Consider the following 72,089-nt stretch of genomic DNA (forward strand, 5'->3'; position numbering starts at 1 on the left):
ATGGACTCTTCCATAAACAGGTAACCCTAAAAACAGTTTCTACTTGAACTCACTAATGTTGCTTTGATAGCAACTTACAATAACCTACATTTGACTGATCAAATTTAAATAGTTGTCCTTTCCCCTCTTCACCTGGTCCCTTCCTGTAACATCAGCTCTAAACAGGAAGCTATAATTACAAGTAGTGAGGTAACACAGGTAAGTTCTCCAAAATAAAATGTACACGTTAATGATCAAACAATAAATATAGACTTGAACTGGAAATTGATTTAAACCCAGACGTTATAGTAAAAAAGCTGTAAAAATGCAAAACATAAACACACCACGATTAGTATTGGTTTGCAGATTACAGAATAAATAAAATATGGCTAAATCAAGCAAACAAGAATTTTACCTGAACATATATAAACAAATGGCAATTGATCTTCTCACCCACTTTGTCACAATACTTGTATGTGTGTAATGAATGGTGTGGAGTAGAACCCGGAATTCAGCCAAAACAATGTTTTCCTTTGCTGGGTTTTATTTAAATGAACAAAAAAACAGATCCAAAAAGGGGGTAAGGCAGACATCCAAAACACTTGACAGGAACAGAACTGGGCAGAACAAACAGAAGCAGGTTAACAAAAACAGGATCAAGGTGCTGGGGCTCTTACCACAACAAACGAGGAGGAACAGACGCGTGGGCATGAAGTGTGACGAACCGACAAATAACTGAGGAGGGAGTCAGGCTTAAATAGACAGACAAACAGGTGAGCGGAGTGAACCAATTAACTATAGGCAGGTGAAAGCAATAATGACGCTGACAGAAGAAAAAACCTAAGACTGAGCATAACACAAAGCACAGAGCAAAAATAAGAACTAATACAAAGACCGGATAACTCAAAGCAATAAACAGACTAAACCGGAACCTAAAACAAGACAGAACCTACAATAGAAATAAACCCAGAGGCAGGAGAGAACTAATTTAACCAAACAATAAACCTAAACCAAAACAGAACATTACAATGTGAGTAAAATTCCAGGCTACTCTAACTACCGTGAGTAACTCAAATAAATAATGAACAGACTTGTTTTAACCAAAAATGCACCAGAGAGACACATATCTAAATTTTATGTTAAAGTGACACTTCTTAGTTGTTCACAACCTATATTGTTTGTTTTAATGTTATTTTTGATCCACTGAGCTCTTTGAGCCATTTGGAGGTCGAGTGAACACACAGCAAACAGTAAATATTGTCATTAGGAGCATTTCACACTATTCTAACATACTGCATATACATTAACTGCTATAAGTATTGCCTTCATAAATTATATGATGAAAATATTTTGAAAAGTATTTATTCTGCCTGAATTTGTTCTTTGTAATTATAGATATTTGTTGTTCATTTTTTATTTTAGTCTTAAATACCAGAATTTGTGTATGACATTATATTTTTTTCTGTTTATTACATTTTGCAAAAAAAAGAATGCGATGTTATGAATAGCTACTCTGTGCTTGAGATGGCTTTTTATTGAATACTTTTTTACTCTTACTTGATTCATTTCTTGTTTCGCTACTTTTTACTTTTGAGTAAAAATATGTTCAAGTAGTGCTACTCTTACTTATAGTGTGAGCGTGTCATAATGATCGGCACATAGGACAACTAATAGAATAGATGATTTCCCCAGAACGTCAAGCTGAAAAAGATTGTCCACTATATCTTTAAGAATTTATTTTTATTTATTGTCCCATAATGGCACAGTGGCAAAAATTTGAATCCAAATGGGCTTTAATCTGCTTAAATCTGACCTATCTGAATCTTTTAGGCATATAGTAAATACATGTATCAGTTATGTTTTCTTTACAGTTCTTATTACTAGTTCTTTTGTTGCTTTTTTTATTTTTTCAGTGTTGAGAAAATTTAATGAGATCTGACATAACCTAAATATTTTTATTTATTTTTTTATTTTTTTACATAGCTCAGACCATAGCTTTCAAACATTAATAAATGGTTTGGGAATGCAACCTATACTTGTTAAAATAAGCACAAGTAATATTTTAAGAAGGTAGGTTGTAATTTCTTCCATCCGGTTGAAATGAAAAATCTCAACTAGGACTAATGTGTGCATTCAGATTTCTGATGCTTCCTAGTCTGTAAACATCTGTACATATTTTGCTTGATTTGGAATTTTTTTTATGGGTATGTATTTTTTATCGTATTTTTTAATACATGGTTTTAAACTTGTTTAAAACGTAGTTTTTTTTAAAGTGGTTGTTTGAAACATGTTTGCTTTGCTGCTGTCTTTGCCAGGAAACTCTTGAAAAAGAGATTTTGATCTCAATGAAGCTTACCTGCTGAAATTATGTTTTAAATAAAATAAATCATAAGACATGTTGAATACATTTTTTTTGGTTTGTTTCTTCCTGACAGTAGCCTCTGGTCTGTTTAACAACCTGAAAATAAATCAAAATGTCAATGTTGATTTTATTAGAATGGGTATAGCACCCTCTGATGGTTGAATGTACACATACAATTTTGGTTGTTAAGTCTTCTCCAGTATAATTTTGGAGAAAACATTATACAGTAAGTAATACTGACACCTTGTAGCTCAAATTGGTACAACAGCTTACCGACCACAACAATCTAATATACTGTTTTTAAACGGTATATTGTGGTTGGGAATTTTTACTAACACAGGATAGGTATATGAGGTTGCACTGCACAAAGGGAACTAAAAGTAAGCAAACATTTCTTGAAATTGGTTAATAAGACCACTTGCCAATGGAATGAGTATTTTACCCTTAAAATAAGATAATTAGAAATCCTGCACTTGAAATAAGATGATGGAAACAAGTTGCTTCTGTTTTAAGTGCAAAAATTGTATTCCACTGGCAACATCAGGGGAAAGGGCTATATTATGACTTTACAAGGAAATGCTAGGGGTAGTGATGGCCTAGTGGTTAGAGCAGCACGCTTGCGCTCTGAGAAAAAAACAAGTACCCTGTTCAACAACTATTATAAACATTTACTAGCAAATGGTCAGGAACATAAAGGATTCAGCAAAATCAGCAAAAACAAACCAGATCTCATATACATGCTGGACAAATGGTCTCGATCCAATCTAGATTTTGTAATTACGGGATATAAAATGTAAGAAGAGATCTAGATGAGAGTTACATGGGGGATGGGGGAAATTAGGTAAATGCACTTGACAATTTCATATAAATAAATGAACTGTGAATTAACCCAGTTTACAGAAACACATGCTCATCCAAACCAGGGGCTACAAGAGAACAAAAACCATAAATCCAAAAACTCATGGATTGGCTTGCTGGTTGATCCTGGTTACATAACCTAATCTTTAGGTTTTAAAATGTCCATGTGTGGTATAGAAAGCTTTTCCAGCCTCAGTGACTTACAAGAGTATTCATATCTCTTGAACCTTTTCACATTTTGTTTTATTAAAATGGCAAATTAAATGATGAGTCAACCCAAATAAGAACAGATAAAAATCAAGAGGAGACTTTTTTTTTCTTTACAAGAAAAATTTAAATATTGGTATTATAGTTACCTGGCAAGCCAGACTGATAATGTGTAATCAATCTGGACCTGCTCCCATCCAATCTGTTCGTGGAAAGGAGGGACATGGACCTTACCAAGCTCCGCCCACAACTGACCTAAAATTCTGAAGTCTCACAAACAAAGCCTCGCGGCGCATTCATTCTACGGAAGTTTCTATGTAAACATGGCGGTTTCCACATGGACTGATTCTTTGCGGAGTATTCCTGACTCGATTAGTGCGTCATTTCTGCCTGATTTTGAAAAAATATCATCGACAACAATGGACAGAGGAATTAACAAGTTCATGTCATCATTTTTGGACGAGTTAAGGGTATTTGAGCCACGCGAAGCCTCCAAAGTTGTGCAGGTCACAGCAAAATGCTATCGGTCGATGAGGAAGACGGCAGACCCTCACTCCCTCAGCATTAATATAGATGTGGACAAGATAACTGATGCCTATTGTTCTTGCAAGGCTGGGTAAGTTGTGCATTCATCGTTTTGTCTGTTACTTTTGAAATCAGCGGATAATTCCTGTGGTTTGTTGGCAAATGTTTGTGTGGCTAGCCTGATACGCTGTACTTGGTGCTAGAGTGGCTAACACGAGGAACAGTTTCGTCCAAAGCCTTTTCTGCTAAAATAAAATATTTAGTGTATGTCAGATACAGTACACGATTGAGATTGATCTGTTTAGCTAACGTAAGACTGTGTAGCAGACAGGCTTCACGGTCTTGAAGCTGTAAAGTTGTATCAGTACTGCCGTTATGTTGTAATTAGCTAAAAGCTGTTCATGATGCATACGTTTATTATTGAATTTTCTTTTTTTCAGACTTGGGGGTCATTTTTCACATATTATAGGCCTCCTCAAGACCTTGCAGTATTTCAAACTGCAAAGTTTTTCCTCAATCCCTGACCGATTGAGCTGCACCAGTATGCCACAAGCTTGGGGAGCACAATCAGCTCGGGGTTTGAGGATTGAACCCGTGCCCATCAACCACCTCACTCTAGCACGAAACGTGACTCACCGCAAGCGCAGACCGAAGGAATGCAGTGTGGACTTGAACAAAATGTATGTACTTTTTTACTGATTTAGATTTGAAACAAAATTTAACAAAAAATATATGTACCCTGGTCTTGTTTTATGATTCTGAGTGTAACTACAACTGCATGAATGCAAACAAAACCAACACATAAAACTGTTCTTTATTTTAATTAATATTGCAAATTTGACAGCTCTCAAAATTCATTTTCATTGTATTTACAGAGTGACAAAGGTTGAACCCGAGGAGATAGCTGCACTGAAATTATTACATGGTACTCCATTGACATATATGCTGACGCCTTCAGCACCAACTGTCTCTACACCCCTGGGAGAAGTGCAAATTGGGTCAGCTGTTTCCTATCAGGTAAAAATTAATGAAATGTGTACTAAAACAAGACTAGTATTACTGTTCTTACATTTTCTTCAAAACAAATCCCTGGAAAAGTGTCAAGTAGCAACACACAGCCCATATTCTGTTTAACTTAGGAAATAATATAGCAGGAATTGTACAACCAACTATTTTGAAATCTTTAATGCGAGAAATGAGTCGTTCAACATGCACTCTGTGTCTTGCTATTTTGTCAGTTAGTGCAAGATCTGCCTGAGACAACTGTTTGTCTGCTGAGGCAAAAGGTGGTATGTTTAAGGACAGACCAAGGGCATTTATCTCATCCTTGATTGTAAACCCTTTGTCTGCCATGACACCGTCACCATTCTGAATGTAACCAACGTCCTTCAGTTGTTGTATGGTTTCATAAAAACCACTTGCTTTTGTAATGGCCTTGTCTGATATTGATCCTGTGAATAATTCTGATGTGAACATGAAAGACCCCCGAGAGTCACAACCTATGAGTGCCTTGAATGTTGTGGTAGACTTATAATCGCTATATAGTTGGCATTGCACACCATGGGCCCAGGGGGATTCTGTTTTTAATTCTGTTCCATCAATAATAATTAATGTTGTAGGGAAATTAGCTTTGAAGTCTTTTGGCATGTTGTCTATTATAGTTTGTCTGTGTGGCCAGATAGAAACAGTGCACAGCTTAAGATAAATAATGTCAATCCAAGTGTTAAATACTATACCAGCTGACTGTTGTGAAATGCCGAACCGTGTTGCTAGATCGAACAGACCAAAGTTTTGTCTTAGTCTGCACATAGTCAGGAAAAGTCCATTTTCTGCTGACATTTCTCTAATGGCATTTCTGTTTTCATCATAAGTCAAAGTCTCCCTCTTTGGCAAGAGAAATGTAAATAGTGACATGAAACGGACTAATGTAAGTCCTGTATAATATACACACAGATTTTTTTTGCTGTTCTTCTCAGATTCAACAACAGCATCAATACCAAACAGTTTTCGTTTCTGTTCTTTCTGTAGCTCTGTTTCTAAATTTTCCACTTTTGCTTGTAAGCGACTGATTTCAGTTTTTGCCATTTCCAACTCTGCAGTCACTGCAAGCATATCCAGCGGCGAAATCCCTGAAAACAAAAAATAAAAAAGGACTAAATATGTATATATAGACAAATGTATATAATGTGATGATACTGCTCTTTTGTTTCAGACAAGGAACTTGAAGGCAGATGCGACAGCGGTCATGCAACAGTGTGGCAACACCTGTGTCACAAATAACCCACCAGTGGATCTTCCAGAAAGATATAAAGCGTTGAAAGACCTTAATATTTGTGAAGATCCTGTGGAACTGGAAGCTCGAACCAGAGAACAGAGTAAATGTGCTGAGTGGTTTGAGGCAAGAAAAAAAAAGGCTTACAGCCTCAAATTTCCATCGAGTTATGGTCAGGAAAGCAAAGGTCACACACAAGTTTTTAGAGTCAATTTTTGACGCTAACTCTGTTTCAGCCCCTTCACTGGATTACGGGCGAAGAAACGAGCCCTTAGCAAAATCAAAATATTTACAGGCTCATCAGGACCGGCACTTGCATGAGTGTGGCTTTGTGGTCAGTAATCACTTTCCCTTCATAGGTGCTTCACCCGACGGCAAAGTATGTGACGGTGGCCGATTCAATTCAATTCAATTCAATTCAATTTTATTTATATAGCGCCAAATCATGAAACATGTCATCTCAAGGCACTTTACAAAGTCAAGTTCAATCATATTATACAGATTGGGTCAGATTATACAGATTGGTCAAAAATGTCCTATATAAGGAAACCAGTTGATTGCATCAAAGTCCCGACAAGCAGCAGTCACTCCTGGGGAACCGTAGAGCCACAGGGAGAGTCGTCTGCATTGTACATGGCTTTGCTGCAATCCCTCATACTGAGCAAGCATGAAGCGACAGTGGGAAGAAAAACCACCCATTAACGGGAAGGAAAAACCTCCGGCAGAACCGGGCTCAGTATGAACGGTCATCTGCCTCGACCGACTGGGGTTACAGAAGACAGAACAGAGACACAACAAGACAGACAAACAAGCACAGAAGCACACATTGATCTAGTAATCTGTTCTACATTAGATGGTAGTAGCGGGTGAGCCGTCTTCTCTGGATGATGTCACAGTTAACAGAACGCCAGACCAGGTGTACCTACTATGAAGAAAAAGAGAGAGAGCAAAAAGTTAAAAGCTGAAATGACGACAGTCATTTCAATGTAATACAATGCAAAACTGGAGAACAGTAGACTGAAGAACAGTAGAAATCAGTAGAGTGAGAAAATTAGACCCTGATGTCCTCCAGCAGCCTAAGCCTATCACAGCACAACTATAGAGATAGCTCAGGGTATGAGCCACTCTAACTATAAGCTTTGTCAAAAAGGAAAGTTTTAACATTAGTCTTAAAAATAGATAGGGTGTCTGCCTCACGGACCAAAACTGGGAGTTGGTTCCACAGGAGAGGAGCCTGATAGCTAAAGGATCTGCCTCCCATTCTACTTTTAGAGACTCTAGGAACCAGCAGCAGACCTGCAGTCTGAGAGCGAAGCGCTCTGTTAGGAACATACGGGGTAATCAGAGCTCTGATATATGGTGGAGCTTGATTATTAAGGGCTTTATACGTTAGAAGGAGAATTTTAAATTCTATTCTTGATTTAACAGGAAGCCAATGAAGGGAAGCTAAAATTGGAGAAATATGATCCCTCTTGTTGATTTTCATCAGAACTCTTGCCGCAGCATTTTGAATCAGCTGAAGACTTCGAACTGCATTTTGTGGACTTCCTGATAGTAAAGAATTACAATAGTCCAGCCTTGAAGTAACAAATGCATGGACTAGTTTTTCAGCATCACTCCTGGACAGAATGTTTCTAATTTTGGCGATATTCCGGAGGTGAAAAAAGGAAACTCTGGAAACCTGTTTAATATGGGATTTAAATGACATGTCTTGGTCGAAAACAACACCAAGATTTTTAACTTTATTACCAGAGGCCAAGTTAATGCCATCCAGATTAAGGGATTGATTAAGAACTTTATTTTTTGAAGACTCTGGCCCAAAGATTACAACTTCTGTCTTGTCAGAATTTAAATGCAGGAAATTTAAAGTCATCCAGCTTTTGATGTCATCAAGACATGACTGCAGTCGAAGTAACTGATTGGATTCATCAGGATTTATGGATAAATATAGCTGAGTGTCATCAGCATAACAGTGGAAATTAATCCCATGCTGTCTGATAATTTTGCCAATCGGAAGCATATATATAGTAAATAGAATTGGTCCAAGGACTGAACCCTGTGGTACTCCACAAGTGACCCTAGAGTTTGAGGAAGATTTATTATTAACATGAACAAACTGGAATCTGTCCGACAGATAAGATTTAAACCAGCCTAATGCTGGTTTAAATCAAAGTATGTGACGGTGGCCGATCAGGTCTAATAGAAATAAAGTGTCCGTATACCGCTCGAAATTCCACCATTCTGGATGCCTGCATGCTACCCAATTTTTGCCTAGAAATGCAACCCAGTGGCTCTGCTCAGCTGAAGAAGACACACATGTACTATGCTCAGGTTCAAGGTCAACTTATGATCACAGGATGTGATTTTTGTGATTTTATTGTTTTCACCCACAAGGATCTACATGTAGAAAGAGTGTGGCCAGACAAAGTATTTATGTCATCCATGTTAGAAGTTTTAGCTGCTTTCTATCAAGATCATGCTGTGCCTTATTTACAAAACATGTAGTAACTGGTTATCCTCACTTACAATGTTCATCTGTTTGCACCTCTATCCCTTTGTCTGCATCATTGTTTTCTGCAGCATCGTAGGTATCCCTGTAAATAATTCAGAACATTCACTGTGAACTAGATGGTATCCCTGTAAACAATTGAAACAACAAAAGTGATTCTGTTTCTGTTTGATGTTCATGTTTGTGGAAAATGTGAATTGTGACACATGATAAATAATAAAATAACTTTTAATCAGCACTGTGTTATGGATGTGTATATAATTGTGTGTACTAACAAGCTCTCTGCTCTAATCGATGGTCTCTTGTCTTTGCTGTCCTGCCTACTTGCACTTTCCGATGCTCTTTTTCGTGCGCGCCTAGCTTTATGCACTCGCGCTCCGTCTGCTGGTGTCGGATAAGGATGGGACGCTGTTGGCCCATCCCCGCCGACAAAATGCTAATAAATAAATAAATAATAAGCAATAAGTATTATTGCTTTGCTTTAAGTATTAAAGCAAATTTATAATACTTACACCAGCACACACTCCCTTGTTCTTATTGATCCTACGAAGGTTGAGCTGCTCGTGTGGTCGCGCACAAGCTTTGATCCAAGCCCGGCATTCTGCACCTGATTTTGGAAATCTGTGAATTTTCCCACCACAAATACGATTAGGATATCTGACATCACCAGTACAGATACCCCACTGGCAATGGAGAACCATTTTTTTTTTATTATTTTTCGATTATTAACTCGAAAACGTTATGCCGGTATGCTAGTACAGCGGTAGTATAGCACTACATTAGCTTGTGTTTGTGAGACTTCTTCGAACGTTGTAGCCACTCTATGACGTAGAATGGGCATCAGCCAATGAAAAGCGGCCCCTCTGGTAAGGTCCATTAAGCCACACTGAATGTCCGAGCTGATTGGGGAGATCAACACTTAATGCCCGCCTACCAAAGGTTTGTTTTAGCCAATCACAGTATCAAATGAAAATGTGAATGCAGAGAATTAATTATATGCAAGATGACTCTCAATTAATTAGGGGATTACTGAAGGGAGTTGATTACAATGTATTTATTGAGGATTATCAGAGTAACAAAGGCCAAATACAAACAAATGACAAAATATTATTGGGAAAAAAAGAGAAAGTTAAAAATTTGGCTAAATAATTTGTGATGGCCTATCACGCAAAATCCCAATAAATTAAATTACAATTTGGGCCATAATATGACAAAAATATTAATAGGTTAAAGCAATACATTTACTTTTACATGGCAAAAAAATGTAGGTTCTCTTTATTTATGCAAACATTCAGGCATTGCTCCATATTATTTATATGCACTGTACATACATGCTGGACTTTTTTTCCCCACCATCATAAAAAAAAATGTGTGTCAATTTTCACCGTGAGAAGACGCCACTGACCCATGGAATGATTGTATATGTGTATATGTGTGTGTGTGTGTGTTTGGAGGGGACTGTACTTTACTCCAGTTGGCAAAACGCCACCTGATGCTTCAAGACCCACACTTCCCTCTGCTTACCTCAGTGGTTACATCAAAACCAACTCTTTATTAACAAGGTCAAACAGGGCCGTGTCGGGATAGAAAAGGTGCTCAGGAGGATTTAACCGTTCTTTTGGTATTTTAACAGACCAAGAAGTTTTGTATAACAAGACCTAACAAACATTTTACCAATAGGAGAGCTGGAATGATCGGCTAATTCCCTCATTTAAGAAAAAAATATTAAAAAGTGCTGTTAATGATGTATCAAAAAGGCTGTTTTAGTTTGAGCTTGATGCCTATTCAGTTAGCCATATAATTTGCAATGAAGCCAATTACAGCAGCCTGCACGATTAACTCCGGTCGGAAAGATGTGGATAAAGACCTGCAAAATAAATTGCAAGAGGCCACTTTTCAGGGAGTTTTGAAGAGGTCCTTTTTTACTTTCCTTACCTTCCTCCTCACTGTGCATTACATTAAGCTAAATTTAGATCTTCATCTGGCCTTGTTTCTCACCATACTAGATATGGTAAGCTTTTCTATTAACACTGACTGTAGACATGGGCAAGTTTTGGTGAGTAGAAATGTTCTTGTAGTTATTTCCTGACTTATGAACAACAAGACATGTCCGTTATTAAACGACATGTTCCCTTTTCTTTCACATTCTCTGAACACAAGGTTTTATTCCATTGCGATTCTGTGAAGGAAATTAAAAGTTGGATTTTTCAAAATCTTTCCGCTGGAAACAAACAAAAAAAGAACGGTACTAGATTTAGGGCTTTGTACACATCTTTGCCAGGGTTGCCAATAAATAAGGTTGCTTTAAATCAACACATTGTAATTTTTTTATGATGAACGAAATTGATCTTCATAAATCTAATCATAAAATCATAAAAAGTTCAAAGTTAAACATGACAGTCGCCAAAAAATGAGAATTGACATGTGTGGTGGATGAAAGACACACCAGATGCTGAGACAGCCAGACTAGCAACATCTGGTTTTGGAAATTTTTCATATTCAACAAATGATTCTTCATTGATAAGGAAAATGTAATCTGATTTGAAAGCATTTAGGTAAATGTCTAAGGGATACGTTTGACCCAATATCTCTTTTTCTGAATAACATGGAGTTTTAACCCTGCTTACTGGTATTTAAGACTCAAAAAGGGTTTGTAGAGACAATATATATATATATATATATATATATATATATATATATATATATATATATATATATATATATTTATTTATTTATATATATAAAGACATGGGGGGGAAACAAAAGACAAATAAAAAAGAGCGTGGTCATTCCCACTGAGATCTCATGCATCCATAATCAGGTCTCAGTTCAGTAGAGATTAAACTCTACAGTTTGGGAGACTCAGCAGTAGGAGTTTCCCTCGGCTGACAGAAGCATAACCTTGGATTTCTTTCCTCACTGCGGGTGTGTGTAATCCCCACTGATGTAATGTAGGGGAAGCTCTGTCGTCACGTCAATGCTAACTTGATTGCTTCTCCGAGAGGATTATTAAGAACGAGCCCGAATGTAAATCAACTTCAGCCTATGGTGGCAGTTCTAAGCCCAGGTGCTGTGAAGAATCCAGCCATGACAAATTAAATTTTGTTTCTCCTTGCTATACATTTCTCTTGTTTGTTGCTTCCATTAAAACACTCTTCCATTGAATCTTCAATCTCACATTGGAGAAATTCATTTCTCCATTGTGAGATCAACATGTTCAATAATTATTATTGTTAACATTTAGTAGGTCAGGAACATAAAGGATTCAGCAAAATCAGCAAAAAACAAACCAGATCTCATATACATGCTGGACAAATGGCCTCGATCTAATATAGATTTTGTAATTACAGGATATAAAATGTAAGAAGAGATCTAGATGAGGATCACATGGGGGATGGGGGATCTGTTATATTTATATAAGAAGGAATTAATGATAAACTATTAACAAAGGGGTCAGACTTGGAGTTTAGAATGATTGAAATATGAAAAATAAATAAAACATATTAGGAATATACAGGGGTTGGACAATGAAACTGAAACACCTGGTTTTAGACCACAATAATTTATTAGTATGGTGTAGGGCCTCCTTTTGCGGCCAATACAACATCAATTTGTCTTGGGAATGACATACAAGTCCTGCACAGTGGTCAGAGGGATTTTAAGCCATTCTTCTTGCAGGATAGTGGCCAGGTCACGACGTGATGCTGGTGGAGGAAAATGTTTCCTGACTCGCTCCTCCAAAACACCCCAAAGTGGCTCAATAATATTTAGATCTAGTGACTGTGCAGGTCATGGGAGATGTTCAACTTCACTTTCATGTTCATCAAACCAATCTTTCACCAGTCTTGCTGTGTGTATTGGTGTATTGTCATCATGATACACGGCACCTCCTTCAGGGTACAATGTTTGAACCATTGGATGCACATGGTCCTCCAGAATGGTTCGGTAGTCCTTGGCAGTGACGCGCCCATCTAGCACAAGTATGGGGCCAAGGGAATGCCATGATATGGCAGCCCAAACCATCACTGATCCACCCCCATGCTTCACTCTGGGCATGCAACAGTCTGGGTGCTACGCTTCTTTGGGGCTTCTCCACACCGTAACTCTCCCGGATGTGGGGAAAACTGTAAAGGTGGACTCATCAGAGAACAATCTAGGTTTCAAATTGTCCACAGCCCAAGATTTGCGCTCCTTGCACCATTGAAACCGACGTTTGGCATTGGCACGAGTGACCAAAGGTTTGGCTATAGCAGCCCGGCCGTGGATATTGACCCCGTGGAGCTCCCCACAGACAGTTTTTGTGGAAACAGAAACAGGAGAGTTGAGGATCACATTTAATTCTGCCGTGATTTGGGGAGCCGTGGTTTTGTTTTTTGGATACAATCTGGGTCAGCACCCGAACATCCCTTTCAGACAGCTTCCTCTTGCATTCACAGTTAATCCTGTTGGAAGTGGTTCGTCCTTCTTGGTGGTATGCTGACATTACCCTGGATACCGTGGCTCTTGATACATCACAAAGACTTGCTGTCTTGGTCACAGATGCGCCAGCAAGACGAGCACCAACAATTTGTCCTCTTTTGAACTCTGGTATGTCACCCATAATGTTGTGTGCATTGCAATATTTTGAGCAAAACTGTGCTCTTACCCTGCTAATTGGACCTTCACACTCTGCTCTCATTGGTTCAATGTGCAATTAATGAAGATTGGCCACCAGGCTGGTCCAATTTAGTCATGAAACCTCCCACACTAAAATGAGAGGTGTTTCAGTTTCATTGTCCAACCCCTGTACTTGTCATTAAAAACACTGGATTACATCATGGTGCATTTAGATACAAAACAATAGTTTTGTAATTGAAGAAGTTATGGACAATATAAAATAACAGGTAGAGAATCAACTGTAGATCTTATATTAGTTTCGGCCTCCTTGGCAAGTAGTTCATGGCATATCATTAAAGATACAAAACGCTGCAATCACTATCCCATAATAATCATACTGGATTTAGCAATCCAGCATTATAATACAATGAGAACATATATGATGTTATGGTGATGCTGATTTGGCAAAATTTATGATTGATAGTGATAAAGAAATGTAATGATCTCGGCACTTATGCTGGGCTGATCATCCACCCCACGCACCTGCCCAAGTGCTGCCCCATCTTCAATCAGCCTTCATCAGATCCACCTGTCTCCAGCTCTATTTAATCAGCCTTCTGTCCAATCAAAAGTGCCAGATCGTCAATTATTCACCTGCGTGCCTGTTTGTTGCCCGACCTGATCTGTTTGTAAGTAACCGCATCTGACAAATGCCTGTGTGCCTCTGAACTCAGCCGGATTCTGGACCTGGACTGGACCCTAACCTGCTCTGGATAAATTCTTGGACCTTCTCTGGATTTCTGATTCTGCCTGATCTGTTTACTGGTTCCAGTCTTGGTTCTTGACAAGAAAAGGATAAAATTAATCTAAATGAGGACACTGATCAGTATGTGACACCTCTCTGACCCTTTCAGTAACAAAGGATCAGAGAGGTGTTACAATACTTCATAACCTTCCTCTGTGAGTCGGGGCACATGATCTAGACGGTGAACCGTACAGCAGCGTCCTGATCCTGGGCTTTATCAGCTTGAACAGGTACCTGGCAGTTGGGGATTGTGGTTTGGTGTTCCAGACTCTCTCGATTTTATCTTAAATCTCTTTGCTGTCACATCTCTCTGTTTTTACTATATTAGCACATTGTCTCATCTTTTTCTATTTATTTTTCTTTTCTACCTTCCCGTATGTGTCCATTAAACATAAAACAGTTCAAGAATAAAATCTAATAAAGCTTTTTGCATAAATCAAGCAGAGCACTATGGTGAAAGCAATAAGATTCCACTTGTGAAAATAAAATCTGTTGGGCTCCTTAAGACAGCAATCCTTAATGCTACACCGCCAGACAGGACACATAAAATAAAATAATAGACACTGGAGAAAACCGTTGCTGTCAGGCCTGTTTTTGTCATGGATGAGGAAGTTTGTGTGCTCGGGGGTAGTCATATTTAGAGGAAGACAGGAGAGAAAAGTGATAAACGAGAGAGGAAAAATAAACGAGGAACAAAGAGGGGAATGGTAACGTCAGATAGAAGTCTAAAGATTCTGCAAAAGGCAGAGAGAGAGTCCTCCTTCCCTGGATCAGGACGCTGAGCTGATCACAGCATCTCTCTCTGTGAAGTTTCCTCTCCTTCACAGCAAACATGTCTGTGTGGAGGCAGCAGAGGTTCTCAGGGACTCCAGTGGAGGTGAAGGACTACTTCGAGCAGGTCCAGGTTTTCACCTGGACTTTGGTGGTGGCCATTAGAAAATGAGATTAGTTTCAGTTCCCTGCATTGGTACGCTACTCTGACCCAACAAAGACTTAACTATGCAGTTTTATATAATGCCCATAAAGTCAATGTGGAGATAAACATGATCTGCCAGGAGTTTGTATGATCCGGTGTCACTAGAAGAAATCCATCTGGTTCTTTTGTTTAGAGAAGTGGAACTTTTGTTGTTAGGTAGAAATGTTGTAGTGTTAATAGAAACTGTACTTTAGTTTTTCACAGATAACATGCAGTAGATGAACTAATGAATGGGTGGTTAAGACATTATATATATACTGTTTTATCTTCAATCTATAAGATAAGATAAGGCTTTATTGATCTCACAGTGGAGAAATGTACTTGTCACACCTCTAAACATAACTAAGCACTGTAGGTTTATAAATTATAGATTTTCACCCCTGCGTTGGACAGTCTGGAAAATAATAAATCTTTTACTGCTGATACACAGAGGACTGTAGTATTGTTCAGAGCATGGGTAAGTTTCTTGTTTTCTCATTAAATTTCTCATAACCATCTGCAGTTGGATCGTTATTCCCCACATCTGATTAAATATTATTTTAAAGGCACAAAATATAAAATTATGTGAAAATGATTTTATTTTAAAAACTAAAGTAAAAACTATTCAATTACAATACATACTAATGATAACAATTCAATTACAAGCAACTTTAACAAAACTCTAATTGCCTGTACAAATGAAAACTAAAACAACAACAATGAAACCAGATAAAAGAACATCAAATGAGACTTTTGTAGAGTTTCCCTGCAATGCACCAGTTAAGTTACCTGCAGCCTCCTATTTTTTCTGGTACCATCGAGCACCATTTACACAATGTAGAATGGTAGCAAATACAGCAAACTAAATGCAGCTCTGCAACTGTTCAAGTTTATGAATAAAGTTGATGGTTTGTAATATAGTCTGTATTATATGAATGAACAGTTAACAAAACCATTGCTGAAACTCCATCTAAAGGTACCTCTGTGGTCCCGTAGCCTCTTAACAACAACAGCCACCAGTCCAGGTATCACTAGGGGAGACTGAAGAGAGAGAAAGTAGCAGCAGCTGGAAAACCTTCAGGTCAAAGTGAGAAGATAAGATTCCTACATGTGTGAATGTCTTGATAAATATTCTATACACTCTAAAGGGTCAATTGTGTCTCTGTTTATTTTCCCACTTCATAGTATTGAAAACTCAATATGTTGAACAAAAACCGATAATTCTAACTCCCTCTTTTCAATCAGTTGTAGTGTTTTTAAATAAAAGTGGATTATTGTAGATCAGATGGCTTCATTTTAAATTCTAGCAGGCTTGAAATATAGAAAAGTTACAAAGCGGCAAAAAAGTTCAACATTTTTTTGTCAATCATTTCAGAAGTGAAACTCGTCATATGGGTTCAAGATGGCTGCAAAATGCCTGAGCTGGAGCTGAACGCGGATAGCGGATAGCATAGTGTTCACATATCTCACGTTTCATACAATTTCTAAACTTAAAACTTACTGATTTCTACTGTTCTCCAGTTTTGCATTGCATTGCATTGAAATGACTGTTGTCATTTCAGCTTTAAACTTTTTGCTCTCTCTTTTTTCTTCATAGTAGGTACACTTGGTCTGATGTTCTGTTAGCTGTGACATCATCCAGGGAAGACAGATCACCCGCTATTACCATCTAATGTAGAACAGATTACTGGATCAATGTGTACTTCTGTGCTTTCTGTGTCTCTGCTCTGTCTTCTCTAAGCCCCAGTGGGTCGAGGCAGATGAGCGTTCACACTGAGCCTGGTTCTGGTTCTGCTGGAGGTTCTCCTTTCCGTTAATGGGGAGTTTTCCTCTCCACTGTCGCTTCATGCTTGCTCAGTATGAGGGATTGCTGCAAAGCCATGGACAATGCAGACGACTCTCCCTGTGGCTCTACGCTCTTTCAGGAGGAGTGAATGCTGCTTGTCGGGACTTTGATGCAATAAACTGGTTCCCTTATATAGGAAATGTTTGACCAATCTGTATAATCTGACCCAATCTTTATAATATGATTGAATTTGACTTTGTAAAGTGCCTTGAGATGACATGTTTCATGAATTGGCGCTAAATAAATAAAATTGAATTGAATAGGCCATAGTTCAATTAAAGACTTTATTGTTGTTTCATTTGACCTGCGGCCGCATGTCTTGGATACTTGGGTGAATAGACGGGCGAAGCTCTCCACCGACCACTACCTGGTGGTGAATTGGCTCCGATGGTGGGGGAGGAAGCCGGTCAGACCTGCCAGGTATTGTGAGGGTTTGCTGGGAATGTCTGGCAGAGTCCCCCGTGAGACGGAGCTTTAACTCCCACCTCCGGGAGAGCTTTGAACACGTCCCGAAGGAGGCGGGGGGACATAAAGTCTGAGTGGACCATGTTTTGATGTTTTGTGCCTCTATTGTTGAGGTGGCTAGTCGGAGCTGTGGCTGCAAGGTTGTTGGTGCATGGACTCTGGGTCGGGTTCTCCCATCTCTGGTGCTGAGGTCGCCAAGGTTGTTAAAAAGCTCCTCGGTGGCAAGGCCACGGGGGTGGATGAGATTCGCTCTGAGTACCTTAAGGCTCTGGATGTTGTGGGCTGTGTTGACTAATGCCACTCAGCAGCATCGCGTGGACATCGGGTGCAGTTCCCCTGGATTGGCAGACTGGGGTGTTGGTCCCCCTATTTAAACAGGGGGACCGGAGGGTGTGTTCCAATTGCAGAGGAATCACACTGATACTGTCTTCACCGTACCCAGTCTACGGTGAAACACCCTCGGTGGACCCAGCTCTTTTTACCCAGTCAGGCGACCCCCACTTACTTATTACCTTGAATGTAGGACGCATAAAACAGACAAGTATACTTTTAGTTATATTTTATCTACGTAAAGACAGAGAAACAGTTACAGTCACATCAGCGCTGATGAGCTCTTGATCGGCAAGAAGCCCCGATTGCTCATCACACATACATTATTTAGGGATCTAGGTACACACCCATGCAAGGGCTGTTCACATCCAAACTGTGACATCAGTAGAGAAACTGTCACCTCTGGGGTGGTATCTGATAGATATGTGCCAATCTTTTGGGTCAGTGCTATCTAAGTGTGCCATGCAGTTCTGGGATAAACAGCTCGTTCCACTTGACCTCGTTGATATCCTAACAACACTCTTAAGCCTCCCTGGTAAGGTCTATTCAGGGGTTCTGGAAAGGAGGGTCCGTCGGATAGTCGCATCTCGGATTCAGGAAGAGCAGTGTGGTTTTCGTCCTGGCCGTGGAACACTGGACCAGCTCTATACCCTCAGCAGGATTCTGGAGGGGGCATGGGAGTTTGCCCAACCAGTCTACATGTGCTTTTTGGATCTGGAGAAGGCATTCCACCATGTCCCCCGAGGATCCTGTGGGGGGTACTCCAGGAGTATGGAGTACCGGGCCCTTTAATAAGGGCTGTCAGGTCTCTGTACGACCGGTGTCAGAGTCTGGTCCGCATTGCCGGCAGTAGGTCGGACTCATTTCTGGTGAGAGTTGGACTCCGCCAAGGTTGCCCTTTGTCACCGATTCTGTTCTTAACTTTTATGGACAGAATTTCTAGGCGCAGCCAAGGTGTTGAGGGGATCCGTTTTGGTGGCCTTAGGATTGCATCTCTGCTATTCGCGGATGACGTGGTCCTATTGGCTTCATCAGGGTGTGATCTACAGCTCTCACTGGAGCGGTTCACAGCCGAGTGTGAAGCGGCCGGGATGAAAATCAGTGCCTCCAAATCCGAAACCATGGTCTTGAACCGGAAAAGGGTAGAGTGCCTTCTCCGGGTTGGGGAGGATGTGTTGCCCCTAGTGGAGGAGTTCAAGTATCTTGGGGTCTTGTTTACGAATGAGGGGAAGATGGAGCGGGAGATCGAAAGGCGGATTGGTGCGGCGTCTGCTGTGAAGCGGGTGCTCTACCGATCCGTTGTGGTGAAGAGAGAGCTGAGCCAAAAGGCAAAGCTCTCGATTTACCGGTCGATCTACGTTCCTAACCTTTTAAAAAGCTGACATCCTGCCAGTTTCAGTAAGTTTACTGATGTATAATTAATTTAGTATTATGATTGAGCAGTAGAGTTGCTCCTTTGCTCCTTCAGTGTTAAATTGTAGGTGGTGGTACAGCTTGGCTTTTTTCTTATTTTAATGATAATCTTTCAGCACTGACATAACACAGAACACTGGACGCTGTCTCCAGAAAATACAAAAAATGTTTAAAATGAATCTTGTCTTGGAGGCGTCCTTTAAGTTAAACATTAACTCGGCTCAGAGTCCTTCCCTCCCTGTGGACAGACGGAGGACAATTTGATTTCACTGAGGAGAGACTGATTCAATTACAGGCAGAAAAAAACAACACACCAACTAATTCACATGTAAGGTAGGGAAACTTTACTATAATGTTGTAAAATATAATGAAAATACAATGACAAAACCTAACGTCTAGTTTTATTAACATTTCTGTGTTAAATTGTGTTTCTTCATTTATCCGCAGTTTGCTGTAATTTAAAACTGTTGTTTGTACATTTTAATTTGGGCTATTTTAATGTTTAAATGAATTAACTTTGCTCTTATTTTACTTTAATTGATGAAAAGAAAGCATTAAAAAATAAATCTTTATTTCAGTCTCTGAACTCTAAGGTTCAAAGTTTGGATGATTGCAGCAACAGCCAGATCAATAAAAATACTATAAAGATGAAAGATAATAACTTTGTGTTGAACTTTTAGCTGCTGAATTTCTGATTATAATTTATTGTTGAATATTTTAAACAGATCCTGAATTTAGATGTTTTAAACTGAGGAGAAAAGAAGTAGAGATTTTTTTTTCATACTCAGTTATTGTTTAATTCTCAGTGGTGTAGATGATTTTACTACCACTCTTAGGAGCCTCAATGCTCCAGCTAATAGATATAATTTAACCGTTAAAGATTAATAGAATATGGTTCCTGACGACACAGTAACGTGGTCATTCTGAATGTTCACTGTTTCCTCAAAAGAGCAATAGATCATCGGCTTATGGACTAATTGTAAAGGTTATTTTAGCTGTTTCAATTCTATTTTTATTTTGTTTTAAAATAATTCAGCTGCCAGTGGATCCTTTTTCTTTAAGCTCTTTCAGTAGAATTGGAAGTTTTCTTATTTTATTTCTATGCTCAAACTTCTCCAAACGTAACTTCTGCTTCTGGAATTTGACCCTTAATTCAATGATAGAAACCAGCAATAAAAATAGAAACCAAAACGTTTAAATACTGAGAAGGAGTGGTGGTGGAGCCATCTGAGTGTAATCAGAGCTATGCAGGGTGACTGAGCTAGAGTCTGGAGCTGAGAAACTGGGGGGAGGAAACATATTAACATAGAGGGAACTGAGATAAAACATAAAAGAGTTTATAAATGTTACATGAAAAAACTAAACATTAAAAGTGTTTTGATTAAAATACACAGCAAATAGAAGAAATGAGAAACTCAACACAGGATCAATTCTTTATGGCAAGCCCTTGACATCAATGATAAATAACCCAGAGAACATCAGAATTTAAACCAAATCCCAAACACATGTGGATCATGACATCTGATTTACATGAATTGACCTGATTTAAAACCTTTTATTTACTATTATTCTTTTTTATGTTTAACAGACCCAGTTTTTTAAAGTACCAAGAACAACTCAGCAACTCCTACGTACAGGTTCTAATAAAGCAGACTTTAGACCTGCTGCTTTACTGCCGTTTCCTCATTAGATAAACAGATCAAATGATTTCTGTTGGACGGGTCACTTTGTTCGTGCAGAACTGAGCGTCAGATTTATTCTAACATTTCAGCAGGAGAATTTGTTTAAAAAACTGAGACTTTATTTTATAAATGCAGTCTTACTTTTAATACATTTTCTAAACTTAACTGGGTGTTAAGAGGTTTGATTTTTAGATTATTTTTTAGAAATTGATCCTTTGCTTCCTTCAGCTTTGAGGAAGAAAATCAAACCTTTTAAAAACTGATATCCTGCCAGCTTCTGGAAGTTCTGATGCATCATAAACTTATGAAGTATTTTGACTGAACAGCAGTGCTGCTCCCTTGCTCTCATCAGTGTTAAATTGACATGGAGGTCCAGAAGGACAAAATGTTCAGAACAATGCGGCTCTTTTCAGCTACTTATGAATAAACCACAGCAATTGATGCTTTCTCCGGTTACACAAACTAAGCTTTTATTAATGTTCCCAAATACCATAAGCAGCTTTATTCATCAAGGAGAATCATGTTTAAAAAAATCTCCCAGATCAACTCTGGTCTTGTTTCTCTCTTCTGAGGCCTTCCTCTTTTTCTCATAAATGTGTATAACAGTTTGCTTCTTGCGACTCTCAGCCATTTTCAAAGTATACGGTGAGAGTAGCGGAGCTACAAAGAAATGGCTAACACCAAAGCTAACCACTAAGCTAACCGGATACTTAAACACTAGAAATGCGAATGCACAGCCAACAAGAGGAAACTTGCAAGGAACGTGCATGTTATTGGCTTTAGGTGTGCACGTCAGAATGATTGGCATGTGGGACAGCCAACTGATAAGATACCACCAGAACTCAAAGTCGAAATAAGAATAAGAATCCGGTGTGCCGTATATATGAAAAAGTCCTGGTAAATAAACAATTTTATGTGGTACAATGTTCTCAAATATCTGTTAAAATGTGTAGGTACGGCTTTGGTTAGCAACAAAGCGGCTGCACTCAATGGATATTCGGAGCCTTACGGTACACTGTGTGCACCATAGACATAATATAAGAGTAGACGCGTCATTGGGCGGGTTCTGCCTATGCTGCGATGCGTCAGAGCGTCCGCCATCTTAAATGTGGCAAATCTGCAGTTACTCAGTCACTTAAACAGTATCAGAGGGACTTTAATCTCTGAATATACTTTGTATTCATAGTATTTTTTTGTAATATTACAAGGTTATTTTCGTATCCCTTTAGCTTCATTCTCCTGAATTTATTCTCCTAAAGAATAAAAATATTTAAAATAATCTAACCTGGCCCTATTACTCCAAGAGTGAAATAATTCTGCAAACTGTGATTATTCTGGAAATGTTCCCCCTTAATTCTCATAATATGATGTTTTTATCATAACATTATCACTTTTGTGTTTGTTTGTTTATTTTTACTTTATTGACCTAGGACTTTTTTTTCCTCATAATATTAATTTTACCTCTTTAATACTCACCCAAAAAGTCTGTTCCTAAAGGTTCACATTGGACACGGTTTTATGAAATAATGAATACCACAATGTTTAGATTTAACAAATTGATCCTTATATTCATAACACATACACACATAAATATATATATATATATATATATATATATATATATATATATATATATATATATATATATGCGTGTGTGTTTATTGCAGCACAGGGATGAGGCATCTTCTCTGTACCACGTTCACAATAACAGAACTCAACTTTTTTCTGCCACATACAATATGGCGGTGACGTTGACGTGCGAACCTGCACCCAATGACGCGTCTACGTATATATGTCTGTGGTGTGCACTACCTGATAGGACCCCTGAGCTGTCTACAAGACTGCCTGACTGTTAGGGCTGGGTATCATCTAGGATAAGTCGATTCGCTACGATTCTCGATATAGCTCAGCTTGATTTGATTTGACTCCAATATCGATATTTATTACTTTCGAATTAATGCTCAAAGTCATTCAATAAAAAAAAACAGCCAAATATTATATTTGTTAATTTTATTGAACACTGATATATTAACAGGAAAATAAAGTGCATTTGGTTCAATACATTTAACATATCACAGAAACCAAAAATGTGCCCAAACATCATATTTTAGAGACGAAGGCGCTTCTAGAATCCTGTCGGCCATTCCGCAAATACGTCTCACTGCACTTCCTTGCTATGAACAGTAATGACGCGCTGTAATAACGCCCCCTAGGGGGTGGGAGGTATATTGATACTGAAAGCCAGAATATGGATATTAAATAGTTTTTAAAAACATCGATGTTAATCTTTGTATCGATTTGTATGCATAGCTCTACAGACTGTAATGTCTAAACTAGAAGTATATTCATGTAAGGCAGCCCGGAGTACGGGCTAGCAACAATAAACTTAGTAAGTTAATTCAATATAAAAGTTTGAAACAGGGCAGTGTAGTCCAGCTACTCTGTCCTCCCCAAGGAGACGAATAGTTCTCCCTCATAGGAGAGAGCGGTGTAAGGGAAGCAGATTTGATTTCTCTAAATTAAACTGGGAACGTCTCTGATTTTGTTAAGCACAGAATCTCTTGGGGTTGGGGTTGGGGTTGGTTTGCTTTGTCTCAACTGCAGCGCTGTTGGGGCGGGAAAGGTGCGTTCAGCAAAGCTCTAGTACGTCGGGACAGCAGCTAAGACCGGGTAAATACCTCTTGTTGCATTAAACTTTTTTAGTCCATCATGATACACTGAAATAGGGGACATTTTTGGGGACAACTTTTGCCAGAGACAGGTCATCCTAAACGGGGTCTGCTCCTGGGGGCATCTGGTCACCCTACAGGGTGACATACTTGGGAAGAACTTATAGTCCGAAAAATACGGGGAGGGTAATGATAATTTCATCATAAATTTTGATTCAAAATTAACTTAGTTGAATAATAACATGTAACATTTAAAATATATACAATTTTATTCAGCATTTCAATGCATATATCCAATTTTATTAAAATGTTCACATAGAAAAATATATTTGATAATGTATTTATTTAAGGGTTGCATCACTGTTAACCCTTCTATAATAGAAATGATATTCATAAAACATTTTTTATAACCTGTTCAAAGGAGGAAAACAAAAAAAAGTATGGAGCAGATAAATTGGAAAAGAAGGGAGCCGATGGAAAAAGAAAGAAAGGAGATAGATTGATGTATCGATCATGTCTTGAAATGTTAAATATTACTTTGTATTAGTAACAAAATGTCATGGGTGGGGCCCGATATCTTGTCCTCAGCCAAGACTAGGCTGTCAGCATCACTTCCTTTGATTTATTATTATGTGTTTATGTGAAGGAGAACAATCAATGCTGTTATGTAGAACAAAGCTTTCAGTCAGTAGATTTCTAACAGTTTCTTAAACTTCTTCATGTTTGTCTTTTTAGGGGTACAGCTTCTGATCTTGGTTTCTAATGCTGTATCACCATGGCTTCTTCATCATATTGTGAGTCAACTTAATGCTTTTAAATTTTATTAAAACAAGTATTATTCTAATTATTTTTCTATGAATAGGTTTCAACAATTCTGTCTCTTATTGACAGTCCCCTAGATTTTGCCGTCAGAATAATTTTAGTAACACCAAATCATGAAGCTACCTTTACAGTCAGGTTCTGTTGATTTTGACCCACAAACATGTTTTTAATTTGTGCTCAAACCTCTGCCTGTACATGTACCCTGAACTATATTATACAATTTTAGATGAATAACAACACACTGATTTCAACGTGACCCTGGCTGGTTGTCAGGTTCAAACACCTAAAACATTCATTAAACAAAAACAAGGAAGAGAGACAACAATGAGGTTAGTTTTCATAAATCTTGCAAGGAGAGGAGCTGAGATGCTTACTACAGATCTCAAAACTCGCTCTAAAGCACTCCATCCGCTCCTCTCTTTTTATTAGGAAACCCTGGTTACATTTCTCAAGCTAGGGGGTAGGGATAAGCAAAACACTCTGTGACCTTCAGAGATAATACTAAGCAGTCCACACAGTACTGTTATGTGTCACAACATAATTCTCTGCTTTCTGCAGGCCTTCTGCAACGATAAGAGAGAGAGAGTAAATCAATACACATACATAGTAAAATAAAATAGTAACCACTGGTCTATATATTCCAGCAAATATATGATTAACACAATAAACTAATGAACAATAAACCAAAGTAATAAGAGATCAGGCATATAGAATACACTTTAATAAAACCTTAAAACTTTTTAGTAGTAAAGAGTATATATGTGATAAATGCAATGAACATTGTAAATAATAGTAATATAGTCAAATAGAAAATAGAAAAAATAGTAAAAATAATTCTATCAATGGTGATAAAGGATAATCGGTTTTATTGTTTTATGGTAAATCATTTCTAAAACCAAACTTTGCCCTGCAGGATTGAAAGCCAGTATATCTAAACTACAGGCTGTAAGACAATAAAACCAGGGAAATTATAATGAGGATGTGTTTGGGCCGATGTGTCTTTATAAAATATGAAGAAGTTATTGTAATGAGGTAGAATGTGGCTTTGCAAGCTAAACTGAGTCTTTGAGTATTTTGAGGTACAAATTTTATATGTGAGGTGGTTTTCTTACCAAGTAGTATTTTACAGCTACGAGGAACTTACTTTGGTGATAGAGTACAACACAGACAAGCATACAATTGACATAAGTAAAGATATGAAAACAAATCAGTTTATTTATATAGCACCAATTCCCATCATGTGGTCTCAAGTCTCTTTCCAAAGTCAGACTCCATCAGATCCTCCAGGTTGGTGAGAAAGTTTCCTCTCTAAGGAAACCCAGCAGGTTGCATCAAGTCTCTCCAAGCAGCATTCACTCCTCCTGAAAGAGCGTAGAGCCACAGTGGACAGTCGTCTGCATTGTTGATGGCTTTGCAGCAATCCCTCATACTGAGCATGCATGAAGCGACAGTGGAGAGGAAAACTCCCCTTTAACAGGGAGGAGAACCTCCAGCAGAACCAGAACCAGGCTCAGTGTGAACGCTCATCTGCGTCGACCCACTGGGGCTTAGAGAAGACAGAGCAGAGACACAGAAAGCACAGAAGCTCACATTGATCATGGAAATAGAAATGTTTTCTTTTGTTAAAAAGTGAAAGAATAGTGCAGTCACCTTATTGCTCAGTTAGTGGGTTTGATAAAAAAAATGGCATCAATATTCTCCTGTGGTATCTCAGCCTACATGATTGCTTGACCATTCCGTTTGCTTTAAATTATAATCATATCTGTTTAAGCTTGATTCATGTAAACATTAACTCTCACTATAGCACCTGTTCAAAATGAAAAAGGGCTCTGTGGTCATTTCAAGATATCTGATGAAAATACTATTGTTCTGATGGTCCCACATCTCCAGAAGTTCTGTCTGCTGTAACCACAGATCCACCTTCCTGAATCCATCACTGAAAACAGCTGTCTGTGTAAAGCTCAGCCCAACAGATAACCCAATCTTTGACCCAGACATGGTTTTTAACTTAAAATGTTTGTTAAAAATATAAATCATTAACAAAGAATCTTGGTGTAGGAAGGTTAATGTCCAGAGAGTAGCAGAAAACAGTCAGTGCTGACAGCAGGACATGAAGGTCAGAATAGGCTGGAGTCAGGAATCAGGTCAGTGAAGCAGGTAAACCTTCACCAGAGTCTGGAAGGCAGATTCTGCAGTAGAGTAGCACAGTTAGCAGTAGATTGTGAATTTATGGGGATACTTTACTGTATCGGGTTGACTGTCGAACTGAGAGAATATTTTGGTTTGAAGCACAATTGTTGAAGTGCTTTCATTGTTTCATGCTGAGAAAGATGTCTACAGGATGTTTGAATGTGTTATTGGAGAACTTTAGCAAAACTCAGAAGGATCTGAACTCTAGAGATACGAGAATATAGGGCTCATGGAACTGTATAATTGATGGTAAGGCGTGGCAGATAAGAATGTAAGGTTTATGAAGGACAAACAGAGACACAAACAATGAGTTAAAACAGTGACAGAGGTAGAGTGGCCAGTAAACAATATTCAGATTTTCATAGTAAGTGACATAATGAACTGGATTAGAAACAAGCAGATCAGAGGTACGGCTTAGGTTGTGCCGTGTGAAGACAAAGTTGGAGTGGTATGGTTTGGAGAAATAATAACATATTGGACAAAGGATAGTGAATGTCGAGATGCCAGAGACAAGGAGAGGAGAGTGATCATAGGGAAGATCCATGAATTGAGTCAAGCAGGATATGCAGAAGGTTTGTATCACAGAATAAGATGGTAAATATAGAGAGATAAGATCCACTGTCTTGATCCCTGAAAGGATTCTCCCAAACTACTATTTGTACTTTGAATAATAAGTTCCTAATAACTATGTTATTTTTTTCATTAGGTTAAAACTGAAGATACTTTTTAGATATAAAAAATGAATGTTGCCCACATTAATGTTTTTTTTTTGTCTTGACAGATGGACGGCCTTTAAAACGAAGCAGAAGCTATGAATTAATTCCACCTGACAGTGAGTTTATCTATTTAATTCTAGAAATATACATTTACAACTAAAGACCACCCAAAGTACCTCATGTTTCCTCTGAACTGTAAAAATTAAATAAAATATAGTCACAAACACACTAACAATACAAATAATTAAAATGTTTGATTCGGGTTAAATGAGCTAATGAAATATGACAATAAACAAGGGCAGGTTTTATAGAAGGATTTCTTAATTTTCCATAAAACACTACATTTCCCTAAAGGAACCAGTGGAGATGGTTTAAATCTTGTTGTAGAGAGGTCCAAGTTGAAGAGGCAGGGTAGGAAAATGTTTCCCTTTTCCTATATGGACAGTATGGCTCGACATTAGTTTCAATTAATAAAGTATAGTAATTATTTATTCACGTATGGTCAACATTATTTTCTTCATAAGGTCAAAGCTACAGTAATTTTTTTATGTGTCCTGTCTGGTTGCATTGCACTAAAAATGGATTTCTGAATACCAAGGAGAGCGCAACAGATTCCATCAAATCCTCCAGATTGGTCAGAAAGTTTCCGCTCTAAGGAAACCCAGCAGGTTGCATCAAGTCTCTCCAAGCAGCATTCACTCCTCCTGAAAGAGCGTAGAGCCACAGTGGACAGTCGTCTGCATTGTTGATGGCTTTGCAGCAATCCCTCATACTGAGCATGCATGAAGCGACAGTGGAGAGGAAAACTCCACCTTTAACAGGGAGGAGAACCTCCAGCAGAACCACTAAACGCTCAGCTATGAACTTTGTGGAGGACAAACAGACACAGATAATGATTTAAAACAGTGGCCGAAGTTGAGTGGTCAAAGAACAATATTCAGATTTTCATAGTAAGTGACACAATGAACAGGAATAGAAACAAGCAGATCAGAGGTACGGCTCACATTGTGCCGTGTGAAAACAAAGTTGGAGTGGTAAGGTTTGGAGATATAATAACATATTGGAAAAAGACAGCGAATGTAGAAATGCCAGAGACAAGGAGAGGAGAGCGATCACAGGGAAGATTCATCAATGGAGTCCAGCAGGATATGCAGAGGGTTTGTATCACAGAATAAGATGTTAGACAGAGGGATAAGATCACTGCTTGGATCCCTGAAAGGATTCTCACATTGAATAATAAGTTCTTAATACCAATGTTATAATTTTCCGTCAAGATTTTTTTCTCAAGTGTTTTTATTCTTCTTAGGACATGAAAAAAAATGTTAAACTTTTTTTTTTTTTTAAATAACGTTATTTCATGAAGTTACAGATATGTCCAATGCAGTGGACTACATGCGCCTGAGAACTCAAATTAAAACATTATGAATTTATTGTAAAAAAAGAACAATCTTGTATTCTGCTGTAAATATACAAACACTTGTTTGATTTTTCAATTCAATTTTATTTATATGGCGCCAATTCATGAAACATTTCATCTCAAGGAACTTTACAAAGTCAAATTCAATCGTATTATAAAGATTGGGTCAGATTATACAGATTGGTCAAAAATGTCCTATATAAGGAAACCAGTTGATTGCATCAAAGTCCCGACAAGCAGCATTCACTCCTGGGGAAGCGTAGAGCCACAGGGAGAGTCGTCTGCATTGTACATGGTTTTGCTGCAATCCCTCATACTGAGCAAGCATGAAGCGACAGTGGAAAGAAAAACTCCCCATTAACGGGAAGGAAAACCTCCAGTAGAACTGGGCTCAGTATGAACGGTCATCTGCCTCGACCGATTGGGGGTTTGAAAAATATTTCAACATATTTTGTTGAAAATTCTTGGACTATTCTGTAGGCTGCCTTACAATATAAATAATTGGTATAGTTACACAAACTACAGTTAAGCTGCACAAAATATACACAAAGTATACACAAAATATACTAAAATTTAAGTTTTAAATGAATAGCTTATATGTGTAACGTTAAAACACTGAATTATAAGCAAAACAATTACAAGACAGTAAAGTAATTATATGACTTCTGTTGAAAAAATTTAATCAGTGATGCATGACGTCCACTTCATTGGACACATGGTTAATCGTAATTATCTCCATTTTGAACAAAGAATTTTGTATTTCAAACTGATAATATCTTTCCTAGATGTTACTGTAAATCATCATATCATTTTTTTTTTTTACCTGTTGGGCTCTTCTACCAAAGAAGGATTGAGAGGAAATGCCAGTAGTGGTCGACAGGGTTGGCTGTTTGTTGGCCATCTTGGATTCAGAAGAAATTTACTTGCAATTACAATGACTGACCACCAAATTTACCCATAGACATCATATACGTAGACGCGTCGTTGGGCGCAGGTTCGCACGTCAACGTCACCGCCATATTGTATGTAGCAGAAAAAAGTTCTGTTGTAGTGAACGTGGATCAGAGAAGATGCCTCATTCCTGTGCTGCATGGAAATTTATTCTGGCTGATTTCACTACTTGTATCTGCCTTCTATAAACTAAGGCTGCACCATGTCGCAAAACTGGACACATTAAAGCTGCAGAGTGGTAACACTAGAAAAAAGCTGTGCAAGACCATTCTTTTTCAAGGTTTCTATCTTGCATACAGTACATACTATTGTATTTAGACATAGATGTGAATATATAGATTTTCAAGTATTATAAATAAGCCAAATAAATAGCTGTGTGATTTTATATATATATGTGTGTGTGTATATATATTTGTGTGTGTATAAATCTAAACATTGTGGTCTTCATTATTTCATAAAACCGTGTCACATGTGAAACTTTAGGAACAGACTCGAATAGTCACAGTTTGCAGAATTATTTCACTCCTGGAGTAATAGGGCCAGGTTAGATTATTTTATTTATTTTTATTCTTTACGAGAATAAATTCAGGAGAATGAAACTAAAGGGATATGAAAATAAACTTGTAATATTAAAAAAAAAAAAATATTACGAATACAAAGTATATTCTGAGATTAAAGTCCCTCTGATACTGTTTAAGTGACTGAGTAACTTCAGATTTGCCACATTTAAGATGGCGGACGCTCTGATGCATCGCAGCATAGGCAGAACCCGTCCAATGACGCGTCTACGTATATGATGTCTATGAATTGACCCTAATGGAGTGTGGCAGCAGAGAGCATTCTAGACACTAATATGCAATTTCACCATAGAAACCAAATAATTAAAGAGATATTTACTTTTTAGTAGCTGTCCACTACAGTGACCGCTATGCACCAGAGGGTTATAACTGAAGATACTTTTTAGATATAAAAACAGAATGTTGCCCACATTAATGTTTGTTTACTTTTGTCTTGACAGGTGGACGACCTTTAAAACGAAGCAAAAGCTATGAATTTATTCCACCTGACAGTGAGTTTGTCTTTTTAAATATAGAATAAAAATGTAAAATTAAAGACCACCCAAAGTACCTCATATTTCCTCTGAAAACTTTAACTTCAAAGTATTTTTCCAATTTATTGATTGTTAAACAAACTTTTTGTTCTTACAATTGCAGTGTCTGAACTCAGGGTGGTTCTGCTGGGCAGCAGTTGGTCCCAGAGGAATTCAGTGGGAAACTTCATAGTGGGAAAGAATGTTTTTAACGCTGAACCTCAGTTCTGTGTCAGAGTCGGTGGAGAAGTGGAGAAAACCACAATTGTTGTCATCAACACTCCTGATCTTCAGTTTCCAACCACAGCCAAACAAACACAGTTTATTAAAGACTGTGCGAGAGTCTCTGCTCCTGGACCTCATGTGTTCCTGTTGGTTCTGCAGCCTGAAAACTTCACTGAAGAAAAGAAAAACACGATGTACAGAGTCCTTGAAGCTTTTAATGATCGATCCTTTGATCATTCCTTTATACTGATGTTAAATTCTGAACCAAGACAGCAGGACAACGTTTTTGAAGATTATACAAAAAAGGCTCCATTTCAGGAACTGATCAGAAAATGCAGAAACAGATACTTAAAGATGGAGGACATTGAGTGTCCAGAGCTGCTGACTCGTTTTGGTCAAATTGTGAAAGAGAACAATGGAGAACATGTGAGCTATGAAGAGTTTGAAGAAGCAGCCAGCAGCTTAACAGATTTTCCTCAGAGCCGTAAAGAAAAGCCACCAACAGGTTCTCTAGTAGCTGTTGTTAAAAATGCTGGTAAGTCCAGAAAAGACTCTAAAAATAATATCAATACAACCTTCACACATCTTTTTTATTTTACCCATTATAATACACAATAATCTCCTGTTTTTAAAGGTCTCAGTGGTCAAATATCCAGAACACATCTGTCCTATGAAGGTGGGTAAATTTATTAGTTAATAATGAGATTTGCAGACTGGCCTGTAGAGGTCGCTATTCTGCTCTATACACTCACAGCTGAGAAGAATTTTCTGGTTCACACTTAACATTTTTTTTTTTAGAACTGAGCAGAAACCAGAGTCCCCATAAAAAAAAACAGACATGAGTGTGGAGCAACAGTGGTGGAGGAGTTAGGGAGTTTGTCCTGCAATAGGCGGGCTGCTGGTTCAGTTCCCTGCTCTGACCGTCTCAGTCATACTAATCATGGTCAGAGGGTCCAGTGACCCAGATGTATGGCAGCCTTGCTTCTGTCACTCTACAAGCTCACCACCATCAATGACTGACTGGTGTAAAGCACTTTGGGGTTGTTGGACTAGTTAAAGCGTTATACAAGTAAAAGCCTTTTACCATGAATAGGAAGAGCATACAATCTCAACCTGATTCAAAATCCATCACAGAAACAAGTGCTGTGGGTACACAAAATAACTGAGGAAACAAATGAGGTGGTATGATCTGTGCTTTCACTATGACAGCACTCACATTTTGAAGCATGAAGAACTTACTGAAGAATCCACTGTTTTGAAAAACAGCAGAGGAAAGCTCTGAAAAATAGAGGTTTGGCTTAAAAAGCTCAGACACCAGACCTAAGAGTCCCAGTTGGTCTGCTTCCAGAATGGATCTAACTGCTGTTAATCCTAAACCAACTGAACTTCCGCTCTTGTTTCATAAAGAGATTTGGCCTCATGTCCAAAAGGCTTCCTTAGTTCTGACCTGATTGGACATAACAGGCTTGTTAGGTGTTGTCTGAACAATCCCACACAACGGTCAAAATTTGACCGTTGTGTGGGATTGACAGAAACCCGTCTATCGCATCACAATCCTGGACACAATTGTTTCCTACTGACAGTAATTCTAACCTTTTCCAAAATGTTTGCCTTTTGAGGTTTATCCCTTTACAGAATTTCATTATTTACATTAAATGCTATAATTTCTTTTTACTTCAGCTGACAGATGACAAAATGTTTAATCATATAATTATATCTAATCTCTTACAGCATCTGATTTCAGGATTGTGTTGTTGGGGAAAAGTGAAGAAAAAAAGTCAAAACTGGGTAATTTGTTGATTGAAGAGCAGGGATTTCATCACCAGATGCACAGTGTGGCCTCCTGTGGAGAGTGGAGAGGAAAACCAGTGATAGTAGTAAAAACTCCTGACATGTTCAGTTTTTCTCATAAAGAAATCCTTGCAAAAATGAATAACTGTGTGAGGCTCTGTTACCCTGGACCACATGTTCTGCTGCTGTTAGTGAAACCCCCAGAATTTACTGTAGAGAACAGAGAAACAATGAACTTCATCCTTAGTTTGTTTGGTCCAGATGCCTTCAGACATTCAGTGGTCATTTTAACACATGATGGAGAAAGTTCATCTGTCAATGAGCTCCTCAGGCTAGTTCAAGGCAGATGCTACAACATGAATAAAAATGATCGCAGTCTGTTGATGAAGGAGATTGAGACCATCATGGCGGAAAACAAAGGAACATATCTGAGCTTCAGAGGAGAGACCAGCAGACCCCAACAGGAACAGATCAAACCTTCACTAAACCTGGTTCTGTGTGGAAGGAGAGGAGCAGGGAAGACCTCAGCAGCCAAGGCCATCTTAGGTCAGACTGAGCTAAGATCCAACTCATCAGTTAGTGTTAAAAACCAGGGAGAGGTCAGCGGAAGTTGGGTTTCTCTGGTGGAGCTGCCTGCCTTGCATGGAAGAACTCAGCAGGAAGTGATGGAGGAATCATTCAGGTGCATTTCCCTCTGTGATCCTGAGGGGGTCCACGCCTTCATCCTGGTCCTACCTGTGGGTCCCCTCACTGATGAAGACAAGGGAGAGTTACAGACCATCCAGGACACGTTCAACTCTGTGGTCAATGACTTCATCATGGTTCTGTTCACTGTGGAGTCAGATCCTAAACATTCAGCTGTTGTAAGCGGCGACAGCGACATCCAGAAGCTCATTCAGAGCTGTGGAGGAAGATATGTTGTTGTCAACATTAAGGACCAGCAGCAGATCCCAGAACTGTTAGAGATGGTGGAAAAAAGTGTTTCTGACAGGGAGAATCAGTCCAGTTACACAATGAAAACATTATCATGGGGCCTAATGGAGAAAAATTTAAATCTACAAGCTGAACTGAAGAAGATCACCACAAAGGCACCTCTCATAGGTAAAATAATCTTTTATCTTACAATGTTTCTTCTCTATTTGTACATTACTGAGTTTTCACTAAGGAACGTTTAGTACATTTGAGGTTAAATCTGCTTCTTGTAGATCTTGTTCAAAGTTTTAAACTATTTTTCACATCCCTGGAAATAATAATATTGCTCTTTGAATTGTATAGTTATGCCGTAAATGTATTCATACCTCTGGTAGATTTCAAGTTATTTTCATATAACAGATGTTTGATTTTAACTGGAAATGAGACCAGTACATGATAATAAAACGGTGACAAAGGAGGATAAAAAAGTATGTTCTTAATTAAAAAAAAAACTTTGATAATGATTTTTAATTTTCCTAACACTCAAACTCTTTACTGATAAATGTTTTTGCAACAGAGCAGCTTTCTGTAGGTATTCTCCGGTATTTTGATGATTTATCTCTGGTGGTGCTGAGCTCCATGTCATTGAGGTTGGAAGCCCATCTTGCCATCACCCTAATCTTTAGCCCCCTCAGCAGATTATGGATCAGATTCAAGTCAGGACATTGACTGCTCCAAAAGTTTAATATTACTGGCAGTGGGCAGAAACAGATTTCTCAAATTAAGAGATGACAAGTGGATATTTTTGTTTATTTACACCAAAATATATTGGTATGGAATATTGAACAATAACTGTGAATTTTACAATCAGTATAGCCTTAATCAATCAATCTCATGTTAAATTTATTGTTGTTCTTCACAGACAGTGAAGAGAAGAACCCAGAGTGTCTCAGGATTGTTCTGATTGGGAAAACTGGCAGCGGGAAGAGCTCATCAGGAAACACTATCCTGGGAACAAAGGAGTTCATTTCCAAATCACTTCAACAGTCGGTTACAAAAAGCTGCCAGAAAGCTCAAAGTGAAGTAGACGGCCGTCTTGTTGCTGTGGTCGACACTCCTGGTCTGTTTGATTCAACTTTGTCCCATGAAGAAATTAATGATGAACTGGTAAAATGCATGAATCTCCTGGCTCCAGGGCCACATGTCTTCCTGCTGGTGTTAACGATCGGTAGATTCACACCAGAGGAAAAGGAAACATTAAGTCTCATCAAGGAAGTTTTTGGAAAAGATTCTGAGAAGTTCACCATCATCCTTTTTACTGGAGGAGACAAGCTGACACATGACAAAATATCCCCTGAAGAGTTCATTGCATGTTGTGATGATTCCTGTAAGAAGCTGATTGCTGACTGTGGAGGAAGATTTCATGTGTTTAATAACTATAATAAACAGGATTGCTCACAGGTTACTGAGCTGATAAGGAAGATCGACACCATGGTGAAGGAGAACGGAGGCAGTTTCTACACCAATGAGATGCTGCAACAGGCTGAAGCTGCCATAAAGAAAGAAATGAAAAGAATCCTGAAGGAGAAGGAAGAAGAGATGGAAAAAATGAAGGAGGAGCTGGAAAGAAAACACAAGGAAGAAAAAGAAGAAATGGAAAAAAGAATAGAGGACCAGATAGCAGAAACTGAAAAAGAGAGAACACAGAAAGCTGAACAACTTAAAGAAATGGAGGAAAAGATCAACAAGGAACGAGAGCAAATAAAGAAAGAACAGGAAGAAAGAAAAGAGGAAGAAAAACACAAACAACGGGAGTGGGAAAAAGCACAAAAAGCTTTGATGGAAAAATTACAGTCAGAGTCAAAAGAAAAGGAGAAAATAAATGAAGAACTGGAGCAGACCAGAAGAGAGATAGAAGAAAAAGGAAATGAATGGAATAAGGAAAGAAAGGAGTGGTGGGAAAAACGAAAACAAGAGGATAAAAAGAGACAGAAAGAGGAGAAACTAAAACTGAAAAGGCTTGAAGAGGAATTTCTGAAGAAAAACAGAGAAGAAGATCAAAAAAGGAGAGAACAAGAGAAGAAGGAGAAAGAAGAGAGAGCTAGGCAAGTTAGAGAAATGGAAGAAAGAATTAACAAGGAAAGAGAGCAGAGAACGAAAGAGAAGGAAAAAAGAGAACAAGAGAACCAGAAAAGAAAAGAGGAGGAAGAACGGCATAGACAAGACTGGGAAAAAGAACGAGAAGCTTTAGAGAGACAAATTCGGTCAGAATCAAAAGAAAAGGAGGACATTGAGAAAAAACTGGAGCAAACCAGAAAAGAGAAGGAAGAAGAACGAGTCGCTTTGGAGAAGCAAAGGAAAGAGTGGTGGGAAAAACGAAACCAAGAGGAGGAAGAAAAGAACAAAGAACTGAAAAGGGTTGAGGAGAAATATCAGAAAGAAAGGGAAGAATATGAAAAGAAAATGAAAATAGAGGATAGGAAGAGAAAGGAACAGGCAGAGAAAGAGATAAAACAGATAGAAGAGCAATTTAAAGAAACTGAGAAAAGAATAAAAAATGAGAGGCTGGAAGAACAGAAAAAAAGAAAGGAGGAGGAAAAGAAACGAAAAGAGGAGGATGAACAACAGAAAAAAGAGTGGGAGGAAAAACAAAAAGTTTTGAAGGAAAAGTTACAGTCAGAGAATAAAGAAAAGGAGAACATCACTAAAAAACTGAAGCAGAGTAGAAAAGAGATGAAAGAGAAACGAAGAGAATGGGAGAAGGAAATAAAGGAGTGGGAGAAACTACATAGAGAGGAGGAAGAGAAACGGAAAGAGGAAGAACTTAAACTGAAAAAGCTTAAACAGGAGTTTGAAAAGAAGATTAACGAAGACAATCAGAAGAAAATCAAATTGCAGAAAGAAAATGAAGATTTAGTGAAAAAACACGAGCTCAGCATAGAGGAAATGAAAAGGAAATATGAAGAGGATGCCAGGCAAAAAGCTGAAGAATTCAATGAGTTTAAAGAGGAAAGCAGAATTCTGATGGAAATGCATAAACAAGAACTAGCAGTTCTAAATATAGACAAAGAAAAGGGACAGCAAAATGTAAAAGATTTAAAGGAGCTAAAAGAGAAACAAGAGGAAGAACTGAAACACTTAAAGAACAAATTTGCTGTAAAGTATTGCACCACATCCTGATTATGTTTTGTTAAGTTTATGTTGAAGTTTATCATGTTAAGTTTTATTTTCTCAAGTTGATGATCCTTAACATGTTTTGCATCTATTCAGATGGAAGTGAAAACTAGACATTTAATCAGTGCTTTCTAGTATGGCTGAGTATTTGCTTTAATTGTCTGAAGAGATTCACTGTCAGCAGTACTAGTTTTTATAATTCAGTCCATCTGGAGTTGACCTTTAATAAGGAGGGATATCAAAAAATTCAGGTTTTTATTGTTTTGAGCTGGTATTACAATTATATCAATGATATTGAGATGAGATGTAGATGTCACAATAAAGGAGTCTAGTGAGACATTTTACGTTTCACAATAGAATCAACCTTAAAACAAAAGAATACTTTCCCTTAATTTGTGGTCTATTTCTTGTATGCTGAGTTTTGTTTTGTGCAGCAATCGTTGCCAGAAGTTTATGAGATAAATCACCTTTCTATATTTCTGTCTCAAAACTAAATTTCTTTCAATAAAGACTTTAAGCTTGTGCTCTTGGCACCAGGACACCATAGGTCGCAGTTCAATGATCGACTTTGTTGTCGTTTCATCTGACCTGCGGCCGCATGTCTTGGACACTCGGGTGAAGAGAGGGGCGGAGCTTTCCACCGACCACTACCTGGTGGTGAGTTGGCTCCGATGGCGGGGGAGGAAGCCGGTCTGACCGGGCAGGCCCAAACGCACTGTGAGGGTTTGCTGGGAACGTCTGGCGGAGTCCCCTGTGAGGCGGAGCTTTAACTCCCACCTCCGGGAGAACTTTAAACACGTCCCGAGGGAGGCGGGGGACATTGAGTCTGAATGGACCATGTTCCACGCCTCTATTGTTGAGGCGGCTAGTCGGAGCTGTGGCCGCAAGGTTGTCGGTGCATGTCGTGGCGGCAACCCTCGAACCCGCTGGTGGACACCAGCGGTGAGGGAAGCCGTCAACCTGAAGAAGGAGTCCTATCGGGCTTTTTTGGCCTGTGGGACTCCGGAAGCAGCTGATGTGTACCGGCAGTCGAAGCGGCAGGCGGCTCGGCTGGTCGCCGAGGCAAAAACTCGGGCGTGGGAAGAGTTCGGAGAGGCCATGGAGAAAGACTTCCGTACGGCTTCGAAGCGATTCTGGTCCACCATCCGGCGTCTCAGGAGGGGGAAGCAGTGCAGCACCAACACTGTTTACAGTGGGGGTGGTGTGCTGCTGACCTCGACTCGGGACGTCGTGCGTCGGTGGGCGGAATACTTCGAAGACCTCCTAAATCCCACCAACACGTCTTCCATTGAGGAAGCAGAGCCTGAGGACTCTGGGTCGGGTTCTCCCATCTCTGGTGCTGAGGTTGCCGAGGTTGTTAAAAAGCTCCTCGGTGGCAAGGCTCCGGGGATGGATGAGATTCGCCCTGAGTACCTTAAGGCTCTGGATGTTGTGGGGCTGTGTTGGTTAACGCGGCTCTGCAACATTGCGTGGACATCGGGGGCAGTTTCCCTGGATTGGCAGACTGGGGTGGTGGTCCCCCTATTTAAAAAGGGGGACCGGAGGGTGTGTTCCAACTACAGAGGAATCACACTCTTAAGCCTCCCTGGTAAGGTCTATTCAGGGGTTCTGGAAAGGAGGGTCCGTCGGATAGTCGAATCTCGGATTCAGGAAGAGCAGTGTGGTTTTCGTCCTGGCCGTGGAACACTGGACCAGCTCTATACCCTCAGCAGGATTCTTGAGGGGGCATGGGAGTTTGCCCAACCAGTCTACATGTGTTTTGTGGATCTGGAGAAGGCATTCGACCGTGTCCCCCGGGGGATCCTGTGGGGGGTACTCCGGGAGTATGGAGTACCGGACCCTTTAATAAGGGCTGTCAGGTCTCTGTACGACCGGTGTCAGAGTCTGGTCCGCATTGCCGGCAGTAAGTCGGACTTGTTTCCGGTGAGAGTTGGACTCCGCCAAGGCTGCCCTTTGTCACCGATTCTGTTCATAACTTTTATGGACAGAATTTCTAGGCGCAGCCAAGGTGTTAAGGGGATCCGCTTTGGTGGCCTTAGGATTGCGTCTCTGCTATTCGCGGATGACGTGGTCCTATTGGCTTCATCAGGGCGTGATCTACAGCTCTCACTGGAGCGGTTCGCAGCCGAGTGCGAAGCGGCCGGGATGAAAATCAGTGCCTCCAAATCCGAGACCATGGTCTTGAACCGGAAAAGGGTAGAGTGCCTTCTCCGGGTTGGGGAGGATGTCCTGCCCCTAGTGGAGGAGTTCAAGTATCTTGGGGTCTTGTTCACGAATGAGGGGAGGATGGAGCGGGAGATCGACAGGCGGATTGGTGCAGCGTCTGCTGTGAAGCGGGCACTGTACCGATCCGTTGTGGTGAAGAGAGAGCTGAGCCAAAAGGCGAAGCTCTCGATTTACCGGTCGATCTACGTTCCTACCCTCATCTATGGTCACGAGCTTTGGGTCGTGACTGAAAGAACGAGATCCCGGATACAAGCGGCTGAAATGAGTTTTCTCCGTAGTGTGTCTGGGCTCTCCCTTAGAGATAGGGTGAGGAGCTCAGTCATCCGGGGAGGACTCAGAGTAGAGCCGCTGCTCCTCCACGTCGAGAGGAGCCAGTTGAGGTGGCTCGGGCATCTGGTCAGGATGCCTCCTGGACGCCTCCCTGGAGAGGTGTTCCGGGCACGTCCCACCGGGAGGAGGCCCAGGGGAAGACCCAGGACACGCTGGAGGGACTATGTCTCCCGGCTGGCCTGGGAACGCCTTGGGGTTCCTCCTGAGGAGCTGGCCCAAGTGGCTGGGGAGAGGGACGTCTGGGCCTCCCTACTGAAGCTGCTACCCCCGCGACCCGACCCCGGATAAGCGGAAGACAACGGACGGACGGACGGAAAGACTTTAAGCAGCATGTTGTCTCTTTTCCCCTAATGGACTCTGTTATCACAGTTCATGTAAGTCAGTAAAAAAGATGAAGGGGGGGGGGGGGCTACTTCCCCCAGTGACTGGGCTGGAAGTGGGATAGACCCTGGACAGGTCGCCAGACTATCACAGCACAACCCAGAGAGAAACAGAAAACAACCGTGCGCATGCTTACTCCTAATGGTATTTCAATCTGAAAAACTCACACAGAAAGAAAAAGCAATTAGAAGAATTTTAATGATACAACATTTTAAGAGTTTGGCGCTCAGACCTCGGCAGGAAACATTCACGCTGAATTATACTTCAATATGCATAAGCAGGCGTATGAGAATAGGGATGTTTCCCCCCAGGCCTGACACTGGTGGTGGAGTGGAGATAAACAGAGTTTGTTCAGTCCATATGATGATTAGTTTGAGCTAGATGTCCAACTTGATAAACACAGGTTTGCATGAACTGTCCATGATGAGCAAGCATGAAGCGACTGTGGAAAAGAAAAACTCCCCTTTGGGAAGAAACCTCTGGCAAAACCAGGCTCGAAGGCGGATGAGTCTCTGATTGATGGAGGTAGGCAATAGAGTTTCTTCAGTTTGAATTTTCGCTAAAGCTCCATTTCAATCTGAAAAACTCACACAGAAAGAAAAAGCAATTAGAAGAATTTTAATGATACAATATTTTAAGAGTTTGGCGCTCAGACCTTGGCAGGAAACATTCACACTGAATTATACTTCAATTTGCATAAGCAGGCGTATGAGAATAGGGATGTTTCCCCCAAAAAATTGCCGAGGTCGAGGCCGGTGCGTCTGCATGGTTGAAAGACAAAGAGACTTGAATTAAAACTAAGAACAGAGACAAGTAGGATGAGTAATACAGGAAAAGTGCTACGAAGCAAAGAGCTGCGAAGGCTTGCATAGAGGCCGTTGCCGCGAAGGCCTACTAAAGTTGAGTGAGATGAATGGGGAGATAAGGTGGGGTGAATGGTGAGGTGAATCAAGATAGATGAGATGGTCAGTCTCAGGGATGATACATGGGGATGGAAGGCTTGCAAAGGGGGCCGTCTGAATCGAAATACGACATTGGTGTGACGGTTCTTGCGCTTGCTGAAAAGCAGGCCGAGAGATGATTTGGAGTTGCTTTTAAGGTGAACATTGGATGATGATTGGGCTTCGAGGAGGTGTGGCTCGAAGCGGATTGGCTGCATCGAAGGAGGACCAGCCTCCGATTGGATGGAAGTAAGCAAAAGTTTCTTCAGTTGAATTTCCGCCTTTAGCTTCATTTCAATCTAAAAAACTCATAAAGAGAGAAAAGGTGATTAGAAGAATTTATTGATACAGTAATTTTAACTTTGGCACTCAGACCTCGGCAGGAAACATAAACGCTGATTTACACTTTAATGTAAATAAGCAGATGTATGAGAATAGGGATATTTCCCCCCAAAAATGCCGAGGTCCAGGCCAGAGCGTCAGCATGTTCAGAAGGCATAGAGAAGGAGAAGGATGAGTAATGAAGGATAAAAGATGTGAAAGCTTAGCAAAGAGGGCCGTTGCCGCGAAGGAGTACCAAAATTTAAACGAGATGAATGGGAAGATGAGGTGAGATGGATGGTGAGGTGGATGGTCAGTTTCGGGCTGAAGCACGGGGCTGATGCACGTGATGAATGAATAATCATGACAGGGAACATGCGGGGAGCATGGCAGGGAACATGGCAGGGAACATAGAAGGGAACATAGAAGGGAACATTACAGGGAACATGGCAGGGAGTATGGCAGGGAGCATGGCAGGGAACATAGAAGGGAACATTGCAGGAAGCATGGCAGGGAACATGGCAGGGAGCATTGCGGGGAGCATGGCAGGGAACACGGCAGGGAACATAGAAGGGAACATAGAAGGGAACATTGCAGGAAGCATGGCAGGGAACATGGCAGGGAGTATAGAAGGGAACATGGCAGGGAGCATAGAAGGGAACATGGCAGGGAGCATAGAAGGGAACATAGAAGGGAACATTGCAGGAAGCATGGCAGGGAACATGGCAGGGAGTATAGAAGGGAACATGGCAGGGAGCATAGAAGGGAACATGGCAGGGAGCATAGAAGGGAACATAGAAGGGAACATGGCAGGGAGCATAGAAGGGAACATGGGAGGGAGCATAGAATGGAACATGGCAGGGAACATGGCAGGGAACATAGAAGGGAACATGGCCGGGAACATAGAAGGGAACATTGCAGGAAGCATGGCAGGGAACATGGCAGGGAGTATAGAAGGGAACATGGCAGGGAGCATAGAAGGGAACATGGCAGGGAGCATAGAAGGGAACATGGCAGGGAGCATAGAAGGGAACATAGAAGGGAACATGGCAGGGAGCATAGAAGGGAACATGGGAGGGAACATAGAAGGGAACATGGCCGGGAACATGGCAGGGAACATAGCAGGGAGCATGGCAGGGAGCATGGCAGGAAGCATGCAGGGAACATGGCAGGAAGCATGGCCAAATCATGGCAAGAGCTTGGTAGGTGAGGTGAAGGTGAGGTGAATTAAGATAGATTAAATGGTCAGTCTCAGGCTGATGCACGGGGCTGATGCACATGGCCATAACGGAATGAACAGGGATGGCAGGACACATGAATGACGATGCCTGGATAACAGGACGCATGAATGACATGACAATGAAAGGACAAAGGACAGGACAATGACAGGATGCCTGATCAACAGAACCAATGACAAGACAATTGACAGGATAAATGACAGGATGCTTAGGGATGATGCACATGAATGAATGAATGAATGACCATGAAGGAATGAACAGAATGACAGGACGCCTGCATGGCGGGAAGCCTGGATGACAGAATAAATGACAGGAGATGATGAATGACAGGAGATGCATGGATGAATGCATGAATGACCATGAAGGAATTACATGAGTGAGATGAATAATGTGAGGATGAATTATAACCAATTTGAAAGAGTGATACATACGGGTCTAATGAGACTTGAATAGGATTTGAATCCACCACCAGTATTCGCAGTTAGATTACCTTGAAGATGAGCATAGGCGGCTAAGATGAATGAGAGGTCAGAGCAGATATGTGAGGCATGCTGATGATAGCCATCGCCCAGCGATTGGGCTCCACGAGCGTTTGCTGTTGCACAGCTTACATCCTGAATGAATGCTGAAATAACTCTAGATGAAAGGCCACAAGATTGACGGTTTCTTGGATGATTTGAAAACAGTGAGTTGGCATGGGGACCCTCCGATGCAAGAAAAGTGCTTTGAAAAGCGAAGACATGTACGTTTAGAACAATATAACGAATCTGCAAACCAACTGTTTTTTAGAATCCTCCAAAACTTACGGATGCACATCCGTAAAATTAAACATATCTACAGACAAAAGACATTATAGAAAGTATATTTCAAATCTGGACGAGAAGCAAGCCAGACCAGATGGAAAGTTCAGAACGGCGACTCCTAACCACAGTATCCTGTTCAAGGAGGGAAGGGAACGGAATTAGTGAGCTTGAGCTGCCTGGAAATAAAAGCGTGACTCTTGGAATGATGCACCTGCGAGGAGAGCAGCTGACGCTTGGAAATAACTGATATGAGAATGAAACTGATATCTCAAGAATTCAAGAGTTTGTCTGCAGGCAAAAAGCTATCATGGAACTAGGTTGAGATCAATACGTAGAACTCAATTTGCAGGCTGACAGGTTTAGTTTGAGAAAAACAACCAGAAAATGAAGGACGATTAAATATGGGTAACACTTCTTAAGACATAATCGATAATGTTTGCTTAGCTCATAAATGCGTAGAATGCCGAACGCATACCAAATGCTGTTATGAATCGATTAGCTTATTTAGCTCATTCCATGTTTGGATGAATTTAATAATTAAATTCAGATTCTGCACTGCATCCTGATAAACTGATGATCTCATTGCTTAGAAGCTTCAGTTAGCCTCACGCCTGCCGAGAGGATCCGTAATTGAAATAGTATCAACCAGACAACAGCACCCACAATGATGCTCTCAGGATATTCATCTTGAATGAATTCTCAAACATAAAAGGAGAAATAGACAATTCCTAAATACATGAGCAAAGTTGCTGTTAAAGATCGCCCAATACTCGAACCATCCCCCACAGCCATCCCAACATCGGGTCCCAGCTGACATTCATCAGACAATACCTACACACAAAAACCTTAAATAACTTTAACATGTTGTTATAAGAATTATTATTCTGAAGTCACTATGGCCTCACACCACTCGGACAGAGGAGGCCTGGAGACCTGATGTCTGTGTATAAGATCCACTGTTTTCTGATTGCAAGGCCAAATGCTGCAGCTGCTGAGGGATACTGATTGTTTACGATAGACTGTCTTTGTTTTGTCTCATGGGAAGGCCACGGTGCAGTATTAGGGGAAGCCCGAAAAGCGAGGCGGACAGAGACAGGGCAGACAGAGACTGCAGCGGAACCGTGGTGTGCGATTACTTTCCAACTATGTGAATCTCTGCTCTGTTTCTCAATAAAGGTGCTGGATCGTTATACCACCGTCTCGTCATTTAGTAAAGATGGGAACTCAGTTACTATTGTTTAATATTCCACCCAAAACTCCCATAACAATTTGGCGTAAACGAACAAGATCTCCGACCGACGAGCGAGGGAGTCCGGGGACAGGAGCTGCTTTGGCCAGCCCGGAGAGGTTATCCGGCCTCTGGTACCCCGAATGGATTTTCAAGGGATGTGGAGGAGCTCCTGGTCTCGGAGCGTCTCTGGGCGTCGGCGCGAAGATCCGAACCTTTCTTTCATGAGACGGTAAGGGGATTATTTTCCAGCTCTTTTAAAAACAAACGCAATTGGTCAAAAAAATGCTTGCAAGCTTTTAAATTTTAAACCCCATTTTAAAGTATACCTCAAGAAATTTTAAAATTAAAAACTGTAAACCTAAAAGGTAGTAAAAGTAAAAGCCGGTAGAAATAATGAATTATATTTAATCCTTAAGGCACATAAAACAGAGTTCGCAATACCGAACGGTGACTAAGGTTTAAACATTAAACTAAAATTCAAAATTTAATTAGAATACGTTTTCAGCTGAAATAGGGACTTTCCCACAAGGGGGGAGGAGGGGCAGAGTGATTTTCACCTGGAGAACAGGTGACCGGCTGAGCAGTTTCCAGCTGGTCCATTAAAGTCCTCTTGTCTTGGGTTTGTGCAAGAGGCTGTCCACTTCTGTTGTGGATGAAAGCGGCAGGGATGCTTAAGTCCTTGACTGTTGCGAAGACGTTTGCAGCTTTGATAAGTGGGGACCCCGACCATTATACCAAAAAGGCGACCATCGGATGTGAGGCCTTTCATTTAGTTGGTCGATCGTGCTAAAGACGAGTAGAAAATAACAATAAAGACACAAAAAAAGGATAAAATAAATAAAAACAAACAAAAAAAAAGTCTGGATGCAGAAGAGTCAGTGTAATGGGTCAAAGGCAGAGGTTTTTCAGGGTCAAGCCTAGCCCCAGGGTGAGACGTTCGATTTCATGCTGAAAAACGTAGGGGCCCAGACGCATGACATGCATAAATGATTTGAAATGATTTGATTAAACATGCAGATTTCTCACATAGGGGTTATTATTATTACTATTATTTTATTTTATTGCAGTACTGTTACTAAATAATAAAAATAAAATTAAGAGAAAAAAGAAAAGCGATAAAAACAAGGAAACGGAAACGAAACTAAAAAGGCGTTGCACCGGGGAGCGTTTACGTGGGGACCGATTAGGCACTTCCGTTGTGGATAAAACTGGTCTAAACTGCTAATAGCGACGTATAACTTTCAAAAAATGGGTAAGCGTCCAGGTGTCTGCGAGACACAGAGTTGTATCCTTGCGGGACTGAAGCGTAAAACCGCGTGTGGACGAAGCATCGGGGGTCGTAACCAGCGCACGCTCTCCACCTTTTAAACTAAGCGGGAACTTAACGCGTTGAAAACATCTTTCGGCGTTGACGTTTAAAAATTATGAAAAACATAGAACTATTTAAGATGGTGAAAAAGCAGGCCTGCACGTGTTTGTCTGTCTGAATGTCATCGTTTGTATGTAACTGTACGTATGTATGTATCTATGTAACTAAACGTTCGTCTGTGTGAATTAATTCGGGGTAAAAGTAATGTTCATGGTTTCAGAATGTTCATTTGTTTTGGGAGAACTGCAGCTCCGTAATTCAAATGACATTTTAAGCATGGACTATGTTAACAATAGAGGTACAGTAAAAGAGAGATTTAAATAACAAAGTTTGTTTTTTAACATTAAATATCAGGACCAAATTAAATTGATACACGGAGAGATTAACATGGCTTGAACGGAAATATTTCAGCTTTGTTAGAAATTGGAAATAAGCGTTACATAAGCTTGTTAAGTTTACTGTTTTACAAATTTAGGCTGAGATCCTATCACTTGATTTTTAGCCCTAAAGTAATTTAAAATTACTGAGATCTCATTGCTTATAATAATAATGATTCATCACAAACCAGTCCAGTTGAAAGAAGTTTTAGATATACAAGATTTTTGATTTAAATAGATGAGGGAAAACTGTGCTTTGAACAAACTGTATGGAACTAAATATGAATTGCTTTTCTAAGGGTTTTCTATTCATTTATTTTATTTCTTTTTACTTGGGATTTGAATGCAACTAATGAGAAATTTTGAGAAGCGTCAAAATATCAGAAGGCCACGTTACACGCGTCATCAGTTACGAAATCATCTGATGTTATTAGTTATGCTGAACTGAGGTGAACCTCAGAGAGACAGTATAACCTGAGAAGGACAATAGATATGATAAACAAATCTGACCATGATTTAAACATCTGAATGTTTATGGCGAGGCTGGGTCTGTGTTTTCTGGCCTGGGGCACGAAAACTATGTCAGAGGGAAAAAAATAAATAAAGCCAGCTTCTGTAGGGGTTAAATTCTAATTCTAATCTTGGTTTGTTTTGGGTAGCCTTCTCAATGTGCTGAATTATGGGGAAAACTCTTATCATTTATAGAGAAACACTAAAAGCTCAAAAACTAAAAGGGAAAAATCATTGTTTTAAAGTTTCATACTTGACCAATTTAGATTGAAAAGGTATATATGAATAAAATCATTACTAACAGCAAATACACATGGTCAAAGGACCAGAAGGATATCAAAAAGGTTTGTAATAAGTCAAAAAAACCTATGTCATATTGGAAAAGACATAATTGTGCTCCTTGGAAAACAATTTTGTTTTAGTTTTTTTGTTTTCTTTCTTTTGGAGGTGTTTTGAACAAAGTTTCAAAGGAAAGGGGAAGAATAGAAACCTTCCCAGGATCAGAAAAAATAGGGAACAACATCACGTTAAAGGGACACTAAGGGGACCAGGGTTTTAACTGCATGCTATTAACACTCTTGTTTTTCTCTGAGTTATTGCTTTCAGATTAAAGGAGTTATAATAAGATTTGGACACTAAATTATACTTAGTTTTAACCAAGTTATGCCAGATCTTCCAGCAGGAAAGGTGGTGTCTTAAAAATGTTTGTTGCTTTCTGCTATTAACAGCTCTATCTTTCTGCTTCTTTTTCTTTGCAAAGAAACCTGGTCAATATGATAGGATTGTGCTAACATAGAGATTTAGTCTCATTTAAGACATTCTCAGATGCGAGAGAATGCAGAAACAGTGCCACAGTGCCATGGGGGGCTGATCCTTGGGACAAGGACTAAAGGTGATGTCATTGACTTCAGCTTGATCCAGTTTTGAGTTTTATTTTGTCAGAGACAAAGTTTGATTTATTTTTTTTATCCTTTTGTTTCTTTTATGTTTGTCATGTTAGAGGGAACACTGTAGTTAAAATGTTTGTGACTGTTTTGCTGTAATTTCTTTTCAACCTATGGAGCGTTTTCTTTGGCAAAAAATGCTGGCAGAATTCATTCTGTTTGCAGGCGTGAGGACTGGAGGATGGACTCTTGATGAGAAGGAGAATGTTGGGCTGCTGAATTTAGACATTGGACTGAAAATGGACATTGAAGGACTATGACTGAGGCATCGGACAACCTTCGACAACAAACACAGATGAGTTCTGCAGACACGACTTCATGCATTTCACTTCAGATTTTGTTGTACACAATTAAAACAAAACACACATTACAAAACACATAAAGATTATGTAAAGGTGAAAACTTTTAAAGAAGCACCTTGATGGAATCATGGAGCAACTTAATAAATTAAGTGGGTATTATATCAACAGTTAAATAAATAAATGAATTAATTAGTTTCATTTAATGAACATCTTAGAGTAAGCTGATTTCTGCCAATCCGGCAGGCATCAATAAAACGCAAAGAAAAGGTTACTGGCTAAAATGGGTAATGTTGCAATAAAATTAGCATAATGACACATCCTACTAACTAACATGGGTAAATTTAGGATTAAAGCATCAGGGTACAATGGTTACAATATTTATGGAGATTTAATATCTTTCAACTAGAACACAAATAACTCAAAAGTCTTTTTAACCAGTTAACCCGTTAACCTGAGGGCTTTTAGATCAGGATAATTTAATGGTTATCGTCCTACATACAGAAAATAAGTAAGATTAATTTAATTAGATCAGATTATGGGGACATTTTGGATCTGGTCAGGATGGTTGGGGGGCTGTGATGATAAAAGGGTAACAGCTTGAAGGTGTATCAATGAATGAAGGTTTTCTCTGAGGAACATTAAAGCAGCAAAGACACCCCATATTGGAACTCCTGTTTTGAACGGGACATAAGGTGAGATCCTTACAATGAGAGACGTTCCACACAGGGGGGTGTGGAGACCCCTGGGGCATGGCACCCAGGACGAGCTGCTGTGGACTTGACACAGCTGGTGGAACCAGAGGGACGACAAGGTGGTCCCACAGGTTACCTGACACCTAACACTGACTGTAAAGGGTTCTGGGTTTTCAGGGTTGCTGAAAACAGAAAGCTTCAGAGAACCTTAACCCTTCCTGACCAGGCACTCAGCATACATAGATCATAGATCAGATTGCAGAGGCCTAGACAAATAGGAACGCAGAGACGCGTTCACCCAAGAACTTCTTAATAAAAGTCCTTAATCCTCAGTTTAAGAAAATAAATAATCACATGTATGGTTTACTTTATTTTAGGATTAATTTGGGAACTAATTCTGATTTGCTTAAGTAGCTTTGGTTGTTCAACAATGTTAGAACATTTTCAAAAGCTTCTGTTCTCTCCTGCTCACTGTTTTGTGTTCTAGAACCTTGGCATCCTTGAACAGTAACAGCATGGTATAAATATTTTGTCTTTTCGGTGCAGAACAGCACCTCGCTTTCTTTAAAAAAAAAAAAAAAAAAGAGGGAGAGAGGGAAAAGGCTTTCACATGGAAAGGCTTTCTTTTTCTCGGTTGGGTTTTCAAAATAAAATGGGAAATGTCATGAAACGAATATGTTGATGAACTTATGTTGCAGAGAGCTTCAACTGTCAGACAACAACAGTTAAGACACACATTGAAAGCATTCTGTTAAGAATTATTATGAATTTACTGCAGATACATTTGAACTTAAAGATTACTCTTTTAACTAATAATTAAATTGCAGAATTCTCAGAGCTAAATAATTGTGCACAGAAATATCTTGAATGTGAAAGTGCTTGGAGGATGTTTAATAAATGACACATGAAAGGTTTTTTTTGAAAAGAACACTAATTACACCTTGTTTCTGTTCTCTAGTGGGAACAAGGACTCGTGTCTGCAGACCATCTTCACAAAGTGTTTTATTAGAGAGAAATGCAAAATAAAATGCTCAGTGCCCATCCAGAACTGAACACTTATTACCATCCAGCTCAATCGTCCAGCCTACGAGGAGGAACCAAAAAGAGGACTGGGGATGAAGAAGCCAGAGAACTCTGATTCCTTATTCTTCAACGGGAGGAGTTGCCTGAAGAGACCCTAAGCGCGATTAGATTATTTTCTGCCTTGTGCCTGAATGGCCTGAAGGCTTTCTTAACTTTGCGTTCTTGACGTTTAGAACTCTTCTCATATTGTGTTGCTGTTTGTTTAACTGCTCTGTTCCACTGACTCACATGTTTGATTTTTTTGTGTTATGAGATCTACACTTTAATGTTACATCATGTTGATCAATATGGTTTTATGGTAAAAAATGGAAACTGTTTGCTTCAGACACACAAGGATCTATGGTTTATGCACCTTTTGATTTGATATAGGAAGAACCAGGATCGGATTGGCTCTAAAGATCCTTTAATATTAGCTGGTAACGTTAACACTTAGATTCAATACAGGGTTTTCAGGCTCAGATTGGCCGAGAGCAGATTTCCCTGGGAGGGGGGCTTGCCAGTTTTTACTGCCCCCTAGGGGTAGCTTTTTCTTGCGTTTCCCCTGCCCGCACTGAACCTCTCCTGCCTTTGCTCCTGGTGTTGTAAGTTTGGAGTGGTGGATTATTGTCCATCGTAGGGGTGAGTGGAGAAAGGAGTAGGAGGGTATTCAGGGTGGGTCAGAGTAGACGGATTCGACCTTGGTTAATGAACAGGGTTTAGCTTACCATAGTCTAATGTAATTTTAAAATAATGTGCGCATAGGTACCTAAAACAGGCCTTACCTAATTAGATGAATCCTAAATTGTGGACAAAAGCTAAATCTTTGATCTTGTGTGTTAAAGCTCTATGAAGCATTCATGTTGATCTGTATTAAAAGTTCCAGCACTACCCGGTTCCAACACGGGAACCCTTTGGGTCCCACTTTACGAGTTTACAGAAATGGTTCCTCTGTGCTTTGTTCACATTTTCAAGTGATGGGTCATCTTGTTTTGTCTTGATGCTGACGACGCCATCATCAAAAAAAAAAAAGAAAAAAAAAAGAGGAATGTTATAAGAATTATTATTCTGAAGTCACTATGGCCTCACACCACTCGGACAGAGGAGGCCTGGAGACCTGATGTCTGTGTATAAGATCCACTGTTTTCTGATTGCAAGGCCAAATGCTGCAGCTGCTGAGGGATACTGATTGTTTACGATAGACTGTCTTTGTTTTGTCTCATGGGAAGGCCACGGTGCAGTATTAGGGGAAGCCCGAAAAGCGAGGCGGACAGAGACAGGGCAGACGGAGACTGCAGCGGAACCGTGGGGTGCGATTACTTTCCAACTATGTGAATCTCTGCTCTGTTTCTCAATAAAGGTGCTGGAACGTTATACCACCGTCTCGTCATTTAGTAAAGATGGGAACTCAGTTACTATTGTTTAATATTCCACCCAAAACTCCCATAACACATGTATAATTTCACAAAACCTGAAGTAATTGATTGGCAAAACATTGAAATGACCGATGAAATGACAAGAGTGACAGAAGTGGCCTGGACAGCATGAATGAGAAGTCTGAATCCAAAACAGACCAGTCCAAGCGGATGCCGAATTGCACCAGAGTTGCAGCGGTTTTAATAACAATTGGTATCAATTGCTGAATTTAAAATGCACTTCTGAAATAAAATGGGGTAGTTAGTCTTTAAATGACAAATCAGGATTTGAAACATTCAGAATGAATAAATAGTGGACAGACAATTCGGGAGCATGATGAGTGAAACACATGCAATGGAAAAAAGTTTAATGAATGGATGAATGATATAGATTGGCAGGAAAAAATAGACTATCACGAACCATACTCCAACCAGTAGGTGGCAGTAATGGTACTACAAGCCCGTTGCTAACCGGCAATACCAGAAGAAGAAGAAGAAAACGAAAACAAACAGTAAAATGAAATACGTTCTGCCTTAATAGAGGACGAACATGGGTGAATACATATTACCTGAGCTGGCTCGGAACGCATTAGCGAGTGAATGAGAGAGTAGAACCGGCTGAAAAGTTGCGGCCGGGATGAGCGGCAAGGTGGCCCCGCAAAGCCGATGAAAACCAGAGGAGGTCCCGGGTGAGACGGCGGATACGCAAACCAAGAGCCAGCCCCACCGGATCAGCTTGAGAAAGACCCCGGCGCGCTATGAAGCGAAGCTGACCGGAACTGAGACAGAGTTGGGACGGCATCTGCGTCGCTTGGCGAGGGAGCGGAGGGTTTACAAGTTCATTGCCCCAGGAATCGGAGCTGACGAAAACAGAGGTTGGAGAGGAAGATGTGCGGCTAGACGGTATTCCTATGGCAGGAGGATTTGAGGATAAGTTATTATGTCTAGAATCCAGTTATCAGAGTCCAAACCAGACACGGCGCAGCCACCGCTTGCTCGCTGAGCAGAAGGCCGAGAACAGGATGTGGAGTTCTTTTAAGATGAACCCAGGATGCTGATTGGCTTCGAGGAGGAGCAGCTCAAAACTGATTGGCTTGTGTCGAAGGCGGATGAGTCTCTGACTGATGGAGGTAGGCAATAGAGTTTCTTCAGTTTTAATTTTTGCTTAAGCTCCATTTGCGCCATTTAACGTAAGAAACGATAGTAGGTACCTTCTGTCACTTTTTGATTGATGGATGATTAATGATCAAACCCTGCCTCTTTTTAATTGACCTCCACTTGACCCCCCCCCCCTCCTACTTCTGGCCCCTCCCCCACTTCTGTCCTCCTCCCCGACTTCCGGAATTCACACCCATCCCACTTTAATCATTATTATTATTGTTGTATTAATTATTCTTTTTTTAATTTTGATTATTTCATTATTATTATTTTCATTTATATTATCATTAATTTTATTATAATTATTCTCCTTTTTATTATTAACATTCTTAATATTATTATTACTATTATAATTTTCATTTATATTATTGTATATTATGTATATTATAATTATGTAAAGTTATTTTTGTCAGGATATTTTTCTGGGATGAACCCGGACACAGCACGCACACACAGAGTCAGTTCTTATGGGTGAGTTTATTGAAAGGTGTAGCAGATGAATGACGTGGAACCAGAGTCTTACAGCTGACGAGGGTGTAGAGCACAGAAGCTGGCCGGCAGATCGCCGGGGCGTGAGGGAACCGCCGGGGCGCAAGGGAGAGACTCGCCGGGGCGTGAGGGAAACGCCGGGGCGCTAGGGAAAGATCGCCAGGGCGTGAGGGAAACGCCAGGGCGTGAGGGAAACGCCGGGGCGCAAGGGAAGTAACTCGCCGGGGCGTGAGGGAAACGCCGGGGCGCAAAGGAGAGACTCGCCAGGGCGTGAGGGAAACGCCGGGGCGCAAGGGAAGTAACTCGCCGGGGCGTGAGGGAAACGCCGGGGCGCAAGGGAAGTAACTCGCCGGGGCGTGAGGGAAACGCCGGGGCGCAAAGGAAGAGACTGCCGGGGCGTGAAGTAAACACCGAGAAGTAAGAGAAGAGTTCGCCAGGGCGTGTGGGAAATGCCGGGGCATGAGGAAAGGATAGGCGTGCGACAACGCCAGGGGGAAAGAACTAGCGTTCTGCCAACACCAGGGTTCTACAGCACCCGCTGGAACACACCTGGCGTGCAGAAGCGCCAGGAATCCGCCGGGGCGTGAGGGAAACGCCGGGGCGTAAGGGAAGGGAACGCTGGGGCGCGCAGGAGAACGGGGACATTAAAACTCGGGGAACCAGAAGGCGTCCTACCACGCCAGGGAACCGAACGGAGGGCGTCCTAACACGCCAGGAACCAGAGGGTGAGCTAGACAGCAACCGGCCAGGCGTGCCAGAGAGCTCTGGCAGTAACCTGCGGCGCACAGATACTCAAGGGTAAAGCAACAAAACTTAATTTAACAAATACAGAACTAAGACTAGAGCCGCAGGGCCAGAACAGAGACTACGGGGTCTCTGCAAGGCAACTACAGAAGTCTAAGGTACGAACTGAAAGCAAAACTCGGAAGATCTCAAGCTAACAATACGACCGAGCTGAAAAAACAAGGCTAAATAAAAAAACTCAAAACTCCAGAAAAAGACAACCCCAAAAAATCCTAAGTAACCTAAACTAAGGTTGAACCCACACAAAGATAAGAAGGCAGAAACCATTCTTCTAGAACTGTAAAAATATACAGGGCTAGACAGGAAACTAAACAGAACCAGAACACAACAAAACAAACCTAAAAAACTCTAAGAAATCAAAGAACACCGAAATACTCTCCAACTAAAGAACCTTACGTAACTCAAAACCGAAACCGAAACTAGAAGGCGCTGGGCAGCAACGTCTGTATACGCTGGGCAGCGTCAGAGGCGGGTCTCACAGAGAGCGGAACGTGGAACAGAGTCATTGGCCGGGCGTCGCAGCACAGCGACCCAAGCGAGACAACCAGAGGCCGGGCGTCGCAACACAGCGACCCAGGTGAGACAAAACAGAGACAAGGCGTCGCCGCACGGCAACACAGGCGAGATGAACCGGAGGCGAGGGCAGACCCTGCCAACTTCTGTGCATGGCTCTGTGCGTGCTCGGGTCCATCCCTTGGCCGGTCCATAATGTCAGGATATTTTTCTGGGATGAACCCGGACACAGCACGCACACACAGAGTCAGTTCTTATGGGTGAGTTTATTGAAAGGTGTAGCAGATGAATGACGTGGAACCAGAGTCTTACAGGTGACGAGGGTGTAGAGCACAGAAGCTGGCCGGCAGGAGGCGTGTAACGTAACTGGCCGGGAGGGACTCAGGAGCCGAGGACTTGCGACCAGAACTTCAGAGACGTGGACTTGAGAACAGGACATCGGAGGCGTTGAGCTTGAGACCAGAACATCGAAGGCGTGAGCTTGAGACCAGAACATCGGAGGCGTTGAGCTTGAGACCTGAACATCGGAGGCGTTGAGCGTGAGACCAGAACATCAGCGGCGTGGACTTGAAACCAGAACATCAGCGGCGTGGAACTGAGAACAGAACATCAGCGGCGTGGGCTTGAGACCAGAACCTCAGTGGCGTGAACTTGAGATCAGAGCTTCAGAGGCGTGGACTTGAGAGCTGAGCTGGAGCTGGGCAGTGACTGAAACAAAACACAGTTGGAAAGAAAACCTCTGACAGGAACTGAGCGGGAGTGAGCACTATGGACCGGCGACGGGAACAGAAAGAGGTGAGTCTTATAAAGCGGTGGAAACAGGTGGAAGCAGTTGCGGGTTAATTGCAGCCTGCCAGGTGAAACCGATCAGGCTGCACAGGAACGAGAGAGAGGGAGAGAGGCTCAGCATGCAGCCTATAAGCTGCAACCTGACAATTTTGAATTATTTAATTCCGTTATGCATACCCAATCTTTTATTAGTATTATTATGATTATTTAAAGTTATTTCTAATCTTTTAATTCTGTTATGCATACCCAATCTTGAAGGAGGGGGGAAATCAGTCTTTGTTTCAGCCGTAAAAGCCGTCAGACTCTGAATACTTAAAGGCTACAGGATAGAAGACTTTACTCTTTAGAATCAAAATAAACCTATATAAACAATAAACAGTTTAGACACATAAACGTCTTGCCCATCTGGAATCTGTAAATAAAAAAAGAAATACCATTTTACACGCAAACTCTGTTCGCTCAGCCAGAACCCTGCAATGGAATCCTTCACTTCTCCCCCTCTAAGCAATAACTGCTTAAGCTCATACTCACCGCTTGTTCGAAGCGCCCGCGCGTGAGAAAGACTGTCTCTGTCTCCTAAGAATAAGTTCACTCCATACACTGCCCTGCTCACTTTCTCACTGTGAGGTTCATGAGTTGACTTGGGGAGGAAGCAGTTAAAACAATACTGTGCTTGTTCGAAGATTGGTTTCTAAATCTGGCTTACTGAATAAATCATAGAAAGTCCGCTATTACCATCCTTAAAGCAAACAGTCAGCTTCACCATGATAGCATGTTAAAATTCATTGCGTTTAAATAAAAATAAACAAAAGTAAATTGTAACAATATGGTTCTAATTCATCAAATCTTGACTAATTTAACATTTTTCCTACTTGGCTTCTAAACATTGAACTCTTTTGCTCAGGATTCCAAAGTGTGTATAACCAATAAATCAGTTTTTCTCACTAATCTCTAATTTTATATCTTAAATGCAGTAACAATGTAAGAAAAAACACAAATATTTTTTCTTTGAAGAAAAATTTAAATATTTTGTAATATTCTGGTTTCTGTTCTGGTTTTATTTTTAAGTTATTTTACTCTCTTGCTTTAGGTTCTCTGGTTACTTTGAGTTTTTGTTTTGTCTGGGTTTTTATTTACTGTTAGTTTATCCTGTTTTGTCATCCGTTTTAGTCTTAGCTTTATCTTCTGTTTTAGATTTGTACTTTAGAGTGATTTTGTTTCTTAGTAAGTTTGGTGTAGTTTCTGTCCACTTGTCCTGTCAGCTTTTTAGCTTTGGTTTCTGATTTATTTCTTGTTTTGATCCTCTGCACTGATGTCTGGTCTAATTACCCACTCTGCACACCTCCCTAACTCCACCCCTGTTGCAATCACCTCTTACCGGTTTCACCTGCTTCCTCCTTCATATAAACAGTCGAGACCAGACATCAGTGCCAGGTCGTCTGTTTGAGTATGGGTGAGTCTCCTGCAAGTTTCTGTATGGTTTGCTTTTGGATTTTTGACCCCTTGTCTCCAGAAACCTGAGCCATCCTGTTTCTGTCTGTTCCTGTCCTGCCTGCCCCGTTAGTCTGTTTATTTTTGTGCCATTTTTTTGATTGACGGTCCTTTTTGTTTTTTTTCCTGTTTGCTTTTTGTTAATAAAAGAAGATCTAACTCTGCTGGTCTGGCTGAATTCTGGGTCCGCTTTCTCAGTTCAATACATATTTCTTCAAAGGAGCAGCTAAACTGTTACACCATTCGTCTCAATTTACTTTTATGCTAATTCTTCTGATAATTTAAGTCTCACACTATTACAACCCAAAAGTTTTTTTTTTAATATCTCACCTTTTATTTATATATCTTGGTAAACCCATAGTCTCTTACAGACGTTCAATTTATCTTTGAATCTTTTCTCCCTCTAAAGAATTGTAATGGTCTTTTATCAGCTAAAAGCATTAACTGAGTAGGTCAGTAATACGGCGCTGCTAAGAGCAAAATGGATTTAACTATAGGATGTAAGAATGTATAGACATTTTTAGATACTTTTCCACTTCATATTTTTATTTTTAGGTCTCATGTTTAGCTTGATTTCTATATGTTATGCCACCGCTGCTCAATAATTCCCCAATTCTCGGATGAATAAAGTACATCATGTCTTATTTGAGTTTGTCTAAATGAATTCAAGCCCTGTGAAAACAGGGCTTTCGCTGTATAATGAAAATTTATTATAGGCACACCATCACTTTGTTCCTGGTGTACTTTTAATACACGTAACTGCCGTATGCATGTATAAGTTAAATATCAGCTAACGTTCTTACAGTGTGAAAGACTTTAATTTTAAATACATTAATGATGAAACTATATAAAAATTATTTCAGTGTAGTCTGAAAAGTTATTTGAGTAATTTAATTGAAAACTTTATAATGTATTGATCACATTTTTACGTAAAATTTCACAAAGTAAAGGCTATATGATCAGAAACACTGCACAAAAAGATGCGTATTTTTTTTTTGTCACTGATGTTAAATCTGACTATACCAGATATTCTTTTCAATATTTGACTCAATTCTGATCTCAGTTTCAAATGAGCAATCCTTTATAATTTCAGCACATAGTCTCTTGCAACTAGGTCCTCCAAATGCAAACCGTTAATGCTATAAAATATTAATTTGGGTGACATTCGTAAACGGGGCTTGTAAACAACTCAGCAGGTTTTTAACCACTGAAATTAGACCCCTTATAAACTTCATACTATCCATCCTCTTTACCCAACACAGATTCAAAGTCCATCCATCCATCCATTTTCTTCCTCACATCACTCATGGGGTCATGAGGGGTGCTGGTGCCTATCTCCAGCGTTCACTGGGTGAGAGGCGGGGTACACCCTGGACAGGTCGCCAGTCTGTCGCAGGGCAACACATAGACAAACAGGACAAACAACCATTCACGCACACACTCACTCCTAACAATTTAGAGAGACCAATTAACCTAACAGTCATGTTTTTGGACTGTGGGAGGAAGCCGGAGTAGATTCAAAGTCAGATAAGCAATAAAATATTTTTCTGCAAGATTACCCTAAAGGAGTAATAACCGGTGGGTTTTTATAGCAAATATGCCATAAAGTGACACACACACACACACACACACACACCCTGACCTATTTGACACCTTAGCCCATAGCAAAAAATTTTTTTGCCAATAAACTGCAAACATTGTTGTCTTATAGTGCTGTCTGTATATCCTGGTTATTATTTTGACAAATTAGAGCATATTTCTGTCAGGGTTCAGTTTTGGCCTGCCTCACTTTGGGCTATTTTCTGGATTTTTCCACCACTCATCCAGCTCAATTGCCTCCACTCCACATCTGATCACTAGCGTGGTACCGGTTCCACTTCAGCGTAGCTGGCTACCAGCGGAGCCAACGGGCTTGTCCCCACGGCTTCTGGGGGCTTTGGAGTTGCGGCGGCTTAGGGATTTCCTTCGGGGCGTCTCTCCTCTTCCCTTGGTGGGGGGGCAGATTTCCTGTGTTGGCCCCTCTTGGGCACCTTTACTTTGGGGGTCCCTTTGGGCATCTAGGGTTTTGAGTCCCCCGGCGCCTGCCTTGGTGATCTGGAGAGCGGGGGGGCGGGTGGGCTCTTCACAACCACTGTAGAGCTTTTTTTTTCAGATAAAAGAAAAGAGAGGAGAGGAGACCCGTCCTCCGGTGGGGACCCGAGCCACCAGGAGTAAGCTGGCACACACCCATCCACTCAGCCCTGGACACCAAGGACCACCAACACACCAGCGGGTCAAGGTCTCAGCTAATGGAGGGAACAGGACAGGGGGGTGGACTCCATTTAGTGGAGACCTAAAATGTTCCTGGAGAGGGGACACTCCAGACCCAACCTGACAAAAGGACAAACATAAAACCATGTACCCAGTAACATTCACACATTCCCAACCTTGTTCTCCCCCATGCACACACTCTTACCCACACACACTCTGTAGTTCAGTCTTTTTTGAACCGCTGTGACACGGCGAATGCTCTTGATGTATTTATCAGTCCCAGCATCGACTTTTGCAGTGTCCTTGATGAATGTGTCCCCTAGTGCCCTCCAACTTGTTCCCAAAGAAGCAGCTCTTCTTTTAACTCACTCCCCGACAGGAACAAATTACACCAGTTTTATTTTCACTTCACAGGCTTCCAGTCACTTTTAAGATAAATTTTAAACTTATATTATTAGGTTTAAAGCTCTTACCGGCTTTGACCACAAGTTTTTTTATGCCTTAAACTTCAGGTCCTTTTTACCTTGTTTAAACTGTTATTTAAATGTTGTTGTTTTAAATTAATTTGGTTAAGCACTTTGTTCAGCATACTTTGGATGTGAAAATAGCTTTAAATATATGATAGACTGAGAGAAGATGCTGTCCAAGTCAATTTGAACGCTGAATATGAATGAGACTGTCTGAAGGTGTGATTGACAGCAAGACTTTGAGGACTCTTTCCAGCGGATTTCCACTGACAGCAACATTCTTCCTTTCACACAGAGTTGCAGTGGAACTCAGACCTTAATGCTTAAATGAAAATAGATTTTATCTGTGGGAGGAAGACAGGTTCTGCACCTGTCCAACATGTAGCTTTGCTTAATATGCAGTAATGTTTGTATGCACAGAAATTCAAGTTTACTATTAGTTATTCCGTCTAAATTGGACTATTTCCATTTGTCACCAATATTCTATGTCTGAGTATGTTTCTCCTTGATATTATTATAGCCTATTGTTATCTTTGGAAGTTGTACCTGAAAAATTATGTTAAAGTTCACCCAGACCTGACTGCAGATATAACATAAATTTGACCCTTTTGAATAATAATTAGAACTCTTAAAACACTCTTTATCTAATCTGAGCTCGAAACAAATGGTTTGTTATAAAATCTTGTACGATAGGAACCTTGAAACAAAACCAAGAGAACATGCAGAAGCCTGTTCCCTCTAAGATTATAAGACACAGGTCAAACAGACACAACATAATCCCTGAGACCAGGGAACCCAGCAGTTGGATCAGGGAGAAAGTTCTGCTCAAATTTAAGCAGGGCCGGTTCTATAACAACATCCCAGAACTCTGATTCATCCATCATGTGGACCACCTGCAGACCTACCAGGACATGGACGTCCACCTGGACTGACAGGCTGGACCAGGAGAGCTTTGATCAGAGAGGCAGGAGGACCATGGTGGCTCTGGAGGATCTGCAGAGACCAGCAGCTCAGGTGGATCTCTATGTAAACAGAACAGCTAATCAGGAAGCCGCTCCAGGTTTTTAAACTGAAAAGCCATCAACAATGCAGACGACTGTCCACTGTGGCTCTACGCTCTTTCAGGAGGAGTGAATGCTGCTTGGAGAGACTTGATGCAACCTGCTGGGTTTCCTTAGAGAGGAAACTTTCTCACCAACCTGGAGGATCTGATGGAGTCTGACTTTGGAAATAACCTTGAGATGACATGTTGTGAATTTAAGCTATATGGATAAAATTGAACTGAACTGAACAGTGATTGACAGAAAACGTGTTTGTCTGTATGAAGGTAACTCAAATTTTGCTCATAAACATTTTATGCTTAATTGTTAAATTATGAACTAATGATTGAAGCTGATTCTGTTAGGTTGTTTCTAGTTGAGTCTCATTCAACAATGTTCAGTTAACAGGACATTTGCACCAAAAATTTAATAGGTAATGGCACAGAAGCACAATACAGAAGAAAGAGAGAGCTGTTTTATTTGGTTGGGAGGGTTTAACAGTAATATACGTTTAACAGTTTAATGCCTTTAATGAAGGGGCGGGGGCAGAGACTATTAGTATAATTCTGCAGATAAATTAATTTGTATCATCTTGACTTAGGTGTTCAGAAGCACTTGCGGTGGACGATGTCTGGGCCAGACTCCTCATACTCCTCCTTAGTGATCCACATGTGCTGGAAGGTGGAGAGGGAGGCCAGGATGGAGCCGCCGATCCAGACGGAGTACATCCTCTCTGGGGGAGCAATAATCTGGAGAACAGGTGACGTGGGATCTTAAAGGCTTTTGTTCACAAAAATGTGGATTAAAGTATAAAAATAATTTAACACAACCTGAGCAGAGCTTTGATTTTATGTCTGATATTTGCACATTATGTTCCAGATCAAATATCATAAAATGAAATACGAAAAAGCAATCACTTATAAAAAGGAAACTGTGACGTAAGATAATGTTGCTTTGCTGATCTGCATTAAGCAAATTGATAAATAAGGTGTATACCCTGATCGCCACAGACTTTGGGGCCAGCATATTCATCTCCTTCTTCATGCGGTCTGCGATGCCGGGGAACATGGTGGTTCCTCCAGACAGCACGATGTTCGCATACAGGTCCCTACGGATGTCTATGTCACACTTCAGGATGCTGGTGTGGGTGGTCTCATGAATCCCTGCTGCCTCCATCCCTGGAACACAAGAGTTTGTTTCAGGCCAGTGGACAGATAACTGTTGCTAAAGCCTTCAGGACAATATAAACATTTTTAAAACTAGACTTTGATCAGTTTCTTTCAGATAATTTTGAAGAGATCATCACAAACCGAGATGTGCGGGCTGGAAGAGGGCCTCAGGACAGCGGAACCTCTCGTTACCGATGGTAATGAGTTGTCCATCAGGAAGCTCATACGTATTGTCCTGAACAGAAGACAACGTGCTCGTATGCAGCTCCTGCTCAAAGTCCAAAGCCACGTAGCAGAGCTTCTCCTTCATGTCCCGAGAAATTTCCCGCTCGGCTGGAGTTCAGAGGTGTTGTGCCAGTTCAGACGTGACAGAAAACAGCATCAATTCGGGACGTAACGGACTGCGTTACCCATGATGCAATGTGGTCAAAATGGCCACCAACTCATGTGGTCAAAATGGCCACCAACTCCCATCATGCAATGTGGTCAAAATGGCCACCAACTCCCATCACGCAACACGGCAAAATGGCCGCCGATCAAGATAAGGTTGCTATGGTGATGGCTATAAAAGCCGATCACACACGACGATCTCCCTTCTTCCCTGGCTGTTAGCCAACCCGAGAAGACACACACAGCTGTTTTCCGTTGGGGTGATTCCCCGCCACGTGTTCGATTGCTCGCTGGACCGAGATTTTTCGACGCAACGGTTATTCCCTGCTTGTTATAACAGGAGGTCAACTTAAATAAGTACTTTTAAATTCCCTCTGATCAAAAGACTGAGAGACGCCGGATCTCCCAGTGATCGAAGAGGACCCCGCTTTGTCTGGCCAACAAAGCGACTGTTGAACCCGGAGGAAGAAAAGAAGGAGCTTTTTCCCCGTGCCGCTGCAGCCTGCGGACAACTGCGCTCGTCAAGGCGCGTCCAGAAAGCCACACTCGGAGCGCTCCGGACCAGCCCCGAGGCACCTCAAAGTAACGGGGTCTCCCCTTTTATTTCTGTTTCACCAACAGGGTGTTTAGAAGTGCCTGGGCAGGCGGTAGAACTTTGTAGGTGTTGGTTAATGCTTTTATTCCACGACGAAGTTGGAATTATTTTGCTGAACATTTTCTTTGTATGTGCATGCATTTTACAATTGATTTTGCTGTTTGATTTGTGATTCATCAATAACCCCGCCGTGGGTTACTGCTTCATTTATTTTCATCTTTTCCCCTGCTTTCCCCCCCCCCCCTCTCTCTTTTCGCTCTTCTTATCGATTTAATCTTTTGTCCGAGCAAGTCGCGGGCTTTGCTTTAAACTCCTAGTTAGCTGTGCCCCTCGAAGCGAGGCATTACCCCATCAGCGTAAGCGTGGTTACGTCATTAGGACCTCCCCTCATACGTCATCGTAGCAGCCATCTTGGGAGGGTGACGTATATCTGAACTGTAGGTAGCTTAGCTGAACTAGCTTTGTGTAAGACATCAAAGCGTCCAGTGAGATTCCCGAAGCTGTTCTGTCTATCAAGGCTGATACGTGAAATGCCGGTGTTGCGAGGGCGGTGTTAAACAACTTTGAGTTAAGTTAAGATCTGCTAACCGCTCATTTTAATCCATTGTTTATTTTTGTTTGTTCTTTATTTCTACATATATATTTTTGCATGTTTTAGTTTAGTAATGAGTAAGAATTCCAAAGTTGTTTGAATCAGAGAATTACTGTAACAGGGAATTGCTTTTGGTTCAATAAAACCAACCACTGCGGAATAGACATTGTTTTGTGTTCAGTCCAATTCACAGTTACATGGTTATTCAGAAATCAGAGCTAACCTCCTTTGGAGTTAACATCTGATATTAATACAGAGACAATATCATTGGATGGTGATAAGGAATAAGGATTTAAACTCTAATTGCAGTTACATTGGGGTTCTCACAGCCTGCTGGATAAACCTGGTCGGTTAACAGTCCGACCTGATCATTTATTCCAGCATAAATGAGTTCATAACAGCAAATTAACTAATGCATTAGTGGTATAAATACTTATAAGCTTATAGCTAACATCACCACCATTTGAACTATATTTGTTATAGCAAAATTTTGAGTTGAATGATTTATTATTTAAATTATAATACCAAATTATAATTAATAATAATAATAAGCATATTCAACCAGCTTATGGCATAACAGAGGCAAAGCGTCCCACAGTGAACACATGAAGTTCAGGAAATCAATCTTTGCAGAAGCTCCACGACTGTTTGTCAGAGATGAAGCTCAACCTCACCTGTTGTGTTTAAATTGTGACCTCTTTCTGTGAGGAGCTTGATCAGGTAGTCTGTCAAATCTCTGCCAGCCAGATCCATGCGGAAGATTCCATGAGGAAGAGAGAAGCCCTCACAGATAGGAACCGCATGAGAGACGCCATCTCCAGAGTCCAGCACAATACCTGCAAGGAAAAAAAACAACTGAGTCCAGTTAACGGACGCTGGGGAACCTTCCTGACTCCAGATTCAGACAATCAGACTCAGATGGCTCCAAAATAAAATGTCTTAATTTTTATCGCTGGCCCTGACTGACCTGTGGTTCGACCAGAAGCGTACAGAGACAGGACAGCCTGAATGGCCACGTACATGGCAGGAGCGTTGAACGTCTCAAACATGATCTGGAACAAGAAAACTTTGTGTTACTTAAAATGGACCCCGACCTATAAAACACTTACAGTTCCTTCACTTTTCTCTTTCACAGATGTCAGAAACTCCTTAGTTTTAAATTTCCTTAAAGTTAAGTTGTAACTCCAGGGAGTTGAGAGTCAACTTTATATTTATATTCATTACATTACCAAATAATTATCATTTATATTTACAGCTAATCTTTATGAAGTATCAAAATGTATTTAATTATGTCAAACATTTCAGAAATTGGTAACAGAATAAATCTGTTGTCATCTTGTAAAATGCTTATAATATACATCAGATTGAAATAAACATTTATTTTTTATCATGCTTTTCCAAAAAAGTCAGGCATCTTTTACAGATACCACCCATTGATCTCAGAATATCAATCATCAGCTCGTGAGGTTGGTTAACGGTTTAAATCTAATGCATTTCCTTCCTTGCATGAAATAGCGGTTGGATTTACAACTCTGCTGATTTGCATCTTTAGTGTCTCCAATATTCTGCAACTTTGCTCTAATGTAGCCTTGAATTTGAAATAACAGGTGAAGTTAAAATCTCTACAAACCCAATGACAGGATGTGCTTTGGTTTCATTAAATCACACAGAAACAGTGGCTCACATTTACAAAAGGTAAGTTTGGAACTAAAAAACTACAAGAATATAAAAAAAAAATCACATCAGCATCATGATCTGGGGTATGAGGTGATTTTCCCATGTCTCTGTGACAGACTGGTGATCTGTTCAGGGTTCATCCAATAACTGCTGGAGACAGACACCAGACAGATTTGAAAGACAACCTTCAATCAAACCTTCATTCAAATAAAAATGCCTTAATATGAGAGAACTCAAAGCTTTACAACAACCACAGAGTCCAACTCTAAATCTGACAGAAAACATGTGGGGTGACCGCAGTTTAGCTGCAGACAGGAGTCGTCCTCACAATCTGAAAGATGCTGAGAACGTCTGCGAGGCAAACATTACCAAATCAAGATGTGGGAGCCTAACCACTCGCTAAGAAGATCCACTGTTGAAGTAAATTTTAAATGGGGTTCATACTAGCTGTGAGGAACGAGTGACCTGTCCAGGGTGGACCCCACCTCCCCCCAGTGACCAGAGATATAGGCACCAACCCCCATTGACCCTGTATGGATAAGCGTAAGGTATAGATGATGGATAGATGGACTATCTTTGTAAGAAAAAGTGGCTTACAGCTTGTGCTCTAAAATATTAATGGTGAATTTTATGAATCATATGGATCACAAGCAAAAGCATTATCTGTGCTTATTACTGCATCCTTTGTTCAGATCAGATAAAACATTTCCCACAGTTCAGAGGAAATTTGTGATCTGTTTCATTAGAAACTTTTCATAAGTTTGAATATTAAACTAAATTTTGCTGTTTTGTTTCATAACTAGGATCAATTTGAATGAATGTGACTTTTAATCCATCTGCATGATTGAATAGGCTGGGCATTCATGTGTTGGTTTAAATGAAACACATAAACTGGATATTCTGGGTTCACCAGTCTTCTGGACCAGGGTTCAGTGGGTCAGAGCTCACCCGGGTCATCTGCTCCCTGTTGGCTTTGGGGTTGAGTGGCGCCTCTGTCAGCAGGACTGGGTGTTCCTCAGGAGCAACACGGAGCTCGTTGTAGAAGGTGTGATGCCAGATCTGCACAAGATTGACCAAAACTTAGATTGAATAAAAGAAATGTTCTACTCAGCCTTGTGAAATTAATCCGCTCAAGCATTATGTTTGGTTAAATTGACACAAACTGAGCTAAACTACAAGTTTTCCCAGCACAGCCTCACCATCTCCATGTCATCCCAGTTGTTGACAACCCCGTGCTCAATGGGGTACTTCAGAGTCAGGATGCCTCTCTTTGTCTGGGCCTCGTCTCCCACGTAGCTGTCTTTCTGTCCCATACCAACCATCACACCCTACACACAACACACACCTTGAGTTTGTGATCGGCAAGCCTTCAGTCCTGGGAGGAACGTTTTGTTCACCCTGATGTTCTGACCTTGTGTCTGGGTCGGCCAATGATGGATGGGAAGACAGCCCGAGGAGCATCGTCCCCAGCAAATCCAGCCTTGCACATGCCGGAACCATTGTCAATGACGATTCCAGAAAATTCGTCATCCATTTCTGAAAGGAAACATTCTCATATGTTCATAAGTTTATCCTCCAGAAAACTTGAAATTCCTCCTAAAATTTAATAATTAAACTAACCTCTGATTATAAAATCTGAATAAATACAACTCAACAAATTTTTCCACCTTAACGTGGTGCAGGGTTTGTGTACCCTAGTGACCAAGAGGGCAAGGTTGTCTGGAGCTTCAGCTCCTTGTTGGGTCTCCTGTGGCAAATCGGCCTCGGATGAGGGGTCAGACTAACCGCAATTGCTCGCCAGCGAGTACCTGGTGACTGAACCATGACTTCTGGGGCTCGGCCAGGCACAGCCCAAAGAAGCTACAGGAGGGCCCCTCTATATGGGTCCTCCACCTGCAGAAGGAAACATCCACATTGGGTGCAATGTAAGTTGGTTGTCAGGTGGGGAAAAGGAGCTAGGTGTGTAAATCCTGGGTGGCATAAAAGTGGAATATCACCTCATTGATGGTTATGGAACCAGATTTGCTATGTGAGGTTGTACCTGTTAGAAATAGTTGGACTCAACTCTACACACTTTGGGCTTTGATACCCGGCTCATGGAAATGGGATGGACTTTCTCCTACTCCGGAGTTGCTTAAGGTGAGGGGTGTTGAACTGGGGTGGGGATACTCACAAGGCCCCAGGGGAGCAACATGATATTGGAGTTTTCCACAGTGACCAAGAGTGTTGCCTCTTTGTAAATTCATCTGGCAAGGTTCTGACCTTTGTTTGTGCCTCTGCACCAAACAGCTGTTCAGATCACCTGGCCTTCCTTGAGTCTCTGCATGGTGTTCTGGAAGAGGTACCATCTGGGGATTCAGTGGAGCTGCTGGGGGACAGTGTTACCTTAAGGGGTGTGATCAGGAACAACGGCCCACCTGAATCAACCCGGGCAGTGTTTTGTTGTTGGACTTTTCTCCAAGGCACGGAATGTCCACAACAAGCACCATGTTCGAGCAAAAGGTGGTCCACAAGTGTACTTGGTACCAGACCACATTGGCCCAAAGGTCAATTATCGATTTTGTTTTTTTTTTTCCATCAGACCTGCGGCATTACGTCTTGGACATTTGCGTGAAGATGGATCCAGCAGCAGAGGAGGCTGCTAGACAGACCTGACCTATGGCAGTCATGGTTGACATGCCTCTTTGATGTTGTATGGAGGACAGGTAAAACACTGCCTGAGAAGCAGGGCTTGTCCTGTATTTTTTTAAAAGGGGACTGGAGGGTGTGTCCCAGTTAAAGATGGATCACACTTCTCAGCCTCCCTTGGAAAGGTTACTAATGGGGGTGTTGGAGAGGAGGCTCCGACTCATTGTTGGACCTCAGATCCAGGAAGAGCAATGTGTTTTTTGTCTTGGCTGTGGATCAGTGAACCAGATCTTTACCCTAAGGAATTGCTAAGGGGACCATAGGAGTATGCTTCTCCTGATTACATGTGTCTTGTGTATCTGGAGTAGCAGTGACATGCGGTAGGGTTCATATCTGGTGAGGCACTGACGTCATCAGAGTCAGATTTACAAATATATACACTCTACAGAGTAGACTCATTGCAAAGTGCTGAAGGAGACTGATTGAGCCAAATCAATTCACCAAGATACATAGAAAAAATATTCATTCTTTGATGGAAAAAAAATAAAACTAAATCGTTTGATTGGTAACAGTTTATGAGTTATAATGGATTTCCGCATTTGTAACACATTCTAAAAATATAACACACATTACGCACATTTCATTACAAAAACAAAACATGAATAAGTATCGCTGTCTTACCTCTACTTATAAATAAAGTCCATGCGGCGCTCTTTCTGCACAAAAATATTGGTCATTTTCCGGTAAAAGTTCTCTTTTATCTTTTTCAGTTTTAAAAGTCTCTCAGTCTCAGTGGAGCTCACTGCCAGGGAGGAAAGCCTTCCTTCATCAGTCCTGTTCCGGCTGTATGTTTAAAGTCTTTTAGTGCTTTACTTGTTTAGCAAAACTCGCTAATAATACATCCATAACTTGCTGTCACTCTACTATTTGGGGATCACGAGCGGTGCCCCTTGAGCGCCCCCTGCCTAGAGGCCAAGGAACTGCCGGCCTCACCTACAACCAGTTCTCTGCCGGTTATGATCGCCCAGCAGCACGAAAACATGTTACCTGCACACAGCTTGATGACCAAAATACAATTCGTAATCCACATACATTAAATTGTGGAAAATCAGTTCATAACTGTTTGAACAATTGAATTTATGATCTAGGGACAGGAAGATGCATTCACAGAATGGAAGCCAGCGCAGTTAACATGGGATTGCGCAATCCCAGCGGAGGCCAAGCTTGCTGCGGCCTCACTGGCTTCCCCATCAAGCGCCACCAAGGATTTACATGAAAAATAGTGAAAAGTCTGCAATTTTAAAGAGAATATGATCAAAAATGAGGAAATTAGATAAAAAATACTTATTACAAATGACTGAGTGAATCAAAATTTATATTATGTTATTGTTATGTTATATTATGTGAAGTATTGTCCTCTCTAATGAGGTCTTTTTCAGAGATTTTTCGTGCTTTTTGTTCAAGTTGTTTTTTATCATGCCGTGCTCACCGGGACACGCTGCCCTTGTTTACTCCAGAGAACAGCTGATCGCTCTAAAGCCGATCAGCGTAGTAGCCAGACCAGCTAAAATACCAACTCTGGAACTCTGGAGAAAAACACACCGAGGTTGCAGAGGAGGAAAGCAACATTGGGGGAGACGGGACGGGCTTATTGAAAGGAGAAGATTTAAGCGGTGTCTCTCCTCGGTTGTTATGGGAAACGTGCGGTCCCTTAGCAACAAGATGGACGAACTAACAGCGCTAACGCGGAGCCAACCGGAGTACCGAGAGTGCAGTCTGATATGTTTCACCGAGACATGGCTGCACAAGGACATTATGGACCAGATTGTCTCTGTGGATGTCTTTCACACTGTCTGGGCCAACCGGGACACTAAGAGTGGTAAGCGGAAAGGAGAAGGGCTTGCCATTCTAGTAAACAGCAGATGGTGTTACCCGGGTCACATCACCATTTAAGAACAGCTCTGTAGCCCTGATGTATGTTAACGTTAAATATGCATACATCTCCTCTTCTCTTCCCCCCAGGGACGTGCAGAGGCAGGTGCTCAAAGTTAAAAGAGGGCACATGGGGCAGGGATTTAGTAATAAAGTAATAGTAATATCATCTTTATTGTCATTGTATGCCATACAATTGTCATTTTATGTTTCAAACAACGAAATTTGTTCTCTGCTTTTAACCCATCATCCTAGGGGAGCAGTAGGCTGCCATGTGCGGCGCCCGGGGAGCAATCTGGGGTTAAGGGTCTTGCTCAGGGACCCAGAGGGCAGGCGCTGGGGACTGAACCGGGTACTAGCATCCTTCTCTGAGTGCAAGCGCGCTGCTCTAACCACTAAGCCACCACTCCCCCGATACAGAAATATTGGTGACACCAAAACTGAATTGCTGCATGAGTGGTTGTCCATTTCATCATTCAAATGAGAACAATATACTATTGGTATATACTAGTAAGACTATTAAAGAACAGCAGATCAAACTTTAAGATATGTAAAGGCCTATATTAAATTATTTTTATGACCATATCAACAGATTAAATAATTTTTATTTTTTTGTTGTACCAAATTACCCTTGTAATGATGTAATCTTTTATGGGTTAAGTCCCTGATGATTAGAATGTCTAGCTCCGCCCCTGGTTTGTACTAATTTGCTAATGGACAGTGTGGAAACCTTTGTACAATAAAAACATTGTAAATGATGTTCCTCGGCTGTATTTGTCGTAATTCTAATTCTAGAAGTAGAAATAGTGAAATAAATAGCAATATCTTTTTGTGAAATCCTAATTACGAAGATTCACGAAATATAGCAGTTGTTTAGGCAGCATCTAGTGTTGTTGTGCTGTATATAATGTAAAAGAAATATCACCTGCTATTTATACCTGAACTGCATCAGAGGGTCAACAAAACAATTAAGCAATAATGACAACGAAATATTGGTAAAAGGGAAACCCTCACCTTTTTGTTTTCAGGCAGCTGTGGCTAAGAATCTGAATTTTTAATAGCCTACAGTCTTTGCTTTTCCATCTTTCCAGCCGGCTTCAGAACTTCTGCCTGGCACAGACTATTCAGTTTTATAAAACAGATTAGGTTTCTGTTGATAAATGCATTATACTTCAGAATTAGATGCTATTTTGAGACGCTAATGTTGGTTACTTACATTTCTCAAGTCCCACAAATCAAAACTCTCACCTGCTTCTTTACAGAACTGCACTCAGCGGCTTTCACCTATTTTACTGCAGATAATATTTAGTTTCTTAACTGGGACTAGTTGCGTAGCCTAGTATTGATTGTGGTAACTGCAGTATACTTGTATGAATCTAAACTGAAATTTCACGCTCCAAACAAGCACGCACACGGACGCACTAGAAAACAGCCAATCAGAAAGAAGGAAGGCGAGGTTTAAAGCAGTATAACCAATGACAGTGGAGTTAAACAGCACAGAGCACAGTCAAGTGTGCTGCAGATTTAAAGGGGCAGGACAGACCGGGCAGCGCTAGACAGCGCGGAGCTGGGAGCTGTGAAAGGAAATGTAGGGCAGAGTGAGGGTACGTTATGTGGATCATGTAACTGGCCACGGTAGATCTAAATTATTATTATTTTGGACATGCACACACACACCAACAAACACGCACACATAAAAAAGGGCACTTTGGGCATCAAGGGGCAAAGGGCCAGGTGCTCAAGCCCCCTCTGCCCACCCCCTGCCCCCTGTACATCCCTGATCCCCCCTCTCAGCAGGCCAGATCACAATCTGGTTCACCCTTGAACCCTCCTATGTACCTCTGGTGAAGAGGAAGCCAACGACCACAAGAACTGTGAGGAGGTGGTCGGTGGAGGCTTATGAGGCACTGCAGGCCTGCTTTGAGGTGACTGACTGGCCTGCACTCTGTGAGCCCCACGGGGAGGACATCGATGGGCTCACAGAGTGCATCACGGACTTCTGTGTGGACTGCAATGTTCCAGCTTGGACTGTCACCTGTTTCGCCAACAATAAACCGTGGATCACCAAGGACATTAAGGCCATCCTGAATGAGAAGACAAAGGCGTTCAGAGATGGCAACCGTGATGAGGTGAGGAGAGTGCAGGGGGAACTCAAGTGTAAAATCAAGGAGGCTAAGGACAAATACAGGAGAAAGCTGGAGAATAAACTCCAGACCAACAACTCGAGGGATGGGTGGAGTGCCATGAGAGTCATCACAGGGTTCCAGAAGTCTATGGGCATAGGGTTGGAAGGTTGCGTGGACCAGGCCAATGAACTGAACCTATTTTTCAATAGGTTTGATACTGTGGCCCATCCCCCACAACCCTCTGCTGCTGGCTTCCTTACAACGACCACTCCACCTTCCCCCACTCCTTGTCCTTACAGACCCCCTGTCTGCTCCTCACCTCCTCAATCCACATCCACCGACTCCACCCCTCCCCCCTACTCTACATCATGTCCTCCACTGCCTGAGGACTTCACCCCTCCCCCAGACGTTACCTGTCAGTGTCCTTCACTCCTGACCTGGTGAGAAGACAGCTAACCAGACTCCACTTCGGCAAAGCTGCTGGCCCCGATGGTGTATTCCCCAGGGTGCTCAAAGCTTGTGCCTACCAGCTGTGTGGAGTACTTAGCCAAGTCTTCAGCCTGAGCCTGCTTCTCCAGAGAGTCCCTGTGCTGTGGAAGACATCCTGCCTCGTTCCTGTGCCAAAGATGCTGCGCCCTAGCGGCCCTCAGGACTACAGACCGGTGGCACTGACGTCCCTTATCATGAAGACCTTTGAGAGGCTAGTCCTGGAGCAGCTAAGGCCCATGGTCGGGCCCTTCACTGATCCACTACAGTTCACCTACCAGCCCCGCCTGGGAGTTGAGGACAGCATCATCTTCCTGCTGAACAGAGTCTACACTCATCTGGACAAGCCGGCGAGCACTGTGAGAATCATGTTCTTTGATTTCTCCAGTGCATTCAACACCATTTGTCTAGCTCTACTGGGTGAGAAGATGACTGTGATGCAGGTGGAGGCCCCCATCGTGTCCTGGATTGTTGATTACCTGACGGGCAGACCACAGTATGTACGCCTACAGAACTGTGTGTCTGACAGGGTGGTCAGCAACACTGGGGCCCCTCAGGGGACTGTCCTCTCCCCTTCCTCTTCACCATTTTCA

The 72,089-nt window shown here is 41.0% G+C and overlaps 2 protein-coding genes and 2 long non-coding RNA genes across 4 annotated transcripts; 2 read left to right on the forward strand and 2 right to left on the reverse strand.

Annotated features, from left to right (window-relative positions):
- Positions 1-4,394: 4,394 nt before the first annotated feature.
- Positions 4,395-6,490, forward strand: LOC118559331. Its single transcript, XR_004928784.1, has 3 exons — positions 4,395-4,611; positions 4,807-4,948; positions 6,144-6,490. It is a non-coding gene; the product is annotated as an uncharacterized LOC118559331 (long non-coding RNA).
- On the reverse strand, positions 5,797-9,242 carry LOC118559332. The gene is made up of 3 exons (XR_004928785.1): positions 8,988-9,242; positions 8,730-8,797; positions 5,797-6,060 (listed from the first exon to the last, which is right to left on the reverse strand). It is a non-coding gene; the product is annotated as an uncharacterized LOC118559332 (long non-coding RNA).
- Positions 9,243-28,163: 18,921 nt separating this feature from the next.
- LOC105923805 lies at positions 28,164-37,265 on the forward strand. Its single transcript, XM_036129996.1, has 6 exons — positions 28,164-28,194; positions 30,784-31,419; positions 31,519-31,560; positions 32,616-33,776; positions 34,510-35,411; positions 35,559-37,265. Exons 1-6 carry the CDS (start codon positions 28,164-28,166, stop codon positions 36,765-36,767), a joined length of 3,981 nt encoding a protein of 1,326 aa, XP_035985889.1. The 3' UTR covers positions 36,768-37,265.
- A 23,241-nt stretch (positions 37,266-60,506) lies between these two features.
- LOC105925029 (actin-1) lies at positions 60,507-65,861 on the reverse strand. The gene is made up of 8 exons (XM_036129993.1): positions 65,736-65,861; positions 65,524-65,652; positions 65,273-65,383; positions 63,615-63,699; positions 63,322-63,483; positions 61,212-61,403; positions 60,898-61,079; positions 60,507-60,650 (listed from the first exon to the last, which is right to left on the reverse strand). The coding sequence occupies exons 1-8, from the start codon at positions 65,856-65,858 to the stop codon at positions 60,507-60,509; spliced, it is 1,128 nt and encodes a 375-aa protein (XP_035985886.1). The 5' UTR covers positions 65,859-65,861.
- Between the last annotated feature and the right edge of the window lie 6,228 nt (positions 65,862-72,089).

The sequence above is a fragment of the Fundulus heteroclitus genome, unplaced genomic scaffold, assembly GCF_011125445.2.
Source record: "Fundulus heteroclitus isolate FHET01 unplaced genomic scaffold, MU-UCD_Fhet_4.1 scaffold_276, whole genome shotgun sequence".
Classification (NCBI taxonomy): domain Eukaryota; kingdom Metazoa; phylum Chordata; class Actinopteri; order Cyprinodontiformes; family Fundulidae; genus Fundulus; species Fundulus heteroclitus.

Excerpts from the sequence above, each read along its gene's own strand:
- LOC105923805 (XM_036129996.1), top strand. The coding sequence starts at position 28,164 with ATGAACAGGAATAGAAACAAGCAGATCAGAG. Across the intron at positions 33,777-34,509 it reads CACAAAGGCACCTCTCATAG|ACAGTGAAGAGAAGAACCCA; the intron begins GTAAAATAATCT and ends TGTTCTTCACAG. Across the intron at positions 35,412-35,558 it reads AACAACGGGAGTGGGAAAAA|CAAGAGGATAAAAAGAGACA; the intron begins GCACAAAAAGCT and ends GAAAAACGAAAA.
- LOC105925029 (XM_036129993.1), bottom strand. The coding sequence starts at position 65,858 with ATGGATGACGAATTTTCTGGAATCGTCATTGACAATGGTTCCGGCATG. Across the intron at positions 61,404-63,321 it reads TCACAATTTAAACACAACAG|CCGAGCGGGAAATTTCTCGG; the intron begins GTGAGGTTGAGC and ends TCTGAACTCCAG. Across the intron at positions 60,651-60,897 it reads CAAAGTCTGTGGCGATCAGG|ATTATTGCTCCCCCAGAGAG; the intron begins GTATACACCTTA and ends CCTGTTCTCCAG.